This window comes from Chlorocebus sabaeus, chromosome X (assembly GCF_047675955.1).
Source record: "Chlorocebus sabaeus isolate Y175 chromosome X, mChlSab1.0.hap1, whole genome shotgun sequence".
NCBI classification, from domain to species: Eukaryota; Metazoa; Chordata; class Mammalia; order Primates; family Cercopithecidae; genus Chlorocebus; species Chlorocebus sabaeus.
Genome location: NC_132933.1, coordinates 28,235,755 through 28,307,843, shown reverse-complemented (window position 1 = coordinate 28,307,843; position 72,089 = coordinate 28,235,755). Strand labels below are relative to the sequence as shown.

General features: G+C 38.3%; 1 protein-coding gene and 1 pseudogene across 1 annotated transcript; one reads left to right on the top strand and one right to left on the bottom strand.

Moving 5' to 3' along the window:
- The first annotated feature begins 19,140 nt into the window (after positions 1-19,140).
- Positions 19,141-21,879, top strand: TEX13C (TEX13 family member C). Its single transcript, XM_073013150.1, has one exon. The coding sequence runs from the start codon at positions 19,141-19,143 to the stop codon at positions 21,877-21,879; it is 2,739 nt and encodes a 912-aa protein (XP_072869251.1).
- Positions 21,880-25,699: 3,820 nt separating this feature from the next.
- Positions 25,700-49,611, bottom strand: LOC119620857 (filamin-binding LIM protein 1-like; annotated as a pseudogene).
- Positions 49,612-72,089: the final 22,478 nt, after the last annotated feature.

Sequence of the window (72,089 nt, the reverse complement as noted above, 5' to 3'; positions counted from 1 at the left end):
TCCATTGCTGTAACTGAAAGTGGTATCAGTTGTTCTTGGCAAATACAATAATGCAAATAATTTTTGATAATTTTTAAGTTTTTAGAAGGATCTTTCTGCTGATACAACTGTTAAGAGTATTACATAGGCTATAATAATATTGAGATGATTTCTGATAAATTAGGTCTAAATATAAATTTTAGTACATGTAGAATTTATATTTCTTGCAGAACAATTTTTCTAAAAAGATTTAACTCTTCAAATCAGTTTCATTTAAGTCTAAATTTCATTGTAAATATAAATTTATATGATGGAATGTTAATGTTTCTTCTGACATTTTCTGTAATTTGAGAAGGTGGTAGGAGAAACTGAAAGTGGTTTCATGATTTATATCCAATTCAAAATGCCTGTTTACGCGTTCTATTGCTATATATTTAATTACAAAGAAAAACAATTTAAAATTTTTCTCCCTTATTAATATAATTAATGTAGAGCCTCTAATAAAAATCGTGTTGTTTAAATGTAATTGCTATTACTAAGTCCGTGGATATTCACTCCTTCATGTTGCAACAGTTTTCAAATTTAGAAATTCCATACACTTTAAAGAATTCTAATAATTTGTTGATATGTTTTATTGCAATGTCCATGTGTTTATTTTTGTTTTGTGATAATTCACTGGCAATGTTTACTGACTAAGCTCTGACAGTTCCTGCCCAGAGTTAGTATTTATACAGATGCTGCAGGGATGGGATGCGAGAACACGCAAGCTTATTTCCCATCTTGAGTCCCAGCATTTCCCTTATATGGAACCCCTCCTTTTTCCCAGTATGCAGTTATTCCTACCACCACTGGTATTTCTACTGCTGCTGCAACCACCAGAGCTCCCTATCTGGACTCAGGTCATGGCTTGAGATTACTCCCCTAGGTCCCTGCAGACCCCTAACCTGTCCCAGGCCAGTGTATGTGTCTCAGGCAGCCAAGCTAACTTCTCAACACTCACTATGCTCCTGGGTCTGAACTTGTGGTGCGTATGCTGCCACAAGGCATACCTTCTCTGCTCATGTGCATATTCCATTGTTCTATTGGACTTCACTTTCAAAACACAAGGTCAAAGGCCAAATTATTAAGAATTTCATGAGGTGAAAGTAGAGTATGAAGTTAAGTGTGGAGCCCCTTCCAAGATCAGGCCCCATTTTCTCTACAGGTCTCATGCCCATTTTAAAAAGGGAAACTGCATCACAATAAAATTTTAAAGAGTTTATTTGAGCAAACAATTCATGAATTAGACAGCTCCGAAACAGAAGTGTTCAGGAGCTCTACTGAGAGAACCCAATGGGGAAGCTGTCATAGGATGGGTATAGACGTAAAGCAAAGAAAACATTTGATTGGTTACAGTTATACAGTTGTTACCATATTTGGTTTATCATGTTGAGAAGTCCCAAGTTGTATAATTATAAATCTGTTGGTTGCTTCTGATTGATTGAGCTTAAGTTTTTCTTTAATATAGGCATTTTAAATGAAGAGCTCAAGTTGAGCTTTTCTTATGTTTTCAAATCCAGCAAGATTGAGGTCACTTATGAAGCCTAATTTGCTTTGTCTACTCAATGATTCTTCAGGCCTCATCTCCATTTAAATTTACTTTAACACCCATAAAGCCTGTCTTGCATGTGAGATGTGCTCACTTGAAAAACTGGTTCTTGTTTATTTTCTGAAGAACAAGTAGCTTCTCCAAAGTGCTTGAGAAATCCTTGATTTGATTTTGACTTATATAAGCATGTATCACACAGGTACACATACTCTCTCTCTCTCTCTCTCTCTCTCTCTCTCTCTATCTGCCTACCTGAAAAAAAAAAGTTGTGAAAGAATACTTAAACTTACTGCGTGACATGCATTTTTGTTTTTTAAAAATGCTGGTCCTTACCCACTAAAGGAATATATATATACACACACACACACATTTACATACATGTATATATGTATATATTTTTTTGAGACGGAGTCTCACTTTGTCGCCAAACTGGAGTACGGTGGTACGATCTTGGCTCACTGCAACCTCTGCCTCCCAGGTCAAGCGATTCTCCTGCCTCAGCCTCCTGAGTAGCTGGATCCCATGCCACCACGCCCAGCTAATTTTTGTCTTTTTAGTAGAGACAAATGCATCCTGGTTTCTCTAGGACTTTCTTGACTTTAGCACCATAAATCCTGTGCCCCAGGAACCCCTTTAGTTCCAGGAAAAACAGGAGGAGTGGTCACCCTACCTCCATGTCTTTATTCTAACCTTACAAATCCCTTTTTTTGTTTTAACTTCTTTTCAAACTCTAGCTTGAAGGTGTGACTTAAGAAGTCATTCTCCTCCAAGAAAATGTTTCTGACACTTCCAGGTAGAGGTAAGTGCCTTTTCCTCTCTGCTCCATTACAACATTCTGGGTATCATTTTACAGAATTTATCAAATTGTGTTTTAATTGTCTGCTTATTTTGTTATTTGTCTTATTAGATAAGAGCTCCTTGGGGCAGGAAGAGCATTTTCTTGTCTGTTTCCTTAGTGCCAAACATAGTGCTGGATATCTAATGAGTAATCAATAACATTTGTTCAAAAGATAACTGAAGCGCTGGATTTAAAACCACTCTTTGTCATGAAGATGGCAAAGGTGAACTAAGCATTAGTGGCCAATTATCCTTCACTTTCTTGGAAAATCAGATCGGAAAATGTCAGCTTCCTTCAGAAACAATAAACAAATTGACTTACTCTGTAAATGTTAGGAGTGAGTTCAACCTGTTCCTTATTTACTAGGTTCTTTATGTCACCCTAACTTTATTTTACTAAACAGGATGTATTTTCTTTAAAATGGAAACAGTAAAGTCATTACAGACAAAAAATAATGCTGCTTTCTTTCATTTTGATAACAGATTCGGTGTCCGTGGACATAGTTGTAGAATTGTAATGTTACTGAAAACTCAACACTATAATGTGCATATAACACACTTAAGACTTTTAAAAAACCATGTTGGTGTCACTGTGAGTTAAGTCTAAAAACGAAGATAGGCGATTAAAGTTTGGTTTTAGACTCAATAAAAGTAAAATAAAGTTTTGTTTCAAGATTACCTATCTAATGCTGACATAAGGCTGATGGATGGAATCAGTTTATCTAGTGTGATGAAAATATCCTGGTTGAAAGGCTTTGATTTTCATGAAGGAAAGGAAATTGTGAAGGTCTTGGTTTACACCAAGAAATTCAACTTTGTGCACTGAAATGTATAATTATATAGATTATGAGTTCGGTTTAATGACTGACCATAAAATTGGTATTGTAGACTTCAACATTGTTATAAGTTATACTGTTGAAAAATTTTAAAAAATATGTTGGGTGAGGAACTATTTGTACAATTCTGATTCATTATGCACATTTGCAGTGACCAACTTCTCTTAAATATTTTCGTTGTTATACCTTAAGTCACTTCCTACTGGACTATTGCAATGACTTCTGATGCTAACTATCTGGAGTTAAGCAAAACCTCACCAGTTAAGGGCATAATCATCAACAAGACTGCTCTTACATAACATATCAGTCACCAGCTCAGAGTTTCCCAGGCCACTCACACTTCTAACCAATGGGCTACAAATTCATGGTTTTCTACTATTCCCTCAGTTCAATAATTCACGAGAATGACTCAAAGAACTCAGAAAAGCATTATAATCATACAGTTTTATAAAAGCAAAAAGAATACAAATCAAGGCTAACTAAGACCATCTAAAAGAAGAGTAGCAAATATTGAGGTCTGAGAAGGTCCCAACTGTGAAGCTTCCAGTGTCTTCTCCGAGTAAGTCAGGACATATTGATGTATAACAATATGTACAAAGCATCGCTAACCAGGAAACTGCATCCGAGCTTCAGTGTCCAGACTTTTCTTGGAATTTCGTTATATAGGCATGATTGATTGAATTATTGACCACATGGTGACATAATACATTCTCCAATCCTAATCCCTCCCTAGAGGTCACATGGCTCAAAGTTCCAATTGTCTAACCACATTGACGGTCTTTCTGGCAAGGTCAACTCCCATCTGTACTATCTTCTTTGCTTAAAGTATCTGGGAGTCCACAGTGAGTTCACCTCACTAACATAAACTACTAAGGGTCATCATGAATAATGAAGACACTCTTATCCTTGGGAAATTGCAAGAATTTAGAAACTACCTTCCAGGAACTGAGCACCAAGGTCAGCCAAATTCTTCATTATACTACAACTGTCATTGACAAATTGGAAAGTATTAAGATTTCTTATGTGTGTACAAGGCTAATATTCTTTATCTATGGAGCACACACCTAATTTTATATATTTTAAATAGAGTACACCAAGAGGACAACATTTTATTCATACATGGTTGCAACAATATTTTGATCTATTTTCTTGATTTCAGGTCAAGGAATAAAGATTTAGGCCACTAAAGCTTAATTCTGTATTAGTGTCCTTGTTTTATTGGATAACTTTTAGAAAAGCAAAAGCAAAATAGCTCCCTGTGTGCTTCACATTGTTCCATCTTTGTAATACCAAACTCTTGCCATACCTATGGAATATGCAACTGCTGAAATTGGATAGTTTTAGTGTTCTACTTTTTCCCTTTCATTGTCCCACCTTTTCTTCTTGCAAGGGTATTTATTTCCTCTGTTTATTTCATACCTTAATGGTTGATCTCAGATCCTCTGTAGCCAGACTCTCTAGGTTCAACTTCTTGGTCTTCTACTCATTAGTTGCATGACTGGTCAAATTACTTGGCTTTTCTATGTCTCATTTTTTTCATCTTTAAAACAAGGATAATAGTACTATTTACCTCATAGGGTTTTAGTAAAAATCCAATAAATAATACATGTAAAATACACAAAAAAGTTTTTGCAATGTAGGTACTCAATAAATATTAGCAATTATACATTCAATTTGAGCATAATGGATATTTTGGTATTTTAAGGACAACCACCCCTCTATATAACTAAAAGTTTCATTTGAAACCAGCTAGTCTAAACTTTCTTTACTTTCTTCTTTTTATAAATTTCTGTCCTTTACTCTTTATATTAGTAATAATGTTTGTCCTTTTTTTCTTTCAATTGTGAATGTAGGCAACCAACCTCAGATAGTTTATAAATGAAGAAACTGAAGACCAAGGGAGGCAAAATGACTTGCTTAAGGTCACACAGTGTGTGGCATAATTGAGATTGGACTCCTTATTTCATGTTTCCAAGCCCATTGCTCTTTTCACCACATTGTACTGCATCAAGGTGACTGCAGTTTATATTTTCAAAGGTAATATCCCTCAGAATGCTGGGAAAGAAAGACTGAAGAGGCCTCATATGCCGAACAAAACTCAAGCTAGAAGTACTTTCACTGAGAATACCGAAAAGAGCATACCTCAGTTTCTCCAAATGTGAGTTTATGTGCAAAAGTTTGTGAAGAGTTTCTGTACATATTTCATGGTGAATATATTTTTATGTTTTTATTTATGTTTTGCTTTGTTCCTTAAATTGACTCCTCTTTTCTTAAGAATATTTTCATTTTTTCTTTTGCTCTGGCTGTTGACAGATGTATTTTCAATTCAGTACAGCTCACTGAATTGCAAAGGAAAATAGCTAGTGTGAAAGTGTTACAGTACACCCACATAGACCTTCCACCTGGTTGCCTTATCCTTCCAAACAGGCATCACCCCAAAGTAAGCCATGTTGCTCAAAAACAATGATGAAAGAAGAATGGTGACAGACTGCTGAACCATTCTAATTCAAATCTATCTTGAATGGTTTTCATGGCTGTTGTGATAGGGGCAAACCTGATCTTGTGATGAACAAGTCAGCACCTTTAAAGTAAATTCTGCGGAATGTAACTCCTTCTTAAATACTAATAAGTATTCCACCAAAAGAAGTGGAAATTTTGGGGGGGCAAATACTCTTGGAAAAGCCTGAGTTTAGAAGGCTGTTTTTTTCTTTGTTTTGTTTTTTGTTTTTGTTTTTGTTTTGTTTTGTTTCTTCACTTCTCTGAACCTTTAATAGGCTTTGAAACACATCTTCAGGAACGCTTTGGGAAACACTATATTAAGATTTTGTTAGTGCAGGGGTTCTTAACATGGAGTATAAATTTTTTTAACTGCAAAAATTTCAGTTAAAATTTTTTTTACCAAGGTAATTGTAGATTCACATGCAGTTGTAAGATACGTTGAAGTCCTGTGTACCCTTTACTCAGTTTATCCCAATGGTAATATCTTGCAAAACTATAGTACAATATCATAGCCCTGACATTAACATTTGCACAATCTATTATTCCTATTCATCTTTCTCCAGTTTTATACTTTCATGAATGTGTCTTTGTGTGTGTGTCTGTATAGGTAAGTTTTATACAATTTTATTATATACATACGTTCACGTATCTGGAGTCTATGACTTTTTATGGGGAAGTGGACACCTTTCTATGAAAATCAGTGGAGATTAGGAATAACAATGAGACCTTGGAATCTTAAAGGACGAGTAGCCAAGTGGTGGAGACAGCTTGGCATGGGTATTCCAAGCAAGGAGGGCCACTGGAGCAAAGGTATTTATATTAATGGTGGGAAAACACAAGTAAAATTGCTGGAGCATGGAGTGCAAGACAGGAAGTAGCAGGAATTTAGATGAAAAAATGTGGTAGACATTATGTTGTCAGGGCTTTGCATACTAATGAAATTCAATTTTATCCTAAAGTCATTGGGGAGGCAGGGATAGGGCTAAGGTAGTGGAATTAACATGCTTGTTTTCATTTGTCTCAAGTCACTGGTGGTGTGGTTTAGAGTGGGTAAAACCAAAGGCAGGGAGATAGAAATAAAAATACAGAAAATTCGTGAAGGTAAGTTAAATAAACTAGGCTTATTTCTTCTGGAGAATGAATGGCTAAGGGGTGACTTAGTCACAGTTTTCCAACATAAAGTTTATAATATGAAAGATTTTTTTCTAGTCTCTGATCACCAAAAAAAAAAAAAAAAAAAAAAAAAAAAAAAAAAAAAAAAGGAAAAGAGGAAAGAAAATGATAAAAATGGAGAAGTTTAAGCTGGTTACCAAGCAAACTCTCTTGATCACCAGGATGATGAGTGGTATATTTAAAATCTTTATCTCCAGAGATTTTCACGAGGAGAATGATAGTGGTTGCATTACCACAGATAGATAACAACTTAACAAATGTCAGAGACGTATAGATGTAAGGCTGCTGAGATTAATTAATTAATTAATTAATTTTCTTTTTAACGTGACAAGATTGTCATGAGAGATAATTTCTTTTAAAAATCTGATGGCTTAACTATTATCATATGAAGGCTAGATTCAGATTGAGGGCTGCCAGTTTCCTCAATCTGTGGTTTACTCATTCACTTGGTTTCAGGAAGGGGTCTGAACAAGTTAGGTGCTCCTATGAAACCCTGTTGTGCCTTGTCTTTCTCTGAGAAGGTGATCAACCAAGTAACATATATTTAATGACAATTTACTAAGTGCTGGGTAAAATACAAAGAGATTTAATGTGTAGTTTATGCTCTCTAGGAGTTGACCATTTACTTTAGGAATATAAAACATATGGATGGGAAACTAACAATATAAGAGATAATATAAATTCCAACATAACTTGTGATTAGTCCATAAACTTCTGTTGAGGTATATTAACTTATAAACTACATTTAAAAATCAGTGTGTTACTGGAAGTTTCCCTAATGATGTCATTTCTGAGAAACTCAGGTCAACAGAAATGAATGCATTTTAGAATGGACAGTTACACCTGACATACCTAGTTCTGCTATGTTAAAGGGTAAAAGGGTTAGAAATGAATAACAATGCCACAAATTTTATTTGAAAATTGAAGAATTAAATTAACATTTATTCCAAACATTATTCAGTTCGAGCACAAAAGGTTTATAGATTCAGCAGAACAAAAATGTTCTAGAATATGTAATATCTACAATGTGTTTACTCTTCTAAAATAAGCATTTATAATTGTTTACATGTATGCGAGCTAAGAGGCAGTGTAGAGTGGTGGAAAGCGTAATGGACTGAGAATTAATCTTTTCCTTTAATTTTACTTCTGTCCCTAATTAGTTCTATGATTTTCCTGATTAAAATGCTGTTGTGGTAATAGCCATCTATTTTTTCCCAAGGCATAACAAACTGGATAAAATCACCATTACTCTAAGCCTAAGAAAAATATTGAGATTTGCAAGCCAATTAAATGGAAAAAAATGATAAATGCAAAATAACACTGATGAACGGCCTAAAGACAAATGCCTAAATAAAATTCAGCTACCAGGAATGTTTGACATGATAGGTAATATGGCACTTGGAAGAGCGTAAGTTTTATTATTATATGACAAATTTGAGGGACAAGACCATAATAATAGGTAAAATTTTGATTCCCCTTTCGCTTAGGAAGCAGGGCTTTAGCAGTGAGATACATAAACCTCTTAGATATCACAATTTCATAAAAGGGTCAGAAAAAGGAGGAGGAAAGGGAAAGGGATAAAAAACATTTATTGAGTACTTATTATTTGTGAAAACCTTTACAATCCATTTTCACATGTACTATATTCTATGAATAAAATTATATAAACCAGTGTTTCCCAAACTTGTCAGGTCTTTATATTCATTTGGGACAATTGTTAAAAATGCAAATTCTCTGCCCTCAGCCTCTCTCCTGAATGATAGTTTCCAAAGGAGACAGACTGATAATCTATATTTTTTGCATGTGTCTTAGGGGATTCTCACGATTAGGCAATTTTAGGAAATACTACTGTAGACTCTTAATAGTCACAAAGTACATATCTAGAGACAGATATTCTCAATATTGCAAATACTACTACAATCACTATAGTTTCCCATGTACAAGTTCTACTTTGCTGGTTAAGAACCATCACTTTCTTGCATCTTCCCACTTTCTTTTCATTGCCATCACAAGCACTAGCAGTTGGATCTTTCGGGGTAATTTTTTTTTTCCATGAAAAAACCCCATAAGTTTTATGACTTCTGAGGGAGGTCCTAAGCACAGGAGGAAAAGGGAACTATGAAGACACACTGATGCTAGGCATGCATTTCTCTGAGTAGACAAGTAACAAAAATGGGCATCTCACAGGTATAAATGCTGAGACTAATCTTATTTTTCATAAATCTATAATATGTTTGCTAAATATATGCTGACTGAAACTAGATGGAAAAATGAGTCTGTAATACATCTGCCAAGTCTGGAGTTAACACCATAGTCTTTAAAGGAGTGAAATGTTAAGTTGAAAGTGGTAAACCAGAGGAAAAGTCATTCTCTGTGAGATTTCTAACTTTCTGTAATGCAAAGAGATGAATTCAATCAGGGACTCTGTGGGACCACTTTTAACATTTCCCTGACTCAAATGAATTGGAAGATGTGTCATACTGATAAAAGAATGTGGGTTTTTAAAGGTGAGTGGGCAGGAAAGTCGTGAGTAAGATTTAGAGTAGGATACAGCATGCATTTGAGGAAAATAATCTAAATTATGCTCATAGGCTAATGGGTTTCTAGTTTATCAGTTTATCTAGCTTACATCTATAAAGAGGAGCTGTGAGTCTGTCTAAATTTGCGTCTCTGGGGACCCAAGTACTATATTTCACAGCCACTTGTGATATTTTCTTTATAGCATTTGTCATGCATGCTGTATGCTTTTTGTTTATTATCTATGTCCACCTCTTTCATCTTTAAAACAAGATGCAAACTCCATGAGAGTAGGGACCATGTTTTTGGTTATCTTTGTTTGTTGTACTATATTATTTTTATTTATTAAATATTTAGTGAGTTTCTGATTGCCGTAAAGACATCAACCTAGCATGCTACTGTGGTCAAAAGGTCAAAAAGTAATGAGCATAATCGTGGTATATATTAACGTAAAAAATACAATATTCTACTTTGTATACAAAATTAGGGATTTACTCGCATATCTAGAAGATGTGTTTGAACTGGAGAAGATCTAAACTTAACAAGTAACAAGTAACAAGGATAATTAAGGAGAAAGATCTTCAAGAGTAGACTATAAAGAGTAGGATTGGCAGGGCGCGGTGGCTCACACCTATAATTCCAGCACTTTGGGAGGCCGAGGTGATTGGATCACATAGTCAGGAGATTGAGACCATCCTAGCTAACACGATGAAATCTCATCTGTACTAAAAAATACAAAAAATTAACTGGGTGTGGTGACACACACCTGTAGTCCTATTTACTCAGGAGGCTGACACAGGAGAATCACTTGAACCCGGGAGGCGGAAGTTGCCGTGAGCCGAGATTGCAGCACTGTTGCCTGGGCAACAGAGCAAGACTCCATCTGAAAATAAAATAAAAATAAAAATAAAAGTAGGATTATTTTATCTGAGAAGATGGAAAATGAAGGCTAGACATTATAAAAGAGAAAAAAGTTTAGAGTTGTTAATCAAATCTGCATGTAATAACCAGGAGTTACCTTTCATGTTCCTGCATTCAATACACATGCATTGTGTAACAGGTACTGTGCTAAATGCTAGAGATACAAAGAAGAACAAGATAGAATAGACTAGTTTATAGAATAGTAGGAAATGGCCTTATGTGCAGATATCAGGAATACTTCTTAGGTAAGATGACACCTAAACTGAATACTAAATTATTATTAGAAGTTAGCCAGGTAGGTAAAGAGTGTTTGAAACCAGCCAGAGAAGACAGCAGAAACAAAGCCAATTGCATGAGAAACAAGAAGACATGTGTGAGGGATTATAAGCAATGTGGCATTCGGTTTGAATGTAGCATTTGATAAGGGAGTAGATAAAAATTAGATTGGGAAGGCCAACAGGGAAAATTGTGAGGTGCTTAAATAAGACATTAAGGGTGTTATAATACTCTAGGCAAATGCTGATAGTTTCTTTGAGTAGTGATAGTACAGCTGTTAAAGTAATAAAAAAAAGGAATATGAAGGAGGACATTGCCACTAATTGGATATAGGGACAGTGAAAGAGAGAGAGGAGGCTATATGACTTTAAAATTTCTAGTTTTGTTAATTGGGTGGATGATGGCAACAGATAATGCATCCTTACAGGAACAGGATAGGATGTGATATGGGATGTAAAGATGAATTCAGTTTGTGCCATTAAGGTTCCTGTGAGTCACCTGAGGAATTCAGCATATAGTTTAGTACAAGTCTTAAGCCTGAATGAGAGACATAGGTTAGAGATATAGGTGTAGGAGTTATCAGCATATAGGTAACATTTGAGAACTTGAGCATAAATTTGATCACGTGGAAAAAGGTGTAAAGTGAGACCATCAGAGGAACAACACTGACTCTGGGGAACATCAATATTTATTGAGCTAATACGAGAACAGGAGCTCATAAAAAACAAACAAACAAACAAACAAAAAACAGAAAAAGAATGGTTGGAGATATGCTATGTTAACTAGAGGAGTTTGATTTCCTGGATTTCAAAAGTGAAGAAGTTTAAAAAAGAGAGAGTGATTATCAGTACCATATTCAATCAGAAGATCCAGATTGAAAATAATCTCCCTTGGATCTTACAATTAGGAAGCAGTTTGCAACCTTAATGAGATCAAACATGGTAGAGCAATGTGTATAGGATCCAGAATCCAGGAAATTGAGGATTGAGTGGGATACTAAGATAATAATATTTAGGATAAATAGAAGGATGTTCTCTCCCTTTCTTTTACAAACAGCAGACAGAGGAGCACGAGAATTTCTAACTTCTAAAACATGATACAAATGGAAAAAACTCAATTTTTAGATAATTTTGTGAGTTGCAGATCTATAATATTTGTTAATTTAAAAAGATTATTTGTGAGAACATTATTAACTTGTGAAATGGATAGACGGCAAAGGAATTTTTTATGTTTTTATCATAACATATGCCTGTAGGACCATTTGTAATGTAGTCTTTGTTGATACCAAATGGATTAATATCACTCATAATTTGTGCTACTGACATACAACTACAGGGGCAGGGATGGGAACATATGACTGTGTATGCATCTTAATTTTTTGTCAAATTAAAACACAATCTGGGAAGGGTAATCCAATATCTCTAGTTCTCTGACAATGAATAATGAGAGAAAAACAGCAGAACAACAGAAGGGGTGGAATAAAAAAAGCTCTTCTTGGAAATACAACACAGCAAGCTTGCCACTACAAATATTACCAATGATAACTGAAATAGGTGGCTCAAAAGCAATAGTATTGTATTACAGTGATTTAAAATTAAGTGTAATGCTCATTACAAATACAAGGTCAGTTCTAGTGGAAGAACATAATGGAGGTGTATTGCTTTAGTAGAACGTTGGCAGTACTACAGCATGTAACCAAACTTTTATTTTTTGTACAATTGCTACCACAGGCATACCTTGTTTTATTGTACTTTACTTTACTGTACTTCACAGATACTGTGGGTTTTCTCTTTTTTTTTTTTATGAATTCAGAATTTGTGGCAACTCTGCATCAAGCAAGTCTATCAGTGTTAGTTTTCAAACATCATGCGTTCACTTAATGTCTCTGTGTCACATTTTGGTCATTTTCACAGTAGTTCAAAATTTTTCATTATTATTTGATCTGTTATGGTGATCAGTGATCTTTCATGTTACTATTTAGATTGTTTTAAGACACCACAAACTGCACCCACATAAGAAGGCAAACATAATTGATAAAGGATGTTTGGATTCTGACTGCTCCACCTACTGGCCATTGCTCCTTCTCTTTCCCTCTCCTGAGGTCTCTCTGTTGCGTAATAGAGAGGCCAATTAATAAACGACAATGGTCTCTAGGTGTTTTAGTGAAAGGAATATTTGCACATCTCTCACTTTAAATCAAAAGCTAAAAATGATTAAGCTTAGTGAGGAAGGTATGTCGAAAACTGAGATAGGCTGAAAGCTGACCTTTTGCACCAAACAGATAGTCAAGTTGAGAATAGAAATGAAAAGTTCTTGAAGGAAATTAAAAGGGTTACTCCAGTGAGCACATGAATGATAAGAAAGCAAAACAGTCTCATTATTGATCTGGAGAAAGTTTCAGTGGCCTGGGTAGAAGATCAAACCAGCCATGACATTCCCCTCAGCCACAGCCTAATCCAGAGCAAGGCCCTAACTTTATTCAATTCCATGAAGGCTGAGAAAGGTGAAGACGCTGCAGAAGAAGTGTTTGAAGCTAGCAGAGGTTGGTTCATGAGTTTTATGGAAAGAAGTCAACTCCATAACATAAAAGTGCAAGGTGAAGCATCAAGTGTTGATGTAGAAGCTGTAGCAAGTTAGCCAGAAGATGTAGGTAAGATCATTGATGAAAGTGGCGAAACTAAACAGATTTTCAATGTAGACAAAATCTTATATTGGAAAAGGATGCCATCTAGGACTTCCATAGCTGGAGAGGAGCAGTTACTGCCTGGTTTCAAAGTTTCAAAGGATAGGCCAACTTTCTTGTTAGGGGCTCATGCAGCTGATGACTTCGAATTGAAGCCAATGCTCATTTACCATTCCGAAAATCCTAGGTCCCTTAATAATTATGCTAAATCTACTCTGCCTATGCTCTATAGATGGAACAACAAAGCTTGAATGGAAGCACGTCCGTTTACAACATGTTTTACCAAATATTTTAAGTCCACTGTTGAGATCTACTTCTCAGAAAAAAAGATTCCTTTCAAAATATTACTGCTCCTTGACAATGCACCAGATCACCCAAGGACCCTGATGGAGATGTACAAGGAAGTGAATGTTGTTTTCATGCCCACGGACACAACATCCATTCTGCAGCCCATGGATCAAGGAGTAATTTTTACTTTTACATCTTATTTAAGAAATACATATTGTAAGGCTATAGCTGCCATAGTGATTCCTCTGATGGGTCAGATCTAAGTCAATTGAAAACCTTCTGGAAAGTATTCACGATTCTAGAATTGCATTTGTTATTTATGGGAGGAGGTAAAAATACCAAGATTATCAGGAGTTTGGAAGAAGTGGATTTCAACACTTATGAATGAATTTATGCTGTTCAAGACCTCAGTAGAGGAAGTAACTGCAGATGTGGTGGAAACAGAGGAGAATTAGAATTACAGGTGGACCCTAAAGATGTGACTGAATTGCTGCAATTTCATGATAAGACTTTAATGGATGAAAAACTATTTCTTATGCACGAGCAAAGGAAGTGGTTTCTTGACATGGAAACTACTCCTTGTGAAGAAGCTGTGAACATTGTTGAAATGACAACACAGGATTTAGAATATTATACAAACTTAGTTGATAAAGCAGCAGCAAGGTTAAAGAGGATTGACTCCAATTTTGAAAGAAGTTCTGCTGTGGGTAAAATGCTATGAAAAATCACTGTATGCTACAGAGAAATCTTTCAGGAAAAGAAAAGTCAATTCATGTAGCAAACTTTATTATTGTCTATTTTAAGAAATTTCCCTAGGCACCCCACCCTTCAGCCACCACCACTCTGATCTGTTAGCCACCATCATCAGTGCTGAGGCAATACCATTCACTGGCAAAAAGGGTATTACTCACTGAAGGCTCAGATGATTGTTAGCATTTTATTTTTTAGCAATAAGCATTGTTTATTAGGGTATATACATTGCTTTATACAATGCTATTGCATGCTTGATAGACTACAGCATATTATAAACATAACTTTTATATGCACAGGGCAACAAAAAATTTGTGTAATTTGCTTTATTGTGATATTCACTTTATTTTAGTGGTCTGGAACCAGACCCACAGTATCTCTGAGGTATACTTCTATTTGTAATTTCAGCTATTTTGAAGGGCCTTCAAACAAATGAGAACTGTTACAAATAACATCATATATTTGATCCTCTCTGAAATTATAATGATTACCTTGATCAGTCTAGGTCAAGGAAGTAAACCTGTGACTTTGTGAATCATGACATAGAGTCATCTCCTAAGGTAGATGTACCTTAGTACGGATACCCCATTCCAGGGTATGCTCCTCAGTTCCATAAGTAAGATGCTCAATTTGGTCAGATACTTAAATGATACCAGTCTCTCAGAGAGTAGCTTATAGCAGTTTAATACAAAAGGGATCAATGTATAAATCTGAGTGTTGTCTTGTTTTTCTTTTTCAATAAACATAACTGTCAAAAAGACTGCAGCACGTAGGATAATGATCACTGAGTTTCCTCCATAATTATAAGTTATACTGGAACATATAATTATCAGGAGACACAGGTCAACATGTAATGAGAAAAACTGGGATTTTGCTCAAGTGATTTTCATAGATATTTGTCATGGAACTTTTGTGGCTTAATGCATCTATCACTACAGGGATAGATCTATAGATCTGGCTAGAGGACTGGAATATTCTTATCCATTGGCTAGAACATCTTTTATGTTGGAAAGGTTCGTAATACCAGTTTCAATTTGTACTCTCTGATTCCTGTTTTCTATGTTTCAAATTGATCACTCCTCTTCATTTGACTCATTTTTTAGATACATTTGGGCTACCTAATAGGTTACAGGCAGGTTTTGCTCTTTTTGGCTTTGGATTAAAAGACATATTTGTTCAGTATAAGTTTTGCACATGTATTATCATGTCTACAGTATGTTGATTCTGTTAGTTTGAGTCTCAGAGTTATGAGGAAATGTGCCATTCTGGTTGTAGAGTTTAATCTTAAGATCATGGATTTTAATCAGGTATTAATTCTGGCTTCCTAGAATTAAAACGCTAGCTGTGGGTCCTTGTAAATGTTATTTCACTCTCTTAAGCCCCAATTTACTTATTTCAAAAATGGAAGTAATACTGTTACTTAACTCACACGGTTGTGGTGATGATTGCATAAGATAATGCATACAAAATATCCACAGGGCCTAGCACATTGTAAGCGCTAAGAAGGTGTTCATTATTTATTACTGTATAAAAAACTCGGAAGAAAAACTTTTTATTAGCACCATTATTATTGCTTATAAGATGAATATGCAAAAGACTATAGAAAAGAATTGGTGGGCAACTTTAGTGTTAGTTTATAGGAAATCATTTCTACCTTCACTTAATATGCAACAATGATTAGTGACAATTTGAAAATTAGAGCTGGCAATATTGATAACTGCTTCTCTTACACCTGAGTGCCTTTTTATATGTCTAGAAAAACAGTTCTGCTCCTTATATTTACTCAACACTTGGCAAGTTGAACCATCCAAGTATGAAAATATTATTTTCAGGGAAAGCTGTTATCTGTTTATCTATATAGAGTGATAAATACATTAAGTTTTTAAACAAATTTCTGAGTTACATTAAATTTTTCCATTGCTAAACTAAGATGATATTATTATTATATACAAAATCATTTATCCTCATAATTATATCCTCCTAATATGTGTTTTCATATTTCTGTATATTCCAAATATAGAAATTATGTTTCATTTCTAATCAGAGGCAGATGATGCCTTCAGTACCGAGAAGCCAACATAGATCCTGGAAATAATAACAAATGCCAGCACACACATGGTGTCTCCTTGGTGGTGTCAGATGTGCAGCTCTAGCAAAGAGCATCCATGGAAATAGCTGAAAAATAGAAGACAGGTAGGTGGGGGACCAGATACCAGCTTCTAAAATCATAATGGAATGAAACCACAAGGGGCAGTTGTCCAATGAATTGAGAAATACAATTCAACTGGATATGGCAGAACAGGGTGACCTGGTACAAATCTTGGCCAACCAGCCAATTGGTAAATAATAGAAAAACATCTTTTATCAATTTCAGGTTAATTTTCCTCCTCACTGTCCTCATCTAAATCCTACCCATTGTTCAAATTCCAGTTTAAGTCCCATTTTATTTAATACTAATATGGGTGATAACGAAAATAGTATTAACATATATGTTCTTATTTCATCTTTGCAACAACTCTTTAAGGAAGTGGATCCTCAGAAATGTTAAGAAACTTGACAAGCTATTTGTCCAAAGTAGTATTGATGAGTTTAGGACTTGTGGAGAAAACGGCTCTTATGCAAGATCCATGTGAAAGTTTGTAGGAGGTTTTTGGCTAGGTCTAGAGTCTCATGTTGGAGGGGCAAAGCACGACTATACATAAAAGTTTGGAAATCTTTAGCAATTAATATGATAGCTTATAACAAGAGAATAGATGAGATCACACAGAGAAAGTCTCTGGAATAAGGGAGGGTGTCTGAGGTCTGAGGGATCTTAGGACAAAACTCAGGAAGACATCGGTATTTAAAAGGTGAATGAAAGCACAGCAAGCAGCATAAAGAAACTAAGAAGGAGCAGCTAGAGGGGAAAAAATCAGTAGAGTTTGGTGTCACAGAAGAAAAGAGAGGACTGAATTTCAAAAAGGGATTGGTTAGAAGATTCAAAGTCTACAGAAAGGTCAAGTTAAAAGAAACTTGTACTACCGAGTGGGGAAAGAAATTTGAACATACTCATACTGTGATGGGAAGGAGCCAGTGAAGAGGAAGAGACTGAAACAGAGAAGAAAATGGAGCGCTATGAATGGATCAAACTCCCTGAGGAGATGGGAGAGGCTGGTATCCAAACCACAGGTAAAGAATTTAGTTTTAAAGTTGAGAAGAGAAAAATCCTTCCTGTTAGAGTAAGTGAGGCAGGAACTATGCGGGAGGCTTCAGGACAGTATGGCTACAGAGAGGTATAAGAGAAGGAACTGAGCAAACAGCAGCCTTCCTTCCCCCACACCATAATAGAAAATTTCTTCATATGGCTTTTGGTATCCTCTTGAAAGCCCTCAGAAACATCTGAGATCCAACATCTTTACTAGTATTCACTTTTCTCACACATGTTCACACACATTTTCTCATCATTCATCAGAGCATCCCATTTCAGGATGCTGAGGAAACAAAAATATCTTACAGCAGTCTGAGCTAGGTGAAGTATATAGTCCCAGAGAGACATGAGTATGGGACTTTAATCATATCCTCTGTATCCATGTCTGTGGGCAATTATTTAAAGTCATTTTGTTTTTGACAAGTTGTCTTACCCATTATCTTTATGTTTTTAAAATTTGTAACACAAATAATAATGTATAGTCAATTAACAATTTATGCTATTTTAAGGTAAATTTTGAATAAATAACTCAGGAACTGTCTCTTAAAAAATACTTGTGACTGTCAATTGGAGTATATATATCAGGACAACTTAAATTTATACTCTGACATTACAGTCCTCAAATTTGGCCCAAATAAACTCACTACTTATATTGACTTTGCTTCAGTTTCTTCCTTTTAGGTTGACCAGGCTAAGTTCTGAAATGTCTTCTCCTTTTCACCGAATCAGGTCATGCATCCCAGTAGTGGCCTCCTGTTTTTTGATAGCTCCCTGTCTTCCCAGAACATCTTGGTCTGTCTTCCCTTCCTGCCTTATCCACTCAGCCATGGTAGTGGTGCTTTTTCTAGTGTCCCTGGTTAGCCTTCACCAGTGGTTTGAATCTTGTAATCCCTCTAACAGCTGCCAGCCTCTCACTTCACTCATGTACAGGGTATACAACTGAGCCTGGTTCCCACTGTTGGCCCAACAAGGGCATCTACTCCACCAGCTTGTACCCTATTCATTTCCCTGAACTGGGAGTCTTGCAATTTTATTCTCTTCCATCTACACCTACATCCCCCTACTCTTCCAGTCCCCCAACACCACCCAGAAGGTCTTTGAGCTCCTTTAACCCACCTTCCCTTTCAGAGCAGAAGTGTGTGTGTGTGTGTGTGTGTGTGTGTGTGTGTTTGGGGGTCCATTCCACTCAGAGTGTGCAAATAGCCACTCTATCATCTCCAAAAAAACCTGCCCTACCCTCTCCTTCTCTGGGCGCACTGCAGTTCCCAGCTCAGCCACATGGCGATTCTCCATTCAGGACGTGCCTTCACAAAGGAAGCTGGTCCCAGCCGGCCTTGCGGCACGACTCGGCTTTTCTCTGTGATGTGTCGCAGAGTCGCCGGTAGGGTTCGGTGTGGCGAGGTGGACCTGCTTCTCTCTTTGTGAGAACAAGGGAGTGAGGGAGGAAGGAGGCCGAGGAGGAGGCAAGGACTGAGCAAAGACTAAAGTAAGACCGAAAGGGGAGGTGAGGGGCGGACTGGTTGGTGGCAGCAGCCTGTACCGGAAGCGCCGGCGGCAGCCGAGGCGACACACCGTGAGGCAGCTGCTTTACTAGGCCGCAGCCGCCATGGCGATGAATTTTGGGGACCATGCCAGCGGATTCCGCCACAGTGATGTGATCAGGTTCATCAACAATGAAGTCCTCAGGAACGGCGGCGGCCCAGCCTTTTACGTGGCCTTCCGCTCGCGGCCATGGAACGAGGTAGAGGACCGGCTTCGGGCCATTGTGGCCGACCCGCGGGTGCCGCGCGCCATCAAGAGGGCCTGCACCTGGAGCGCATTGGCTTTGAGCGTGCGAGTGGCCGCGAGGCAGCGGGAGCAGCTGCTGTACCAGGTTCGGCGGCTGCAAGGGCATGTGGAGGAGGGCCAGGCGACCTCCTGGGCTCTAACCTCCCAGCTGCAGCAGCTGCGCCTGGAGCATGAGGAGGCGGCAACACAGCTGCACCTCACGCAGGCTGCCCTGCAGCAGGTGCTGAATGAGCGTGATGGGTTATGCGGGAGGCTGCGCGAAGTTGAGAGATCTATGCAGGTCTATCCGATGCCGCAGGATTTTGTACCTGGTCCAGAAGCCGGCCAGTATGGGCCTGTGGCCGGGACTTTAAATGCAGAACAGAGTGAGGCGGTGGCCACAGAGGCACTGGGAATGCCACATTCGGAAGCCCAGATAGCAGCCCCAACAGCTATGTTTTACATGCCTGAACCCCAGAGTGGCTGGGTCCAGGGCATGCAACCCCTTCTGCCAATGCAGGTGCCTCATCCAGTCCCATTCCATGTGCCTTCACCAATGGGACTGCCATACTCAACACCTCTACCACCTCCGGTAGTAATGGAATCAGCAGCAGCAGTTGCACCACAGATGCCTCCTGTGGGGATCTATCCACCTGGTCTTTGGGCCACAGTGGGGTCCCAGGAGGAGACTGCCCCTCTGTGGGACCAGAGGTGCCATGACCAGGATGGATATCCTGAGAATTTCCAGGGGGTATATCACCCAGGGGATAACAGAAGCTGCAGCCAAAAGGAAGGTTCTGAGTGTCCCCAAGGAATGACCTCCCAAGGGGACAGCAGCAGCCACAGCCTGAAGAAAGATCCAGTGATGCAGCAGGGCACAGCTCCTCCAGAGTTCAGCAACAGCCACAGCCTGAAGAAAGATCCAGTTGTGCCCAAGGAGATGATCTCCCTGGGGGACAGCAACAGCCACAGCATGAAGAAAGATCAAGTGATGCCCAAGGAGATTGTCCCCCTAGGGGACAGCAACAGCCACAGCCTGAAGAAAAATCCAGTTGTGCCCAAGGAGATGGTCCCCCTGGGGGATAACAACAGTCACAGCATGAAGAAAGATCCAGTGATGCCCCAGAACATAGTCCCCCTGGAGGACAGCAACAGCCACAGTCTGAAGAAAGATCCAATGATGTGCCAGGAGATGGTCCCCCTGGGGGACAACAGTCATAGCCTGAAGAAAGATCCAGTGGTGCCCCAGGGCACAGCTCCCCTGATGTTTAGCAGGAGACACAGCCTGAAGAAAGAGCCAGTGATGCCCAAGGAGATGGTCCCCCTGGGGGACAGCAACAGTCATAGCATGAAGAAAGATCCAGTGATGCCCCAGAAGATGGTCCCCCTGGGGGACAGCAATAGCCATAGCCTGAAGAAAGATCCAGTGGTGCCCCAGGGCACAGCTCCCCTGATCTTAAGCAGGAGACACAGCCTGAAGAAAGAGCCAGTGATGCTCAAGGAGATGGTCTCCCTGGGGGGCAGCAACAACCAAAGCCTGAAGAAAGATCCAGTGGTGCCCCAGGGGACAGCCTCCCTGGGATTTAGCAGGAGCCACAGCCTGAAGAAAGACTTAGTGATGTCCAAGGAGATGGTCCCCCTGGGGGACAGCAACAACCATAGCCTGAAGAAAGATCCAATGATGCCCAAGGAGATAGTCCCCCTACGGGACAGCAACAGTCACAGCCTGAAGAAAGATCCAGTGGTGTACCAGGAGATGGTCCCCTTGGGGGACAGCAAGAGTCACAGCCTGAATAACGATATAGTGACACCCAAGGAGATGGTCCCCCTAGGGCACAGCGACAGCCATAGCCTGAAGAAAGATCTAGTGGTGCACGAGGAGATGTTCCCCCTGGGGGACAGCAACAGCCACAGCCTGAAGAAAGATCCAGTGGTGCACCAGGAGATGGTCCCCTTGGGGGACAGCAAGAGCCACAGGCTGAAGAAAGATATAGTGACACCCAAGGAGATGGTCCCCCTAGGGCACAGTGACAGCCACAGCCTGAAGAAAGATCCAGTGGTGCACCAGGAGATGTTCCCCCTGGGGGACAGCAACAGCCACAGCCTGAAGAAAGATCCAGTGATGCCCAAGGAGATGGTCCCCCTAGGGGACAGCAACAGTCACAGCCTGAAGAAAGATGCAGTGGTACACCAGGAGATGGTCCCCCTGGGGGACAGCAACAGCCACAGCCTGAAGAAACATCCAGTGATTCCCCAGGGCACAGCCTTGCTGAGGTTTAGCAAGAGCCACAGCCAGATGGAAGATCAGGAGAGGCCCCAGGCAACGCCTCTGGAGGATAGCAAGAGCCATGGTGTGAAAAGTAGCCCATGGAAACACCAGCCTCAGGGGCAGAAGGTCAAGCAACGAAAAAGGAAAAAGGCCTCAGAATCCCAGCAACAGAAGCCTGCCTCATGCTCCAGCCCAGTGAATTGGGCCTGCCCATGGTGTAATGCCTTGAATTTTCCACGGCACAAGGCCTGCTATAAATGCAAGAGAGTCCGTATGCCGGTTGAGAATGGCAGCACTGACCCAGCATAAACTCATTGACTTCAGGAAGGTAAGTAAGATAGAAGCACTCCAAAGAGAAATCAATTTCCCAGGACCCCATTCTGATAAAAAAAAGTAACTGATTTACTTAGCAGAAAATTTGAAACCAAAATTGTAGAGAAAATTAGATAAAATAATCCATTATTCTATTACCCAAATTAAGTACTTTTTATCATTGTGAGTATACATACATATAAATATGTATGTATTTATTTTCTTATTTTATTCATTTATTTGAATAAAGAGAGACTACTTCTGAGTATAACATTCAGTCTTTAATTAGGGGATTTCTCCTAATTGCAGTCAACTTTTTTAGGTGGTAGATTCTGGTTGGCTGATACTAATTGATTGACACCCTGGAGAAGCTGAAGTTATAAAGCCTGTTTTAAATCAACCATTTTCTTTTTGTTTGTTTGTTTGTTTGTTTTTTCCTTAACCTCCTTTTCCTGAAAATGCTATGTATTTGGCTGGGAGCAGCCATGTGATTTTAGAGTTACAGGCTATGTTGTATTTTAGAAACACCGCTTTTCTTTGCAAGTGCTATCATTCCTTTTGAAACTCCTGCAGTGTTGATTTTTGCTTCTTTTTGTTGTATTAGTTTTACAGTGAGGTCCTGTTTTTGTGTCTTAGCCCCACCAAAGTTGCTTGTTTCTGAAGAAGCTGAACCTGTGACATTAGAAGATCTGCCAAAGCCAAAAGAAGTAACACCTCAATTCTGATGGACCCACACCTCACTGAGACCCCAACTGGCTGCAGCCAAGAAGGGTGAGAGGAAGTCAGGGAAGAAGAGATAATTTGACACTCGTTAGGGGAAAAAGGAAGAAGAAAATCTTTTTTGTAGAGTTGAATTATTTCATTGGTATGAGAATTAACTTAGAAAAGTTTGGGGAGTTGTAGTGTTAAATTCTATAGATGATAGCATCTTTGATGAATTCCACTTAATTCATTAAATGAAAGTTTAGGGAAAGAGTTTAGGGGGTTGTAGTGTTAAATTCTGTAGGTGATAGCAACTTTAATTAATTTCATTTAATTCATTAAAGAAATAATTATTGTCTAATACATTTTGGGAGCTAGACTTATATGTTCTTATCTGGTACACACAGCATAATCTTTTATTGTGAGTTTGGTTAGAAGATAGGAAAGAGCATAATTTGGCATACAAATTAGATCAGGGATGTCTTCTTTGCCTTGCATATAGCGTGACCTTGGATAAAACCAATTGAAGTAACATCCAGATCCATTTCTGTGGTTCTGGGGCCAATGCAAAAGAGACTCATGAAAAGTTTTTTGTTTTGTTTTTGTTTTTTATTTTTTTGAGAGATGAGGTCTCATTTTGTCGCCCAGGCTGGAGGGCAGTGGCATGATCATCATAGCTCACTGCAGCCTTAAACTCCTGGGCTCAAGTGATCCTCTGCTTCAGCCTCCCGAGTGGCTGTGAGCCACCATGCCCAGCCCTTACGAAAGGTCTTGAGTAACCAAACTGCTTGTCTCATTGGTCTCAGGTGAGATAAATGAGCAGTGACAAAGTTTGGGAAAGTGTCCTCACAGGAATGCAGGGAGAGCTTTTCTGATTTCCTCTGCTGACTTCTTCCTTTGAGAGGGATAGTTATTTTCCTGGTTGCCTACCAGCCCGCCTGAAAGACCTGGGGTGTCTTGAAGAAGAACAGTGCTTTGGGGAGTGTTCACTGCACACGCTAGCTTTCAGCCTCAGGCTGCCCCCATCCAAAGTCCCTTTTCAGTCAACAGTGGATGAAGAACAAAATGGATTCCAAGGACAAACATTGGGGGTACCAGGTTATGGATGGTGTTTCTCTTGGGAGGATAAATTGAGTTAAAAATAGAGTTAGAATGGGGCAAGCACTCTTGGGAACACCCCAGGACCCCCTCCTCTCCCTCTTTGGTGTGTTCTCTGCAGGCTTGCCCAAGGCAACTGCTGCAAGGCAAGGAAGGAACCAGGATGGAACCCAGGGATGGTTGGTTAGATCTGCCTTCAGTCCAAGCTAAAGATGTCCTTGAGTTTCCCAATGAAATCCCACCCAGCTCACCAAAATCAATGTTTGTCGGGGACTTTCTGGTCCTAACTAGTAATAAAGAATGTTCATTTGACTGTTGTGCCTTCTGTGTAGTGTGTATCTCAGGGCAGGTTTGCTCAGAGGTGGCAGCTTAAATCCGCATCTGCCCTTCATCCCACTAGAGTGAAGAAAAGTTCAATCTCATTCACTATTGGAGGGCCCCTCCTCTTCTAAGGAGTTACCCAAGAATGGGGGCAAGGTACTGTGTGGACTTAGACAATGAGTTCCCCCTACACTCATTGTCTAAGTCCACATAGTACCTTGAAGGTGGGCATTTCTGCTGCTCTGGGGCCAGTGGGAGATGGAAATGTCTGCTGATGGTGGAAGCCTTGATGCCTAGGGTCCAGCCTCCTTACATGCACCATGTAGCCATTCTCCTGTGGGTCCCTGCCTTCTTCTGGGGTCTTTGCATAGAGTAAGGAGTGCTTAGGTATCATGAGCAGAAATCTCCTTTTCTTTCTGTTTTCTAAGTCACTCTTCTGTCAGCATAATTCTGTCAAGATGTCCAGGATTAAAGAAAACCAAATACAGGCTGGAAGCATAAACCTCCCCTAAGATAAGGCAGGGGAAAGATCTGGACATCTTCTTGGAATGAGTATAGTGAGATAAGGGGTGAACAACAAAAATAATCTTACCATATCAGAAATTTTTCTCAGAGATGTGACAAACAGTAAGGACTTGGTTTACCTGGGACAAGAGTACAAGAAAAGAAGGGGGTTGTTGGGGAGCAAACACCTTAACTTTTGTTGGGGAGAGGGACAGATACTATAATATTTTGTATATCCTAATGGCCCCTGTATGTTTGGAAATATGGGTATGTGCAGGTCTTTTTTTTTTCCTACTGGGTTTAAATTTAGAGCTGGTATGATAGAGGAGGAAGAGTAGAAATTATAGTGGTGGAGGAAGAGGGGAAGGATTCCAGGTGCTGCCAGTAGTGATGGTCAGAGTGGGCCTGGTGTCGTGGCCTTACAAGCACTTATGGAGGTGGTGGTGATAGATGAAGAACATGGGTATTGCTCTGAGCAAAGGAATGCAGGGGAAGTGGGAAGAGGCCTATTAGAATCTTTGAAGGCCTCAGAACAAGAGAAGCAATATTTCCTCTTACTGCTCACCCATTCCTTCACTTCTTCATACCCCGCTAGTGGAGCCTAGGCAGGAGCAGCATTGCCTTCACACTCCCATTTCCATTTCTACCCTTTAATATAAAAGCGGAATCAAAAGAAGCAGCTCGACTAAGGGCATGTCCTGTGGGACATCGGTTGGCAGGGTTGAATGTGGAAAATGCTTCTCCGCCTGCCTCGGACTCCCAAAGTGCTGGGATTACAGGTATGAGCCACCGTGGACAGCCTAAAAAGCACTTTTTAAGGGATCTTGGAGTTTTTCCTCAAATGGCTCAACCCTGCAAGCCGGACTGTTCCTGGCACCCCTACCAGACAGCTACAGTCAATACTAGGGGTCTAAGTTCCCCTGGCCAGACTCCCCCCACCTTCCCCCTGGAAGAGGGGTGGGGCCAGCAGGGAATTCTGGGGGTGACACTCATGGTCCAGGAGCCTTCTGGTGCCCAGAGGGTAGAGTGGAGGTTCTGGGGGCGCTCAGCCCCGCTGTGTCCTGGACAGGCTGGTCCCCATGGAAGCTCAGAAGGAAAGAGTGCAAGAGCAGGTCAGGAAGGGAAACCAAGTCAGGAATGGGCCCCAGCCAAGGTTAGTGGTCCCCTCACCGCCCAACACCCAGCGGCGCTCTCAGCAGCACCCAGCAGCACTCTGTTTCATGTGGCACTGCTTGCAGAAGAGACGGTTGTCCAGGGGGTAACAGCCTTTGTCCCTGGACTCCACAGACAGGAGGATCCTACAGTCCTCACACCTGTAGCAATTTTCATGGAAGTTTCTTCCCACGCACTTGATTTTGAAGGCATCTTTCCCATCCCAAGGAATAATGGGATTCTCACAGATGCTGCATATGGGGGAGAATTTCTTGTTGACGTCGTCCAGGCAGTACACCTCGTTTTGGGGGTGCAGGTCACACACATGAAGCAGGAGGGGTGGAAGGCCTGGCCCAGGGCCCTGATGATGTGCTCCCAGACCATCTCACCACACTTGCCGCACTTCTCCAGCGTGTGCTGGTAGCAGAGTTCGCAGAGGGGTCGCCCATCCTGGTAGAAGCTCTGCCCAGCCAGCTGCCGGAGGCAGGTGTGCCATGTGAAGCACTGGGCATGGTACGGCCTCTTCATGGCCTCCACAGTCAGCTCCTAGGGGACACGTTTTGTGGCAGAAGGCAAAGATGTCTGTGGACAACTATCTCTCAACAGGCTCTGCTGGGGGAGGTGAAAGCTCTTCCTCCCCAGGCCTGAGGGGACGGGGTCCAGGCTGGACTGAAGGTCCTTCTGCCGGGTCCTGTGGTCGGAGTGGGGGCAGGGGCAGGTGCAGCTGCTCTAAGTCTGCAATGAGTGAGGCCCCCATTGGAACAGGAGTCTCTTCTTCAGAACGCAGGAGCACCGGAGGGGACAGTGGTGGGGGTGGGACGAGGTCCAGGTCAGGAGGAGGGAGCGAGCATCCTTCATTGGAGAGCTGCAGGGGTGCAGCTAGCACTGTCGCTGCAGCCCTGCCAGGGGGTGCCCAGGGGCTGGGCTTCCCCTGTAAGCCAGCTCTGGGTGCCTTCATGGGAACAGGAGCCTCCCAGGGGAGGCCACACCAGGCCTCACAAACCATCTGCCTCCCTTCCTCAACCACAGCTACATCACGGCACGGGGGTGCCATGGTGATAAAGACAGACGATGCCACACTCTTCTCAGGCTTTGAGGCTATGACTTCAGCTCCTGGTGAGGCTGGAATCCAATTCTCCTGGAAGGCCCAAAGGTCCGGAAGTTCAGGCCAGCTCCTCTTGTCAGCCCGCACCCCGGTGGCTGTGATCCCGTACTCCCATCCATAGGATTCGACCACCTTGACTTGGTAACTGGAGGTTGCTTACTTGAACCACTGCCTCATGTGCTTCGAAAAAGTAATGCATGAAACCACCAACTGAAATAAAACTTAAAAATTCACTAGAAAACAGTGTAGGCTCAGCATTTGACAGTCAGATAGAGTCTTCTCAGAGAAATTTCCTTATTTCTATTACCATCTAGAAGAAAGTGATACTCGTCATATTAGTTTGCTAGGGCTACCTTAACAAAGTACCACAGACTGGATGGCTTAAACAACAGAAATTTAGCTTCACAGTTCTGAAGGCTAGAAGCCTGAAAGAAAGATATTGGCAGGGTTGGTTCTTTCTGAGGGCTATGAGGCAATAATCTGTTCTAGGCCTTTCTCCTGGGCATGTGGATAGCTGTCTTGTCCCTGTGTCTCTTCACATTGTATCCCCTCTGTGTGTGTCTGCCTTAGTCCAAATTTCTGCTCTTTATAAGAAGAGCAATCATATTGGATCAGGGGCCTCCCTAGTGAGCTCATTTTAACTAATTAAATAAGGTCACATTCAGAAGTACTGGAGTTTAGATATTCAACATATGAATTTTGGGTGGGGGGGACACAATTCATAACACTAATAAATATAGTTTTTCTACTTAGACATCTGAATTTTAGAACAATTAAGACTATTAAAACTCTTGGAACTCTTGTGTGGTATAGGGGATAAACAGAATTTGAATCCTAGCACCGGCAATTGCTAGCTATGTGATATTAAGCAAGTTGCTTAGTCTTTCTCTGCCTCAATTTCCCCATCTATAAAATGGGAATAATTATACCTACTGAATAGGGATGTTAATTAATATATGAAAACATGCTTAGCACGTACTAGTTTCAATTTATAAAACCATTTATATGATTATTCTTCATTACCCGGAAGTAACAGTGAAACCCAACTGACTGGCATTAAACAGGCAGTCTCTCTGAATAGTTAACACAAAATACATACATATGGACATATACAAATTTATAGCTTCTCACTAGTGAATGGCAAAGCTTGTTAATATCCATGATTTATTTAAAAAAAAAACAGTATTCATTTGGCAGAGAGGAACATAGTGCTAAAGAGTCTTGAGTTTCTGTTCTATCTAGGGCAATTAACTTCACTCATTATTTCTATGGTTTAACCAATTAAGTGAGTCAGTTACAGATCAGTTGGTATACATATCACCCATTGAATATACCAAAAAACACTACAAGATAAATCAGCTTTTTAGTTTTTATGGTAATTTCATCTCTTGGTGCTCCCTGTTTTATAAAAAAGAGAAAACATCCTTGATTTTGGAGGAAGTGAAAATGTAACTAGCAACACATTAATTTGATTCCAGCAGCTAAAATTTCAGTTGAATGCACTACAATTTCTTTATAATTATAAGCATTGTGGTGTGGCTAGGTTACCATGCCTTTTTTTCTGGCTGATCATCTTCCTATACTGTAATCATATTCTAAGAATCAGTCTGTAGCTAAAATAAGAGTGATTTTTATTGTTGATTTCATATAATTACTATGTGAGGGTAGTACATTGGAGCTTTTCATTATAAACACTATGGTAATTGATCATTCCAACTATTGGTTTGAATAACTTAAATGTAACCTGTAATTTCCACAACCTGAAATCAATAAGGTACATTTATTTTTAATTAAATGGATGCAAAAATAAAACCTAGGTAAAATGTGCAAATAAAAACAATAATTTAGTTTTAAGTACTGTATTGGTTATCTATTGCTGTGTAACAAATTACCAGAATTTAGCAGTTAAAGTAATGCACATTTATTATCTCATAGTTTCTGTGGGTCAGGAATCTGGGTACAGCTCAGCTGGGACCTCTGCTTTAGGGTCTCTCACAAAGCTGCACTAAAGTCGTAAGCCAGGGCTGGGAGCTCATCTGAAGTCACCACTGTGAAAGGATCCATTTCCAAGCTCACCCATGTAGTTATTGGCAGGTGTGGTAGACAGAATAATGGTCACTGAAGATGTACGTGTCCTAATCCCTAGAAAACATGAATATATTATTTCACATGGCAAAGAATTAAGATTGCTAATCAACTAACTTTAAAATAGGGAGATTATCCTGGATAATCTGTGTTGGTGCAATGTCATCATAAGGCGTATAAAAGGTGGAAGTGAGAGGCAGAAGAGCAGTCAGTGTGAGAGTGATGCGATATGAGAAAGATATTCACACACGTATGAATGTTCTGTACTCATTTTGATAGGGGCATTGAGTTCTTAACTTACTTTGTGTCGACTGCAGGTCATATCCTGTGTTCAGTGAACCACATACCCTAACATTTTTCATTGCAGAATTAAATTGATCACAGATTCCATAGGAAAAGTAACTAAAGGACTTAAAACAAATTATAAAGATTATTACAAAATACAGAAATCTCTCCTAACCTCTTATCAGAGACACAGAAACAGAACTTTAAATTAAATAAGCTGATTCTTGAAAACCATGTACACAAAGGTCTTACATGTGTCTAAGGCCTTCAGCTCTTTTTCGTGGAGTTTATCATGACCCTGAATAGCTCAATATTTAGACATGTAGAAACAAGTCTCAACTGAGAAAAGCCACTTACTTCTCCCCTAATTTGTTATAAGTAAAAGATTGATTTTGAGCACTGAAAGTGAAGATTATGTAATGCAATTTCTCCTCAAAAATGACAACTTGACAATGATTCAAACTGGACATCCTTTTATCTTTATAAGAAAAACAGCATGAATATGTTGATTTAATTTCCTCATCATAATAACGAATTACATGACCAGCTAAAACACTGTTAAAGAATTCACATATTATCATATTCCACCCCTAGGAATACTTGAATGCTTTATAGAGCTACTTTGAGCTAAGATAATATTTAAAGAACCCACAAGCGTATTTTTATTTGGAAAAAAACTCACTCTATGGCCCTTTGTTATATTCCTCACTTTTCAAAGAAAGATATGACATTCTTTCCTAGATTGAAATGAGTAACTCACCTTTTGTTTTTCCTACAGTTTGCTTTTACAGGTTAAATGCTTTATGTTTGATTAAAATAATTTATGAATGTGTTTATGTGTGCCTGTGTGTGCATAGGGTCTCTCATATGTGTAAAACGGAAGACAGACCAACTTCTCTGTGAAGCTTAAGGCCCTAGCTTCTCCTGGCCAGAGAAGAGGTGACCAAGTAAACAAATGAATAGTTGCTGTGGCATTTTACAAATGCACATAACATTCATTTTCTCTTCATCCTTGTTTGCACTTGTGATATTCTGTGATACATTATATGATCAAAATAGAACTAATACTGTCCACTAATAATGATGAGAAAGTGACTGAAGGAATATTTGAAAATATGATTGTCTTCTATAGCGTAACAGACAACATATGATGTTGCAGGATTTTTTTTTTTTTTTTTTTTTTTTTTGAGGCAGAGTCTCGCTCCCTCACCCAGGCTGGAGTGCAGTGAGGCGATCTCGACTCACTTCAAGCTCCGCCTCCCAGGTTCACACCATTCTCCTGCCTCAGCCTCCCGAGTAGCTGGGACTACAGGCACCCGCCACCATGCTCGGCTAATTTTTTTGTATTTTTTAGTAGAGACGAGGTTTCACCGTATTAGCCAGGATGGTCTCGATCTCCTGACCTCGTGATCCACCCGTCTCGGCCTCCTAAAGTGCTGGGATTATAGGAGTGAGCCACCGCACCTGGCCAGATTATCTCTTTTTACCTTAAAAAAATTATTTAAACGCAAATGTGCATGAAATTACCAAAATAAAAGCAATATATTGGGGCATTTGTGTTCACTTATTGCTACCATTTTCTGTTGCCTTTTGATATTTATAGCTGTGACTTTTAAACTGCACCAAACACATAGCTTCTGGAAATCATTAATTCATGTATTTGTATGTACACCGTTGTGGATAAATGTTTTATTTTGACGACCTAATATTTTAAGGATTAATGTTTCATGATGATTGGATGTTACGCTAGGGTTTGATGTGCCAAACTGTGCTATGATACATTAAAGGATCCCTTACTGCCTAGATACTATATAGTCGCTTTCCCAGAAGCAGTGATAAAGGTGGTTAGAAATGTAAGAATGAACAATACTGTTGAGGACGTGATTAGTTGTACCAGTCATTTTATTTGGGATGCTTTTTTAGACTCTCTGTTTTGATAAGTGGCCTGCCAAAGCAAACAAATGACAAGAAAGAGCCTGTTCACAGGGGAATTTGTAAATAAATGACAAAAATTCAGCAGTACTTTGGTAATTCAACTTTTTGGTGATTTATGTATTGTTTTTGTTGTTTTAATGATGAATAATCTAAAGACTATCATCTTATTAGGGGTGGTCCTAATGGGATTTTTCTTTGTAATCAACAAACCAGTCTGCCAAAGTGGGCAGTATTTGAAGTAAAAGGGCTGTTTGCCAGCCACCAAACAAATAGAACATCTGGATATCTGCAGCCATCTCAAATTTGCTCCCAGTAGATCAGTCTGAAGTTGAGGATTCAGGTTGCATTTAGCCAAAACCAAATAAAAAGTGAAAAAATAATCTGCCATACCTTTAGTTTTTTATATGTGTGAAAAAAACTATACAGATATTTTGAAAATACTCATACTAAATTTTGTCCCTTTAAATCTCTTAGGGATCAGAGACATATTAGTATTCATGTGAATACTTGACGTTTATCTTGGGGTTTGTTATACTTATTCCTTTAAAATACACATTTATACTACTATGAGTTTTAAGTTTGCTTGATGCCAAAACAGTGTTAGCTAATATATATAATTTAAAATGTTTAATGTAAGGATTTGTAATCCTGTGGAGTTTTTACATTCTCCCTTAAAAAAAAAATTTAAGGACAATCCTAAAGTCACAAAATGATGTATAGTATATACAGTAATTATTTTTAAAATTATTTACTTTGAAGGTTGAAAAGGACCTTGAAGGTCATTGTATAGTAAAACATTCCGACACTTTAATCCAATTTTCGACATTCCTGCAAAGTGATTGTTTGGATTCCAAGTGAATACTTCACTCTTTCTTTTTACCCAGGAACTTACAACTTCCAGAGACAGCAAAACTTTTCCCTATATTTGGTAACCTTCACCAGGGTGAAAGCTGACATGTGGTAACTTTCACCCAACAGCTCCAATTTCTTCTTTGGGAGTTTAACATAAGGAATTTAAGTATTCATCCATTAGCTCCTCTTTTTCAGATTGAACATTTCTAGTTCCTTTACCTGTTCTTCATATAAAATGGTTTCAAATTCTTTCATCAGTTGACTGCTTTCATATAAACAAACTTTTAATGGCTCACAGAACTGAGTACTATACTCAGTTATGGTCTGTGAAAGATTGTCAGCTCCTTTATTTAAAATACTATAGTTGTAATTAACATAAACTATAATCCAGTATTAATTATAACTTAATTATAATTCAAATTTTAAGTGTGGACTCATTTTGAATTCATTTTAAGCTAAAATATTCAAGTCTTTTTCTTTTTTTTTCACTTTTTCTTTTCTCCTTTTTAAAATATATGCATTGTTGCTAAGTCATGTCTTTCACTTGCTGTATTTGTATAGTTGGCTTTTTGGATCCAAATACCAGACCTTATACTTATTCCTATTATAATTTATCTTGTTAGATTTCACTTGTCATTTACCAGTCTGTGATAACTCATAGGGATTCTGATTTTATCATTTAAAACATTTTCTCCCAGTATTAGCCTGTTTTCACACTGCTATAAAGATATTACCTGAGACTGGGTAATTTATAAAGAAAGGAAGTTTAATTGACCCACAGTTCCATATGGCTGGGGGGGCATCAGGAAACTTACAACCATGGAGGAAGGTGAAAGGGAAGCAAATCACGTCTTACATGGCAGCAGAAAAGAGAGAGGATACAGGGGAAACTGCTACTTTTAAAACACATCAGTTCTCATGAGAACTCCCTTACTGTCACAAGAAGAGCATGGGGGAACTGCCCCCTTTATCCAATGACCTCCCACCAGGACCCTTCCTTGACATGTGGGGATTATAATTCGAGATGACATTTGGGTGGGGACACAAAGCCAAACCATCACTCCCCAACCCAGATTTGTGGTATCTACCAACTTGCTATTTATATCATTCATACTGGCATGTCACTGGAGATCTCCTTTTAGGTTAACATTACTCCATTTCAAGTTGACATTATCTCATTAAATAGCATTTTTTTTGTTGTTTTAGTCATTCACATTCTAGTCATTCGAATTTAGTCATTACATCCTTTGTTTTAGTTATGTATACTATCATCTGGGTCACATTTCTCTATCCTGTAAAAATCTGATATCTAGGCTGCGCATGATGGCTTATGCCTGTAATCCCAACACTTTGGGAGGACGAGGCTGGTGGATCGCATGAGCTCAAGTGTTTGAGACCAGTGTGGGCAACATGATGAAACCCAGTCTCTACAAAAAAATAGAAAAAAATTAGCCAGGTGTGGTGGTGCATGCCTGCGGTCCCAACTATGTGGGAGGCTGAGGTGGGAGGATCACCTGAGCCCAGGGAGGTCAAGGCTGCAGTAAGCCATGATCATGCCACTGTACTCCAGCCTCGGAGACAGAGTGAGAACTTGTTTCAAAAAAATATCTGATATCTACAGGCACTATTTTGGGTTATATCCCTGGTCTACCAATTATTAACCCTTCTAGAAGAGAAAATGAAAATTAAAATGAGGATTGTTTTTTTCAAAATCTGTTAAGCCAGCACATAAGTTTTTCTGCAGGTGGTAGGACATGGTTCTGAAGGCATCAGAGTGGTGTTTCACCTGTTATTATACTACTTCCTGAAATAAAATAAACAGTTATTTATTTATTGACGGTCTACTTTATTTAGAATATTGTCATAGGAAAGTAGAGCATCAAAAATAAATATATGATCCTTTTCACTGAAACACTTACATTGTGTTTTATGCTCACAGACTGCCCTACTCCAATGTTGCCTAGTCACCCTAGAATTTGATGGCAGTGATCACAAAGGGGACTGACTAGGTAAGACATTATGAGTAGCGTATTGTGAATACATCCTGTTAGAAATAAAAACCAAATCCTAAAATCCAAATATAATGTAGTGTTTTTCAAAAATTTTCTACCACAAAAGAAGTGAATTTTACATTATGTCTTTACAAACACACACACACACACAATGTATACATATGTAGATACATGTATATGTGTGTATGTATGCATATGTATATACAAGTTGAGTATCCCTTATTTAAAATGCTTGGAACGGAAGTGTTCAAATTTAAGACTGTCCCAGAGTTTGGAATATTTGCATTATATTTAAAGGTTCGGTATACCTAATCCAGAAATCTGAAATCTAAAATGCTCCAAAGAGCATTTCCTTTAAGTGTTACGTGAGCACGCAAAAAGTTTTGGATTTGGGATTTTCAGATTCAGAGTGCTCAACCTGTAATTGTATCTGTATATGTGTGTACATAATACAGAAAACAAAATCAGATATTTCACAATAATATGTTTTCCCCATTGCCAAATTTTCTAAACCTGTTTATTCTATTTAAAATTTTTGTTTGTAATCACTACATTGCTTTTCTGATCTTCATTCTGTGACTGTTCTAAGGTGGAATCTCTAATGATTGTCAGTTTACCACATCATCCTTATACTTAATATAGGGAGACATATACTCAAAGGTAGCAGAGATATTTTCCCAGTCTAAGTACAATGAGGATTTGCAGCCCTCTGTATTATCTAGGTCACCATTTCCCCTGTGTGATCTATTATGATTCTTTTTGTAGAGTATGGCACTCTAGAAAACAATATTTATTTGTCTAGTCTCCCTTGGAACAGGATAGATGTGGGTAGATGGTTGGAGACAAGAACAGAAGTGAACATTTATCAAGTGCCTATCATGTACCAGACATTGATTAAGGTGTTTTTAAAATTTGGTTAGTTTGACCTTCAAAAAATATGAGGATCAGAGACTAATCTGCCCAAGGTCACCACACTCCTTTATCCAAGAAATCTGGACTGAGGTCCAAAGTCTTTCTGACTTCAAAACCCATGTATATTTATGACAATCAAAAATATCTCCAGATGTGATGCTTAATATTGAGTGTCAACTAGGTTGAATTGAAGAAGGCAAAGTGTTGTTCCTGGGTGTGTATGTGAGGGTGTTGACAAAGGAGATAAACATTTGAGTCAGTGGACTGGGAATGGCAGACTCACCCTCAATCTACGTGGGCACCATCTAATCAGCTGCCAGCATGGCTACAGTAAAGCAGGCAGGAGAAGATGGAAGAGCAGACTTGCTGAGTGTTCCAGCCTTCACCTTTCTCCCATGCTGGATGCTTCCGCCCTCAAATATCGGAATCCAAGTTCTTCAGCTTTTGGACTCTTAGACCTACACCAGTGGTTTGCCAGAGGCTCTCGGGCCTTAGGTCACAGACTGAAGTGTGCACTGTTGGCTTCCCTACTTTTGAGGTTTTGGGACTCAGACGGACTTCCTTGCTCCTCAGCTTGCAGGTGGCCTATTGTGGGACTTCACCTTGTGAGTGTGTGAGTCAATACTCCTTCATAAACTCGCTTTCATACATACATCTATCCTATTAGTTCTGTCCCTCTAGAGAACCCTGACGAATACACATGATAATGCCAAATACACTCGTAGCCCCACTGAGGAGTCAGGCAAGGTACAAAATTACCCCATTAAAAACCACTGCTTTAGGTCATAAGCTTGTAAGTGGGGAGCTAGTATTCAAATTTGAAGGAAATTAAAAAATTTTACCCCCAGATATATTTTTTGCCATATTTTGAAATGGCTGCCAATTGGCCAGCGAACAGAAGTGGCCTTGGAAAGCTGTTTTCTGGTGGGAAAAATTTGTATTTGTAGAGCGTTTCCATTAATGAAGCCATACCTCTGCTTTCCACATCTTTCCTAGATCCAGGAAGGACTGAGAGTCTCACACCTTAAGAAACCTGAAAAGAAACATTTACTATCTATTCCCTTTGAGAGAGACTTCATCTTCATCTAGCCAAGCCTCTTCCTTTCTTCCTCCTATAACCTGCTTTGCCACTAAAATCTGTTTTTTGACATACTTTTAGTTTACACTCTTTCTGTAATTTCAAGATGGTATACAAGTTTCTGTTACTTATTGGAAAGTTGGATCTTCATTCTGAAGTCTCTCATGTCTACACATTAAATACATTTACATTTCATTTCTCCTATTAACATGCCTCGTGCAAGTGTGAACCCTGAAAATCTGAGACAGGTCTCAGTTAATTTAGAAAGTTTATTTTACCAAGGTTAAGGACACATGCCTGTGACACAGCCACAGGAGGTCTTGAGGACCTGTGCCCAAGGAGGTCAGAACACAGTTTGTTTTTATGCATTTTAGGGAGACATGAGACATCGATCAACATATGTAAGATGAACATTGGTTCGGTCTGGAAAGGCAGGACAACTCAAAGCAAGGAGGAGGCTTCCAGGTCATAGGCAGATAACAGGCAAATGGTTGCATTCTTGTGAGTTTCTGACTAGCCTCTCCAAAGGAGGCAATCAGATACGCATTTATGGCAGTGAGCAGAAGGGTAACTTTGAATAGAATGGGAGGCAGGGTTGCCCTAAGCAGTTTCCAGCCTGACTTTTCTCTTTAGCTTAGTGATTTTGGAGCCCCAAGATATTTTTCTTTCACACAAGTGACTTTTAGTAAACTTTTGGGGATCCAAGAGCCTATGGCCTCAAATACTAACTGAAGTATTTGATTCTAAATGCCATGATTTTCAACATTATGTGACACTGTAGAATGTGCCATAGATAAGGCACAAAAAAATAAGGTAAGCAGAAAAAAGGGTACCTGCTATGAGAACTTAGGTCTGGATGCCAAACTTGACCTAATTCACATGTTTTTAAATGGAAAACTCACCATAATTGGCTCCTTGTATTAGAGTTCCATAATACTAAGGGGAATGAAAAAGTGTGAGGGCTCCAGGCCCTTTTCTGAAGTTTGTTAAAAGAACTTCCTGGTCAGGGACACACATGTGCAGGTGGTAGTAAGAACTGCAGGACATCAGGCCCTTTAGCATTTTCTCAAAATACTCAAAGCAATAGAAGTAATTCTGCAAAGCTCTGACATGAACCAAGATATGTGGATATACTCAAACTACTTTTTGTTGACCCACTAAAGTGAAGGTACTAGAGGAGCAGAGTAGACATCTTCAAATTCATTTAAAAATGGTAGGAATCTGAGATTCTCGTTACTGTGCTTAGTTCTCAGAGACAGTTACATTCTGAACCTCCTTTCAGTTCAAGAGAAATAATAAGGAACAAAATGAAAACCAAAAGAAGGCAAATTTTGGACCCTGGAACTCTGCATCTAGGCACCTTCCACATGATTTACTGCTCGTGGTGCAGAATACAAATAATGGCCATGCCAGCATGTGAAAGCTTAAAATACATTCTAATGAAGATCACATTGTGAACATTGCCAAGGCAGAATAAAATGCAATCAGGATTTAAATGTGTCTAAAACAATAGCTCCTTGGATTCAAGCACACTGATTAATGTCAGAGACACTTATGAAATGCTGTTGCCTGGTCATCAGTGTTATTTTTCTTGTGGAACATTTAGTACAAGAAGCAATAAATGAAGAGTAATAAACTAAGAAAAGAATACCTTATTCTGTAAAATTAACATGACTCAGGTGAAGTGCTTTAGTTACAGGTGATCTATGTTCCAAGATTGACACGTTATCAGCATAACTTACTTTGAAATATGCATACTACAAATATTTCTGAAATATTCACCTTTCACAGCAGATTCTCTTGCTTTCCTCATATCTGCATATAAATGTAAATTTTGTGTTTACCATATAGTCAGCTTTTTTTTTTTTTAATTTGAGGAGCTGAAATTAGCTTTAAAGATAACTATCTTAAAGTATCTTAGCTTCAAAATGAATTTTAAAACTTCTTTTTCTTTTTGAAACTCTTTGTTTCCCTCCCTTCCCACTGGACACTCCTTTCACTGTGCTGCTTTATCTAATGTTCTAGCTTAGAAATTCCAGGGGCTAATCTTCAAATGAACCGGGCATAGAGACTCAACTATGGAATCCTCCCCATCTACGGATTACCTCAAAGCAGTAAATCTGTGACTCAGTCATTGTTGAAATGGCACCAGTTCGCACTCCAGCTGGACAATAACTCAAGACAGCCATTGGAATGAGACATGTAGTCCCTGTATCCCTCACTCCTCAAGTATGTTTCTCATACCAAGTTTCTTTTCTTAAACTCCTTACCAAAGCTAAGATTTGAAATGGTCTTTTGGAGGCATGCACCTAGGCATTTCTCAACAGCTAGGGTTTAATTAATAAAGCTGCTTTCCTTTCACCACACCTCACCTCTTGTGTGATTGGCTTCTCAGGAAGTGAGCAGCTGGACTTGCATTTGGTTATAATATCATTTGAGGAAGAAAATGTGCTTAAATCCTAAAAAGAACATCAGAGTAACCTGAAAGCATTTCCCACTTCAATTTTATAACTGAGATAGTAGTTAAACACATGTTTACAAAGGCTGACATGTTTAAAAGACTGGGTCATAAGAGTTAGTGATAAAAGTACATGGTAAATGCTCTCTATTATTCTTCTTTGTCTGAAAAACAAAACAACAATGAACATAAAGAAACAGGCTCACAGTGTGCATCTCTCATACCTCATACATGCTCTCTCTTTCTTGTGAGGATAAAGTTGTTACAGAGCACAATACTCATAAAAAAAACCTAATGAAATTATCACCCATTGCTAAGAATGAATTAAAACTGATAGAATTGTTCACTGTTACTTTTTTCAAATAACACTTTGATTTAGTAAGGAAAAATGCTGGTCATTATAAAATTTCAGCATTGCAACGTAGCATTAACTATTTATCTATCAACTATAGCTCTATCCCCACTATAACCATTACGTAGCACAGAGAGGAAGGGTTTGGGAATGGACACCTATATGCTAGTCCTGGTTTTATTTCTGTTTACATTTTTAGTCTCTTTCCATCATCTGTAACACAAGGTTTTGATAAAGACAAAATGAGGAATGTATGAAAAGCAAATGCATCATTGTTGGAGGAAGACAATTGGTAGATTCTATTTATAAAATTATTAGCACAAATGCTAGATTTGGCCTGTTACGGTAGAGTAGGAAACCTGTTTGACAACCAAGAAACCTGGATCCTAGTTGAGTACTGTCACTAGTTAACTATGTTACTGTAAACAAATTGTTTAGGTTGTCTGTGACTCAATTTCTTCATTTTTAAAATGAAACATTAAATCAGATGATGTAGCACTGTAATTCTTTCCCCTCCAACAATTTACATTTCAGCGATGTTGCCTCATATGGAAAAAACAGATCTTGGCCGTAGCTACCTGGGAACTGCCTTATTATCATTCATTGGGAAATTATTACTAGAGTTTAAAAGAGTTGCTTAAGAATTAGTGCAACAGACTTAAAGTATAAACGATTCAGTATGATGCTCATTGGTAAAGAGCTAAGCATAGCAGTTCATGCAACATGGCATATTGAACTAATGCATATGCCTTTTTAAAACTTGCTACATAAATGAGCCGAAGATGTCCTCTGTATATTGGCCCCTACGTTGTTTATTTCTTCACAGCAGGCTGAGATTTGTTAGCTCAAATGCTCTCTGGCACCACACTCAAATTTTTACACATCCCATTGTTTTAAACATACCCCAAATAAGCAGATTTTTAGCCATTTAGAGTCTGCCTGCTTTGCATATCCTGTGAAACTGCACATCTGTTAGCCCTAGATAAGATAAATCCTGTGGCTATACAGGCCCCAAGCCACTGCTGCCCTTCAAAATTCTCTGACCCAGTGATTCCCCAAAGTGCTGCTGAGTGACATCACCCCATCACATGAACCCCATCTTTAATTCTCCTCTCCCCTGGGAGTCCTTGTGTCCTATTCCTCTTCTGGATGGATGTCCTGTACCATAGCCTTGGGCAATATCATGCTGTGAGGGACTTCCCTTGCATGCAAACCTGTCAACCAATGTGTCACCCAAATAAAGCCTATGTGTGCAATTGCTGTATGTGAGAATTAAAAATACCTATAGGAACAGATTTTTTTAAAAATAATGATCTAAATTAGAAACCATAATGGAGATTATTAAATACTTATAACTGAAGAACAGTAAAACCACTATAAACCAAAACCTGTAGAATGAAGAAAAAGTAGTATTTAGAAGGACCTTTATAGCCTAAGATGAATGTATTTGGAAAAAAGAAAGATTGAAAATTACTGAGGCAAGTATTCACTTTGAAAAGTTAGACAAATAACATTAGTATAAACTAAAAAAATAAAAAAATTAAAAAAAACATAAATAGAAGAGCAGACACTAATTCAAAGAAAAGACAAAGAAACAATAGAGAGGATTTCAAAACCTGAAATACTAAGATATAGAAATTTCTGGCAATGTTGTTGAATAAATAGAAGGCACAATCAAATATTATTAGTATTAGTGTAAAAAGGGGGTCATAGTATTGCTTTGGTAGGAACTTTTAAATTTGTAACAACATATTATGAACAACTTGATGCCACTAAATGGGAAAACCAAAATGAAATGGAAATTTTTTAAGTTAAATATGGATTAATAAAACTGGATTAGGGCTTACTCAATTGTTCAAAATAGTCTTACAAACATTAAATATATTGGATTAATATAAAACTATTTCTTTCTAAAAGTACGAGGTCGATAAGGTGTCATTAGGCGTGCTTTGCAAAGCCTCCAGGAATAGATAATTCCTGTCTTTATTCAAACATTTTCAGAGAGCAGAAAATGAAGGTGTTTCTTCTGCTTATTTTATAAGACAACAATAGGCCAGCCTCAGAAACATAGGTCTAAAGCACTCAATATTTTATTATCTAACATAATCCAGCAATGTATTTTAAAAATGTAACACAAGGATGATTTATCCTAAAAATTAAGGATGGTTTAGTATTAGAAAATTTACTAAAAAATTAAAAGAGGTAAAGAAAATAAGATAATATTCTCTGCATCTATTAGATGCAGAAAAAATCTTTTAATAAAATTAGTATATATAATTCTAACAACTGTAAACTTCTTTAACTCTATCAATGGTATCTATCAAAATCTTACATGAACACAACACTTAATAGTAAAATACTAGGTGCATTATTTAAAGCCAGCAAGCAGATACAGATGGTCATTCTCATACCTTTTCTACATTGCAATAAAAGTTTCTACCTAGTACAAAAGAAGAAAAAGAATAGGGATCAGAAAGGAACAGAAAATGTCTTTAATCAAAGATGATTTAAGTTTCTAAATATATAACCTAAGCAAATATTCAGACCAAAGTGTGTGTGTAATTAGAAAACAATTAAAATTTAAAATACTATTTTCTCAGAAAACCCATAAGGTAACTAGTAGTAAGTCTAATTACTGTGTAAGACCTATTTGAAGAAAATTCTATTTATATCTTTATTATCTGCCAAAAGATAGTGTAAAATAAACATGTACATAATGGTGGCATGCAAGGATTCAATATGGTTCAGATGTCAATTCTTACCAATTTTCTTTTAAATTAAGTGGAATTTCACTTCAAATAACAACTGGATTTTTAGCGGATCCATGGAAATATGATGAAGAACAATCAAAACAATTTTTCAAAGGGTCCATTTTAGCCATTAGTTTTCAAAACACATTATAAAGATATAAACAAAAACTATGTAATATTGGAGGGGAGGGCATGTCTGTGTGTGTGTGTGTGAGAGAGAGAGAAAGAGAGAGAGAGAGGAGAGAGAGAAGAAAATAGTGTAACAGAAGAAAACTACACTTAAATGAGAAATTAGTATGTGACAGAAGTGGCATGTATATTGGAAGAAAGGAGGGATTAAACAATAAATTCTTCAAGGAAACAAAGGATTAGAAAATGTTAGTATTTCAACATACCAGAATCTCTGGGACACATTTTAAGCAGTGTGTAGAGGGAAATTTATAGCACTAAATGCCCACAAGAGAAAGCAGGAAAGATCTAAAATTGACACCCTAACATCACAATTAAAAGAACTAGAGAAGCAAGAGCAAACACATCCAAAAGCTAGCAGAAGGCAAGAAATAACTAAGATCAGAGCAGAGCTGAAGGAGATAGAGACACAAAAATCCCTTCAAAAAAATCAATAAATCCAGAAGCTGGTTTTTTGAAAAGATCAACAAAATTGATAGACCGCTAGCAAGACTAATAAAGAAGAAAAGAGAGAAGAATCAAATAGACACAATAAAAATGATAAAGGGGATATCACCACCGATCTCACAGAAATACAAACTACCATCAGAGAATACTATAAACACCTCAACACAAATAAACTAGAAAATCTAGAAGAAATGGATAAATTCCAGGACACATACACCCTCACAAGACTAATCCAGGAAGAAGTTGAATCCCTGAATAGACCAATGACAGGTTCTGAAATTGAGGCAATAATTAATAGCCTACCAACCAAAAAAAAAAGTCCAGGACCAGACAGATTCACAGCCAAATTCTACCAGGGGTACAAAGAGGAACTGGTACCATTCCTTCTGAAACTACTCCAATCAATAGAAAAAGAGGGAATCCTCCCTAACTCATTTTATGAGGCCAACATCATCCTGATACCAAAGACTGGCAGAGACACAACAACAACAACAACAAAAGAGAATTTGAGACCAATATCCCTGATGAACATTGATGCAAAAATCCTTAATAAAATACTGGAAAACCGAATCCAGCAGCACATCAAAAAGCTTATCCACCATGATCAAGTGGGTTTCATCCATGGGATGCAAGGCTGGTTCAACATGCGCAAATCAATGAATGTAATACATCATATAAACAGAATCAAAGACAAGAACCACATGATTATCTCAATAGATGCAGAAAAGGCCTTTGACAAAATTCAACAGCCCTTCATGCTAAAAACTCTCAATAAATTCGGTATTGATGGGACATATCTCAAAATAATAAGAACTATTTATGACAAACCCACAGCCAATATCATACTGAATAGGCAAAAACTGGAAGCATTCCTTTTGAAAACTGGCACAAGACAGGGATGTGGCTGGGCGCAGTGACTCACGCCTGTAATCGCAGCACTTTGGGAGGCCGAGGTGGGTGGATCTCCTGAGTTCGGGAGTTCAAGACCAGCCTGACCAACATGGAGAGACCCTGTCTTTACTAAAAACACAAAATTGGCTGGGCGTGGTGGCACATACCTATAATCCCAGCTACGAGGGAGGCTGAGGCAGGAGAATCTCACTTGAACCTGGGAGGCAGAGGTTGCGGTGAGCCGAGATAGTGCTATTGCACTCCACACTCCAGCCTGCGCAACAGGAGTGAAACTCCGTCTCAAAAAAAAAAAAAAAAAAGAAAAACACAAGGATGCCCTCTCTCACCACTCCTATTCAACATAGTGTTGGAAGTTCTGGCCAGGGCAATCAGGCAGGAGAAAGAGTTTTAAATTTTCTCTTAAATTAATAAGATATGACCCCATATCTTGCATCCAGGGCACACCCAAAGCCTCAGGCAGCCCTGTCCCCATCATTTTGCTGGTCATAACCCATATGGCTGCTCTCACAGTTGGAATCTAATGACTGTGGGTTTTCCAGGCTGAGGGCGCACATGTAATTGATCACCTGATGAGTTCATCTTGCCTGCTTCCTAGGAAAGCCAATGCACTGAGAACAGCAGTTTTTTGCAGAAAAGTTTAATAATCATAGTGCTGGTGAAGTGGACGGACAGGAGTAATTACTCAAATAAGCTACCCCAGGAACTCAGGGGCTAGGGTTTTTATGGATACTTTAACAGGTTGAGTGCTAGGAAATGGGTTCTGCTGATTGGTTGGGAATGAAACTATAAGAATGTGAAAACAATTCTTGTGCACTACATCAGCCTCTGTTTTGGGGCCACAGAATGAGTTAAATTATGTGTTAAGGGTCCAGGTGGAGTCAATAAGTTGCCAGAATGCAGAAGTATGAAAATCATCTCAAAAGACCAATGTCATGTGATGTCACCTATTATCTATAGGAGTAACTGAAGAAGTTTCAAATCTTGTGACCTCTGGCTTTATGACTTTTAAGCAGTAACAGATTATAGAAAGGCAAGCTAGGAAACAATGACTGGTTATCATTTAACTATGCCTACATTTTAGCAGAATTCAAGGCCCTCCTATAATCCTGTGACCTTTCATTAGTCTTATGCAGGCAGTTTAAGCCCCTGAACAAGGAAGGAGTCAGTTTTAGAGAGAGACTATCATCATCCTTGCTTCAAAGCTAAACTATAAATTCTTCCCATGGCTATCTTCATCTATGCCCAGGAATGAGCGAGGGCAATCAGCCTGTGAGGCTAGAAACAAGGAGTCAGCCATACTAGGTTTATCTCACTATTATAATGTTTGCAAAAGCAGTTTCACATGCTGCTGGTGGCTCTACCATTCTGGGGTCTGACGGGCTGTGGCCCCATTCCCAGTTCCCACAACTCCACTAGACAGTATCCCAGTGGAGACTTTCCATGGGGACTCCAATCCCACATTTCCACTTGGCATTGCCTTAGTAGAATTTTTCTGCAAGGGCTCACCCCTGCAACAGGTTTCTTCCTGAGCACCCAGATTTTCCCATACATCTTCTGAAATCTAGGTAGAAGCTACCAAACCTCCATCACTCTTGCATTCTGCCTATCTGTACCCTTATCACCACATGGAAGCCGCCACTCGTACCCTCTGGACTGGAGCTGGAGCAGCCGGGATGCATTGAAGAGCATCCTGGGCCTGGACCCTGAAACCATTCTGTCTTCTTAGGCCTCTGGGCCTATGAAAAGAGTGGTGGCCTTGAAGAAGTTTTCTGAAATGTCTGGGGCCTTTTTGCCATTGTCTTGAGTATTACCAACCATCTCCCTTTTAGTCATGCTTATCTCCCTAGTAATTGATTGATCCATAGCACCCTCAGATTACTGTCTTGGGAATGCTTTTTTTCCTCTCTATCTCATGGCCTGGCTACAAATTTTCCAAAATTTTGCACTCTGTTCCCCTTTTAATTATAGAGTCCAACTTTAGGTGATTCCTTTGCTCCCATATTTAATTATAGGCCATTAGAAGCACCCGCACCAATTATTGAGCTTTGTGCTGCTTAGAAATTTGTTCTGCCTGATACTCTAGGCCATCACTCTTAAGTTTGGCTTTCCACAAAGCACAGCCACAATGCAGCCAAAGTCTTTGCTAAGTCATTACAAGGGTGATCTTTGCTCAAGTTCCCAATAACTTCCTTATTTTCATTTGAGACCTCATCAGCCTGGCCTTCACTTTTGTCTTTTTTTAAAAAAATTTTTATTTGAGACAGGCTCTCACTTTGTCACACAGGCTGGAGTACAGTGGTACAACCATGGCTTATTGCAGCCTCAACCTCCCAAGTACAAATGAATCTCCTGCCTCAGCCTTCTCAGTAGCTGGGGCTACAGGTGTTTACCATTGCATCCAGCTAATCTTTTTTTTTTTTTTTTTCCTGGGGGACAAGGTCTTACTATGTTGTCCAGGCTGGCCTTGACTTCCTGGGCTCAGGTGATCCTTCCAACTTAGCCTCCCAAAGAGTTAGGATTACAGGTGTGAGCCACCACACCCAGCCTACTGTTCACATTTGTATAAGCATTTTAGACACAACCACTTAACCAGACTTCAGTAAGTTCTGAACTTTCCCTCATTTTTCTGTCTTCTTTTGAGCCCTCCAAACTCTTCTAACCTATTCTCATTACTCAGTTCCAAAGCTGTTTCCACATTTTCCCATATCTTTATAGCAATGCTCCACTTCTCAGTATCAATTTTCTGTCTTAATTCATTTACATGCTATAAAGGAATACCTGAGGCTGGGTAATTTATGGTGAAAAAGTTTATTTGGTTCACACTTCTGCAGGCTATAAAAGAAGCATGACATCAACATCTGCTTCTGGGTACTTCCACTCATGATGGAAGGTGAAGGGGACCTGGCATCACATGGTGAGAGAGGAAAGAAGAGAGAGAGAGAAGGAGGGTCCAGGGTCCTTGTAACAATCAGTTCTCACAGGAACTAATGGAGTGAGAACTCACTCATTACCCCAAGGATGGCACTAAACCATTCATGAGGGATTCACACCCATGACCCAAACACCTGCCTTTAGGCCCCACTTCTACCATTGGGGATCAAATTTCAACATGAGATTTGGAGGAGACAAATACTCAGTCTATATCAAATGGCTATAATCTTTTTTAAAAAAAGGAAAATAAGAAGTCTTTGTAAAGATGTCATGAAATTTGAGCCATCATACATTGTGGATGAAGATGTAAAATGGTGCAGGTGCTGTGGAAAAAGTCTGACAGTTACTCATATGGTTGAACATATACTAACACGCTATGATCTATAAATTCCACTACCAGGTATATAGCCAAGAGAAATGGAAGCATATGTTCACACAAAAAGTTGTACATAAATATTTTAGCAATATTTTTCATAATAGTTAAATGTGGAGCCAATCCAAATGTTCATCAATTGAAGAATGAATAAACACAACTGGGTATAGTCATGTAATGGAATATCAGTTAGCCATAAATAAATGGAGTATTAATACATGTTACAACATGGATAAAGCTTGAAAGCATAATGCAAAGTGAAAGAAGACATATGCAAAAGATATATAGTGTGCTATTCCATTTATATAATATTTCAAGAATAGGCAATACATAAATACAAAAAATATGTTTGTTGCCATGATATTGAAGAAGAGGAGAATTGGAAGTCACTTCTAACAGGTATAAGGTTTAGGATGATGAAAGTGTCTGGAATTTGTGGTCATGGTCACACAACATTGTGAATAAACTAAAAAATCACTGAAGTGTATACTTTAAAATGGTGAATTTCATGTTATTTGAATTATGTCTCAATAAAAATTCAATTAACAAATAGTCAATGCAATTTCAATGAAATATCAATAGACTGTGTTGTTGGAACTTGATAAGCTAATTCTAAAACTTACGTTGAAATGCAAAAAGCCAAGAATAGTATAAAACAATGTTGAAGATATAGTTCAGAGGACTTGGTTTACTGGATATAAATGTCCATTGTAAAGCTACAACAATAAAGGGAATGTACTATTGACACTGGATCAGATGAATAAACAAAAGGGACAGAATAGAGTGAAAAAAATAGACTTGCACATATGTGGACAAAGGAGACACTGCAGAGCAGTGAGGAAAAGACAATCTCTTCCATAACTGTTGCTGGGTCAGTGGACATTATATGGGAAATAAAGTAAACTTAGATCCGCTCACCATATGCAAACTCAAATTCCACATCTAAAAATCAAAGGCAAATCAATAACGTGTCTACAGGATAACATAGAAAACTATCTGCATGAACTAAGGAAATTCAAATAGAAAAATATTTATTAAAAAGGAATAAAAGGCATGAATTTAAAATAAATGCTTGAAAAATAGACACCATTAAAACCCACTTACACCTAATGTTCCGTTATTGGAACTCTAAGCATGTGGGAGTTATTTACACCCTACTGCTCAAGGTCATCACCAAGGTCTGACTGCAAAAATTCAAAAAAATTCAACCCCAGGCATAAATAGGTTAATATAGTGAACACCCAAGGCATGGCATGGCAAAAATTATTTGTAACACAAATAACTGACAAAGGGCTTATATACAGAAAATGTAAAAACTTGCACAAATAAACAATAAAGTTAGACAACCTAATAAAAACTGCTGGAGATTTAAATGGACACTTCACTATAAGAGGGCATTCAAATGACCAGTAAGCATATGTAAATTTGCTCTTCTGCCTTAGGAAGTAGGAAAGCCCAAATTAAAACGATAATAAAATTTTACCGCAGAATGACTATGATGAAAAAGATGAAAAATACCAAATATTGGCAAGAATATGGAGCAACTAACACTCTGCTGATTAGACTGTAAATTGATACACACTCTTTAAAATATAGTTGACACTGAATTTGTACGTAACCATGTGACTTAAGATTTTTACTTTTATATACATACCTTATAGAAATATATACATACCTTATAGAAATTTGCACTGAGACGTGTATAAGAGTGTTCATAGAAGCATCATTTGAAATATCTCTAAACTCAAAACAATTCAAATATCCATCAAGAATAGAATTGATTTGAAACTGTGCACTATATTTATACAATAGATAGTATATTGTAATTAAAGCGAATGAATTACAGCTACATGTAATCAATCATAGGGGTGAATTTTACAAATACATGTGTGGATGAAATATGCCAGGCACAAAAAAACTACATTTTGATTGAGTCAATTTATAAAATGTCCCGAAATATGCAAACTTAACTATAATGTTTAGAAATGTAAATAGTGGTTGAATACGGAGAAGAGGGAAGGGGTGGTAGTTGGGAAGGAGTAGGAGTTGGAAAGCCTTCTGGATAATAACTTGTTACATGAATGTTCAATTTGTAAAATTCATTTGAGTTATTCATTTCTATTTTTGCACTCTTCTCAAGGTATGCTACACTTCACACACATACACAAATGAAAATACAGCAATGCTACTTCTGGGTATATAACCAAGATAACTGGAAACAGAATCTAGAAGAGATACTTGTTGTACACTTATGTTCATAGCAGCATTTTTCACAATAGCCAAAAGGCAGAAGCAACCCAAATGTCCATCAACAGAAAAATGAATAAACGAAATATAATATATACATACAATAGAATGTCATTCAGCCTTAAAAAGGACAGGGAGGGTGAAGCAAGATAGTAGAATAGAAGGTTCCACTGATAGCACCACCCACAAGGATGACAAGTTAACAACTATCTACACAGAAAAAACACCTTTATAAGAACCAAAAATCAGGTGAGCACTCACAGTACCTGGTTTAAACTTCATTTCACTGAAACAGGTACTGAAGAGATAAAAAACAGTCTGAATCACTGATGCCATCCCTCCCATACACCCATCAGCAGCACCGTGGTGCAGAGAGCATCGAGCAGAAAAGAAAACCAGACCAAACTCGGCTAATGCTTGCACAAGGTGGGAGCATTTAATCCAGCCCTAGCTAGAGGAGAAGTGCCAATCCCAGTCATCCAAAGTTGAGTTCCCACAAACCTTGCCACCATGGGCTAAAGTGCTCTGGGTCTCTAAGAAAGTTGAAAGGCAGTCTAGGCCATAAGAACTGCAATTCTTAGGTGAGTCCTTGTGCTGAATTAGGCCCAGAGACAGTGGATTGGGGGCCATGTGACATATTGAGACAGCAGCTGGGGCAGCCAAGGGATTCACCCCTCCCCTAACCTCAGGCTGCACAGCTCACGACTCTAAAGGAGACCCCTTATCTCCACTTGAGGAGAGGAGAGGAGAGGGAAGAGTGGGGAGGGCTTTGTTTTGCCTATAGGATACCAGCCCAGCTGCAGCAAGATGGGGCACCGATCAGAGTTGTGAGACCCCTGTTCCAGGCCCTGGCTCCCAGATGACACTTCTAGACACACCGTGGGCCAGAAGGGAATGTGCTGCCCTGAAGGGAAAAACCCAGTCCTGGCAGCATATAGTACCTGCTAACTGAAGAGCCCCTGCTACCCAGGTACTACATCGAGGGCCTTTAGCGAACCGCTGAGACTTGCTGGCTTCAGGTACCAGCATGGCCACAGTAGAGTGGAGCACAATGTAGGCTCTTGGGGGTCCCTGATTCCAGGACTTTACTCTTGCATGGTATTTCTGGACCTGCCCTGGGCCAGAGGGGAGCCCACTGCCCTGAAGGGTGAGTCCCAGACCAGTCAGCATTCACCACAAGCTGACCTAAGAGATCTTGTGCCCTCAGGCAGCATTAGTGGTAGTCTGGCAGTTCTCATGGCCTGGGGTGGTGGTGGCTACTGGATGAGGTTCCCCTCCATTTAGAAAGGAGAGGAAAGCATGGAAAGCATTGCATCGTGTGGTTCGAGTACCAGCTCAGTCACAATACGGTAGAAAACCAGGTATACTTCTAAGGTTTTTTATTTTAATCTCTGACTACCAGACAGCACTTCTGGACCCACCTGGGTTTTGAGGGACCTCGCTTTCCTGAAGGGAAGGATACAGGCCAGGCTGTCTTTGCCACCTGCTAATTGTAGAGCCCCAGAGCCTTGAGTGAACATAGGCAGTAGCCAGGGATCTGTTACAGCATGCCTTGAGTGAGACGCAGCACTGGGCTGGCTTCAAGTCTAACCCAGCAGACTCATAGTGGTGGTGGCCACAAGGGTGCTTCTGCCACTCTACTCATTGCTTTAGAGTACTTAAAACAGAGAGAGAGAGAGAGAGAAGGAGAGAGACACACACACAGAGAGAGAGAGAGAGAGAGAGAGAGAGAGAGAGACTCTGTATGTTTGGGAGAAAGCGAGGGAAGAGAACAACTGTTTCTGCTTGGTAACCCAGAGAATTCTCCCAGACCACCAAAGCAATACTTATATGAGTCTGCAAGAAGCACAGTGTTACTTGGCTTGTGGTGTCCTTAAAGTAAATACAGGTTAGGTCACAACATCTAAGTTCTTTCAAATATCTTAAAAGTCTTTCCTAGAAGGACAGCTATAAATAAACCAAGATAGTGAAGACTACAATAGATACCTAAGCCTTTAACGCCCAGACATTGTACAACATCTACTAGCATCAGCACCATACAGGAAACACCAAATGAACTAAATAAGGCGCCAGGGACCAATTCTGCAGAAAAAGAAATATGTGACCTTTCAGACAGATAATTCTGGAGGAATTTTGGAAACTATACAAATAAATGGAAATTAAATAATATACTCCTGAATGACCAGTAGGTCAATGAATAAATTCAGAGAGATTGAAAAATCTCTTGAAACAAATGACAATAGAAACACAATATACCAAAATCTATGGGATACAGCAAAAGAAATACTCAGAGGGAAGTTTATAAGTGCCTACATGAAAAAAGAGGAAAAACTTGAAAAAGAAAAAAGTCTAATAATGTATCTTAAAGAACAAGAAAAGCAAAAGGAAAGCAAGAGGAAACCAAACCTGAAATGAGTAGAAGAAAAGAAATAATAAAAATCAGAGTGAAATAAATAAAATTGAAATGGAAAAAACAGTATGGAATTAATGCAATCAAAGGTTGTGGTTTTTTTTTTTGTTTGTTTGTTTTTTTTTTTTTTTTTTTTTTTTTGAAATTAAAAAGAATTGGTGAAAAGAACTGACCTTTAGCCAGGCTAAGAAAAAAAGAGAGAAGATCCATATAAATGAAATCAGAGATAAAAAGGAAGACATTACTACTGATTCTGCAGAAATTCAAAGGATTATTAGTGGCTAATATGAGCAACTATATGCCAACAAATTGGAAAATATAGAAGAAATGGATAAATTCCTAGTTACATACAACCTACTAAGGTTGAATCAAGAAGAAATCCAAAATCTGAACAGACTAATAACAAGTAATGAGATTGGACCTGTAATAAAATGTCTCGCAGTGAAGAAAAGCCCACAGTTCCTTTGGCCATTTCAATATTTTTGTTTAAAAGTCAACACAAGGCTTCATATTCTATTGTATTCCCATAATAGATTTAGTACAGAAATTTGTGTCATTTTTAAGGAAATATTTCTAATGCTGTAATGTGGTGTGCTGGGATAATTCCTCCTGTCAATGTTTCAAGCCTTCCTTCAATGCAAAAAAACACTGTGTTTTCCTTGACATTGATAACACTTTGTTACCAAGTTGAAAAGCTAAAAAGCTTTTGTTAAAAAAAAAGGCATAATAAGAGGCAGAGATATTCATGTCTTCAACTACCTAAAATTATTAATTGGTTCTTAATCTCTTGTCAAATAATAGAATAGCTTTCTGTTTATTAACTTTAAAGGAACTTATATAATATCTACTACAATTATATTAGGCATTTTTCAGCAAGATCAAAAAGCATATGTGTTTATTTTGATATTATGTAATATATATGTGTGTATATATATTTATATTCACATACACACAAACACACATGTATATAGTGTTTAATTCCCTCTCTTTCCTCCTAAAATGAGAAGAAGTTGCAGTGGATATATAATACTTTTAATAAATAATCTTGTTTATTTATAATATTGTCTTTGTATTTTATTTGTACTTTACAAATTATATATATTTAGTTAGTTATGATAATTATTTATATTTCTAATAATAAAATATCAAATTATTCATAATAATTTCATTAAATGTAATTTAATAGTTATAGATGCTTCTCTTTAAAGTCTCTATAGAATTGACTTTGTACAATGATGTGATATTTATCCCTTACATCAATTTTGATTCAGTTTATTTTAGATTAAAATTAGTTATACTTAACATGGGTAGGCATTTTTACTGCTAGAATTTTAGCTGTTTAGTTATTCAAACATGATAATAGATGAATCTTAAATATGTCTGCAGCACATTATCTTTGCATAAATCTCAGCTTTGATTTCTCCTAGTTTTCACCAACCAGAATGCATATTAAAAGGTAAATACTTAATAACTGATCATTGAATTATGACCCTGAAATAATGCAAAATAAAAGGGTTCTTTTGAATTGTGAAAGAAAAAGTAGCTATATTGTCTTATATTTAGCATTAAGCATACTTGACTGAAGCCAAAGTCTTTGAAGATTGGGCACCTCGTATGGCATATATGGTAACATTATATTGGTTGAAATAATTAATTTTAATATTCAATTCTCAGTCATTCCAAAAAATAACAGCTAAAATTTATCATAATTGCATACTTCTGTATCTGTTTCCCAGAAAAATCTCAGAATAATGCTATCTATCTTTGGATCCTTGGCACTTAAGAACAGTTTGTGTTATATGGCAATAGTGGTAGTAGTTAGTAATGGCAGCGGCAGTAACAACAGTAACTAACATTTATATTATAGGACAAAATGGTAAAATCTAAAGTCTGTAGTTTAGCTAATAGAATCATACCGAAGTCAATTTCTTAGTTTTGATAATTACACTATGGCTTTGTCAGATGTTAAAAACTAGGTGAAGGCATTAAAACAAAACTCCGTATTGATTTTGCAACATTTCTATAAGGCTAAAATTATTCCAAAATAAAAACTAAAAAAAAAAAAAGTTGAAAATATGTAGTTAGGGAACTCCACGCCAAATTGGGGGAAATGTCTGAACTTAGAGAGCTAGATAGAATATCTGAGCACCAAAATCTCTTTTCCATTATGGGTTTTCTCTGTCTATTTTCCTTACACAATGACCAAGTGTTTCAAGATCCCAAAATACCCCAATGTAACAGGCAATCTAAATATCCTATTCCCATGTATGGGAGTGCTTACTATACGCCAGACCCTGTTATAGTGTTATTCATTTAATCCTCAAAACCCACATATATATGCACTATTAATATTGCCATTAACTGAGGCACAGAGAAGTTACATAATTGTAATTTGAGGTAACCCAGCTTGTAAGTCACAGAGTCAAGATTCAAAGCCAGGTGATCTGGGTCCAAAGCTTATGCTCCCTCTATTTTACAGTTTCTTTTAAAGAAAATTACATGCAGTAATTCTGTAAACTCCATTAATGCATTCCAGTATTACTCGAATGTATCAACTTACTTCAATTTTATTATTTGTCTTTTGAACTCATTTATTATTAACTCAACAATTACTAAAATGTCTACTATGTAACCATTGTGCCAGATATAAGACATACATAGTCACAGCTCTCATGAAACCTAAGTGCTATTGAAGGAAACAGACATTAAATGTCTGTTTCTGTAATCATTTAGTTATAATTATACTCAAATATGGTTCATCCTTAAAGCTACCTATTTCATAAAATGTGTCTGAATCCCTCAGTCAGATGCCCTGTCTTCCTTCTCTGAATCCCTCTAGCACCCTGTACCACTCAAATGATAGGTAGTATGGTTTACCTTATATTGCAGCTCTTTGGAAATTTACTTTCTTTCATTTTCTAAAGGTTAAACTCACTGATATCAGGGATTGCTTTTTACTTATCTATGACCAATGCAATATTTTTACATAGTAGACAGAGTAGTTTCTCAATATTTATTAATTGGTCAAATTAAATTATGGCAAATTAAGTCTGGTTTGATTGTTAGAAGAATGAAGAAGATGAGAGAACCACTTTAAAAATAAGTCAACTTGTGCCTTACACTTATATCAATTACTTAAGCAGCTTCAACAGGCTCAAGTTGGGACTAACTCTTACACTTTCTATCTGAATTAATGAAACAATGAAAACAGAGTAGGCACTAAATTAATGGATTGCTACTGACAGCCTTTGTTCTCACCATGAGAATCATTGCTAAAGCACACAGAATCTTTAACACAGAAACACTTCTTTTTAAAATAAGATTCCAACAGTCAATTGAATCTACTCTGTTAGTTTGCTTGATAAACTTAAGAAAGTAAAGATTGGAAGAATCCAGTCTTATTTAAGCAAAAGGTATCAAATATATGTGATCATGTTATGGCACATAATCTGGAGTTTTAAAACTTTAAAAAGAGAACCTCTTTGTAGTAGCACACATCTAGAGGTGGATTGGTGTGTCAGTAATACATCATCAAAGAAGCTTTTACTCTTAAAACATAAAGTATATGTTTCAAAATTTGCAACATAAAATATGTTGTAAAGTATATGTTTTATACTTCAAGGAAAATATAAAGTATATTTTATAAATTTATCATTAAAAACCACATGTTCTATGTTCTGGAAATGAGACATCCAGACAAGTATATGTCAAAAGCTGAGACTGATCATCATGACTATTACTTTTAGATGATGGAATACTTATCTTTGATTTGGAACACTAATTATATTTTTTTCAATGATGGAGGTGAAGTCATTCTATGAGCTAATTGCTCAAAAATCAAAATGAGAAGCTGATTAGCTTTGTTACCAGAAAGTTGAACTTTTTTTTTTTGTAAACCTGTAATGATGTGTAATTTCTCAGAAATACTGAATTCAGGTCCCCCTGACCTGTTTCTAACTACAGAACCAGAAAATATATACAGAAACATGTCAAACGATTTCTAACAAAGTAGTTGCTGAACAGCATCTTGTTTGAGTATTGAAATTCTCTCTCCTATTTAAAATATACACATGACTAAATAAAATGTGTTTTATTACTCATAAAGAGCTCTTTATTCAAAATGATGGCATTTTTGAAAATTATAAAAACATAATACAGCTACAGGAAGATTTCCGAAGATTCTGAAGGAAAATAACAAAATAATATAACTATTGGAAACAGAGTTCAGGTGTTGCAGTTATTCATAAAAAACAATGTATAAACTACACTATATTCTGCATAAACATATTTTAAGTAGAAGCAAAACCGGCACTTACTATAGAACAACCTGTTATATAAAAAATATAAGCTTAAAAAAACAGAGCAAGAAATTAGGAAATAATCATAATTAGGATTTACATGAACACCAAGTATTCCACCATCTAAAAGTGAATGAAAAAATAAATAAAAATGAATATGCAAACTACTCATCAAACTAATACTGCGAATATATAAGTAACTCGTACAACTCAACAGCAAAACCATCCAAATAATCCCATTAAAAAGTGGGGAAAGTATCTGAAGACATAAAAATGACTAAAAGGTATATGAAAAATGCTCGAAACCACAATGAGATATCATCTCAGCCCAGTCTATTATTAAAAAGAAAGGTGAGGATGCAGAGAAAAAGGTACTCTTATATACTGTTGATGGTGAGGCAGCCATGTGGCAAAGGCTCCATGGCAGATCCTCTGACCGACCTGCACAGTGGGAGGAATGCATGCTGGGGTGGAGTCTTGGGAAGTTCATGCCATTTGCAGTGGGGAAGAGCCTGGCCCCTCCTCTTCCTGGGTGGTAACTGGGATTCAATCTGCAAGGTGGGATGTGCACTCACAGGACTCTGTTTTTGTGGAGAGTCTCTGTTCCCCATTTTTTCCCTTTTTGCCAAATAAATTCCATTTTTTCTCACCCTTCAAAGTGTCTGTGAGCCAAATCTCTCATGGCCATATGACAAGAACCTAGCTCTGAAATGAACTAACGAAAAAGTCCTGCAACAATGGGAATGTAAATTAGTACAGCCATTATGAAAAACAGTATGAAGGTTTCTCTAAAAACTAAAATAGGGCTACCATATGGTCCAGCAATTTCACTACTGAGTATATAACCAAAGGAAAGGAAATCAATATATTGATTAGATATTTGCACCCCCATGTTTACTGTAGCACTATTCACAACAGCCAAGATATGAAATCAACCTAAATGTCCATCAACAGATGAATGGATAAGGAAAATGTGGTATATATACACACTGGAATACTATTCTACTGTAATTAGCCCCACGACTTTGCTGAGCATTACCCTAGTAGGAACTTTCTACAGTGGCCTCACCCCTGTAGCAGTGTTCTACCTGGGCCCCACAGCTCCCTGGGACATCCTTTGAAATCTAGGTGTAGGCAGTCACACTCTCAAAGCTTTGCTGAGTGTAGTGTTTTCTGTAGACACACCTGCTGAGGCTGAGAAGCATGGTGAAAGAGTGTAGGGAGCAGAGCCTGCCTGTGACAGTGCTGGGCAGCAGTGGCCTCTCTTTGAACTTGTGTCTTGTACTCTGGTCCTATGGTTGGAGGGTAGACATGATAATTTCTGAAATTCTTTAGGGTCGTTCTTCCATTGTCTTGGACAATAGGTCCTAGCTTCTGTTTAGAAGATTGACTAATCTTCCCATTGTCTTGATGAATAGCTCCTAGTTTCTGTTGAGATGGCAGATTCATATTAATTTATCAGATGGTCATTTGGCCATATAGTTGGAATTCTGTCTGAATCATGCTTTCTCATTCTTTATCACATGGATGGAATGAGAATTTTTCAAATCTTTAAGTTCTGCTTCCCTTTTGATGAGCCATTTTGTCTTTAAATCATTTCTCTCTTTTCTCATTTTCCTATAAGCAGTCAAAGGGAATCAAGCATACAGTTTACACTTTGCTTAAAAATAGCTTCAGCTAAATATGTAATGATATTGTTTGGTTGTGTCCCCACCCAAATCTCATCTTGAATTATAACTCCCACAATTCCCATGCATTGTGTGAGGAACCTGGTGGGAGGTGATTCAACTATGGGAGCGGGTCCTTCCTGGACTGTTCTTATGGCAGTGAATGAGTTTCATGAGATCTGATGGTTGTAAAAATGGCAATTTCCCTGCACAAGCTCTCTCTCTCTGCCTGATGCCATCCATGTAAGACATGACTTGCTCCTCCTTGCCTTCCATCATGATTGTGAAGCTTCCACAGCTATGTGGAACTGTAAGTCCATTAAATCTCTTTCCTTTGTAAATTGCCCAGTCTCAGGTATGTTTTTATCAGTAGAATGAAAATGGACTAATACAGTAAATTGGTACCAAGAGTGGGGTGCTGCTGAAAAGACAGCCAAAAATGTGAAAGCGTCCTTGGAACTGGGTAACAGGCAGAGGTTGGAACAGTTTGGAGGGCTCAGAAGAAGACAGGAAAATGTGGGAAAGTTTGGAATTCTCTAGAGACTTGTTGAATGGCTTTGACGAAAATGCTGATAATAATATGGACAATGAAGTCCAGGCTGAGGTGGTCTCAGATGGATATGAGGAACTTGGTGGGAACTGGAGCAAAGGTGATTCTTGTTATGTTTTAGCAAAGATAGGGAATTTTTCCCCTGCCCTAGACATTTGTGGAACTTCAAACTTGAGAGAGATGATTCAGGGTATCAGGAGGAAGAAATTTCTAAGCAGCAAAGAATTCAAGAGGTGACTTGTGTGCTGTTAAAAGCATTCCGTTTTATAAAGGAAAGAGCATAAAAGTTTGGAAAATTTGCAACCTGACTATGCAATAGAAAAGAAAAATCCCATTTTCTAAGGAGAAATTCAAACTGGCTGTAGAAATTTGCATAAGTGAAAAGGAGCCAAATGTTAATCCCCAAGACAATGGGGAAAAATATCTCCAGGGCATGTCAGAGGTCTTCATGGCAGCCCCTCCCATCACAGGCCCAGAAGCCTAAGAGGAAAAAGTGGTTTCATGGGCTGGGTCCAGGGTCCCCATGCTGTGTGCAGCCTAGGGACTTGTTGCCCTGTGTCCCAGCTGCTCCAGCCATGGCTGAAGTGGGCCAACATAGAGCTTGGGCCATGGCTTCAGAGGACGTAAGCCTCAAGCTTCGGTAGCTTCCATATGGTGTTGAGCCTGCCAGTGCACAGAAGTCAAGAATTGGTGTTTGGGAACCTCTGCCTAGATTTCAGAAGATATATGGAAATGCTTGGATGTCCAGGCAGTAGTTTGCTGTAGGGGCAGGGGCCTCCTGGAGAACCTCTCCTAGGGCAGTGTTGAAGGGAAATGTGAGTTTGGAGCCCCCATATAGAAGCCCTACTGAGGCACTGCCTAGTAAAGCTGTGAGAAGAGGGCCATTGTCCTCCAGATCCCAGAATGGTAGATTCACTGACAGCATGCACCATGCACCTGGAAAAGCTTCAGACACTCAATCCCAGCCTGTGAAAGCAGCTAGGAGGGGAGCTGTATCCACAAAGCCACAGGAGCAGAGCCACCCAAGATCATAGGAACCCACCTCTTGCATCCATCACTAGCATGACCTGGACGTGAGACATAGAGTCAAAGGAGATTGGGTTGGAGCTTCATGATTTGACTGCCTTGCTGAATTTTGGACTTGCATGGGGTCAGTAGCCCCTTTCTTTTGGCCAATTTTTCCCATTTGGAATGTATTTATTAAATGCCTATACCCCCATTGTATCTAGGAAGTAATTAACTTGCATTTGATTTTACAGGCTCATAGGTGGCAGGGACATGTCTTGTCTCAGATAAGACTTTGGACTGTGGGCTTTTGAGTTAATGCTAAAATGAGGTAAGGCACACTGGAAAGGCATGATTGGTTTTGAAGTGTGAGAGCATGAGATTTGGGAGAGGCCAGGGTTGGAATGATATAGTTTGGCTATGTCCCCACCCAAATCTCATCTTGAATTGTAACTCTCACAATTCTTGTGTGTCATGGAAGGAACCCAGTAGTAGGTGTTTGAATAATGGGGGTGGGTCCTTCTTGCTCTGTTATCAAGATAGTCTCAGGAGATCTGGTGGTTTTAAAAGTGGGAGTTTCCTGGTACAAGTTATCTCTCTTTGCCTGCTGCCATCCATGTTAAAACGTGACTTGCTCCTCCTTGCCTTCCGCCATGACTGTGAGACTACCCCAGCTGCATGCAACTGTAAGTCCATGAAACCTCTTTCTTTTGTAAATTGCCCAGTCTCAGGTATGTCTTTATCAGCAGTGTGAAAATGGACTAATACACTAATATGTGTAATATATATGAAAAAGTGGAATGGTCATACTTATATCAGACAAAATAGACTTTAAATCCAAACTGTCACAAGAGACAAAGAAGGACATTATATTAAATATAACAATAAATGGGTTATGCTATGGTTTGAATGTATCCCCCAAAGTTCATGTTTTGGAAACTTGATCCCTAATATGATTATATTAAGAAGTGGGGCCTTTAAGAATTGAACAGGCCATGAGGCCTCTGCCCTGATGAATAGATTAAAGCCATTATCTTGGGAGTGAGTTTATTACTGTGAGAGTGACTTCCTATAAAATAACAATTTCAGCCCCCTTTCTTTTACCCTCTCTTGCCCTTCTGCCTACTGCCATGGAGTGATGCAGCAAAAAGGTTCTCACCAGGGGTCAGTCCCTTGATCTTGGACTTCCAGCCTCCAGCACTGTGAGCCAATAAATTTCTGTTTGGTATAAATTACTTAGCCTGTGGTATTGTTATAGCAACACAAAACAGACTAACAAGTCAACTCATCAGAAAACTATAGTAATTATAAATATACATATACCCAACATCAGAACACAAGTGGTGTTGGGGAAACTGGATATCCATATACAGAAAAACAAAATTTGACCCTTACATACAAAAATAAACTCAAAATGGATTAAAAATTTTAATGAAATATCTGAAATTGTAAAATTCATAGAAGAAAACAAACGCATAGAAAGCTTCATGACATTGGTTTTAGCAATGATTTCTTGGATATAACACTAAATACTTCTGGTATTTATTCAAAATAATTGAAATCAGGACTGTGAAGATATATTTGCACTTCCATATTTATTGCAGTTTTATTTACAATAGCTAAGAGTTGGAAAAAACCTAAATGTTCATCAGTGGATGAACAGATAAAGAAAATGTGGCATACACATGCAATGAAATATTATATGACCAAAAAATGAAGGAAATTGTTATATGCTACAACATGTATGAACATTGAGGAAATTACACTAAGTGAAACAAGCCATTCACAGAAGGACAAATACTGCATGCATTTGTATGCGGTATCTACAGTAGTCACATTCATGGGAACACAAAGTAGAATAGTGGTTTCTAGGGCTTAGGAGGAAGAGGCAAAAGTTCAATTAGTATAAAGTTGTGGTTATGCAAGATAAAAATGTTCTAGAGATCTGCTGTACAACAACGTGCATACAGTTGGCAATGCTGTACTGTACACTTAAAACTTTTGTTAAGAGGGTAGATCTCATGTCATATGGGTTTTTTTTTTTTGCCACAGTAGAAAAACATTAGGTTTGCATGGATTAATTCCTGAGATGGAGCACTACTTCTTGCTGACTCTTCAAATAGGAGAATAATGTTTTGTCATTTGAATGTTCCTGGAATACCAACAAGCAAGATTTGAAAAGGAACACATTTCCTTAAAACAAAGAAGGCTGAACATTCTACTCTTCACTCTCTTTCTCCCTCTCCTCTCTCTTCTCTCTCTGACTAACTGAACCATTAATATCCACAGCTGCAGAGAATAGCACATTCATCAGAATTGTCTCTTTGGGAAAGAAATAGAAATATTTGTAGTGTATACTATTTTAAATATGCTATTTTAAATTTTCATAAATATTTTTTGAATTTTGAAAATCAAACTTGATTATGGTAACGTCACACTTCACCATTCAGTATTGCACATATGACAAGTTTGGCATTTTAAAATCAAATTGTTTTGAATCATTTAGCAGTGAGAAAAGCATATAAATAATTTCTGAGTGACTAGAATATGCATTTTAGATCGAATTCACTACAAAAGAGTGACACATTTTTCCCAGAACTTTCTAAAATAAAATGGGCAGTTAGGCTAAGAACCACGAAAACTTTTACCTTCAGAAACCTTTCTGTGAGAAATAAAATAGTTAAAATTATGTGCTTGTAGTCTAATTGCCTTTTTAGCCTTAATTATAGCATTCACGGTGACACTTTATTTTCTGACATGACACATATTTAAATGTGTTTTTACAGTAATTCTCTTATAATCAGACTCTTGAGTTATTTAAGAAGCAACTATGATAAGAAATGTTCTGAAATTAAGGACTGACAGCAAAACGTAAAGGAAGTGAGAATGACAAACAACTGTTTTCACCATTAGATACTGATCTTTACTTATGCAACTTTTTAGCTGTAAGAGTGTATGCTATGACCATTATCTGTATTGTTTGAAAATGCTCTTAATGAAAATGTGTGCATGTTATATGTCCCTAAGAGAGATAGTCTCCTCTCAATGTTTGTTCACTCATTCAATAACATGTTACTGTGAACCTGTGAGCCAGGCCCCCCTGTATTAGACACACAGAGGTGAAATATGAAGTTACAACCCTCAAGGCATTCACAGTCTAGAGGCATTATACTTCATGTATAAGCTAGGGAATAACATCCAAATATGAACAGGTAAAATATGAAGAACAATTGTATAGTAGTTACTAACTACTGATAGACATTCATGGAACAAACATGAATGATATTTAAAGTACTAGAAAGAATGAGTGAATATATGATATAGTCGCTGCCTTCAGGGAGTCTAATGTAGTGGAGGTCAGGAAGGAGACACATGCATAAAAAACTAAGTATAATGAAAGATGGAATAAAATAAGTTGAAATAAGTTTTTTAATAGTGGTACAAAAAGCTGATGTAGAGTAAAGAGGAAGGAATGATTAATACAAAATGAATGAGAAAAGTTTTTTGGGGGAGGTGAAATTTCATTGAGTCATGAAGATTGCCTTTATTTACATATCTCTCTCTCTCTATATATATATATGTGTGTGTGTGTGTGTGTGTATATATGTGTTTGTGTGTATATATATATATTCTCTATTCTGTTATATTAATCTATGTGTCTGTTCGTGTACCACTACCATAATGTTTTGATTACTGCAGCCTTATAGTGTACTTTGAAGTCAGGTAACCTGATGCCTCCAGCTTTGCTCTTTTTGCTTAGGATTGTCTTGGTTATACAGCCTCTTTTTTGGTTCCACATGAAATTTACAGTAGATTTTTCTAATTATGTGAAGAATGTCAATTGTAGTTTAATGGGAATAGCATTGAATCTGTAAATTACTTTGGGCAGTGTGGCCATTTTCCCAATATTGATTCTTCCTGTCTATGGACATGGAATGTTTTTCATTTTGTTTTTGTCCTCTCTCATGTCTTTGAGGAATGGTTTGTGGTTCTCCTTGAAGAGGTCCTTTATTTACCTAGTTAGCTATATTCCCATATATTTTATTCTGTTTGTAGAATTGTGAATGAGAGTTCATTCATGATTTGGCTCTCTGCTTGCCTATTGGTGTATAGAAATGTTAGCGATTTTTACCCATTGATTTTGTATCCTGAGCCATTGTTGAAGTTGCTTATCAGTTTAAGAAGTTATTGAGCTGAGACTATGGGGTTTTCTAGATATAGGATCATGTCTGCAAACAAAGATAATTTGACTTCCTCTCTTCCTATCTGAATATGTGTTATTTCTTTCTCTTGTCCGATTGCCCTGGCCAGAACTTCCAATATTATGCTGAATAGGAATGGTGAGAGAGGGCATCCTTGTCTTGTGCCAGTTTTCAAAGGGAATGATTCCATCTTCTGCACATTTGGTATGATATTGGCTGTAGGTTTGTCATAAATGATTTATATTATCTTGAGGTATGTTCCTTCAATACCTAGTTAATTGAGAGTGTTTTAATATGAAGGGATGTTGAATTTTATTGAAGGCCCTTTTTTTTTTTTTTTGCATCTATTGAGATAATCATGTGGTTTTTGTCTTTAGTTCTGTTCACATGATGAGTCATCTGTATTGATTTGCATATGTTGAGCCAAGTTTGCATCCAAGGGATGAAGCCAACTTGATTGTGGTGGATATGCTTTTTGATGTGCTGCTGGATTCAGTTTGCCAGTATTTTAGTGAGAATTTTTGCATTAATGTTCATCAGGCATATTGGCCCCAAATTCTCTTTTTGTTGTTGTGTCTCTGACAGATTTGGGTATCAGGATGATGCTGGCCTCATAGAATGACTTAGGGAGGAGTTCCTCCTTTTCAATGTTTCGGAATAGTTTCAGTAGGAATAATACCAGCTCTTCTTTTTACCTCTGGTAGAATTCAGCTGTGAATCCGTCTGGATCTGGGTTTTTTTCTGGTTGGTAGGCTATTTATTAGTGCCTCAATTTCAGAACTTGCCTAAATACTATTGATAGAAAGTTTGGATTTTATCTTGTAGGGAAAGTGATGATGCATAGGTGACATAGGAGGACAACAGTGAAGGCTTTTGAGTAGTTTCCAAAAATGTTTTTTCCACATTTTTATTGGTCATTTAATAGTTATAGTCTTCTACGGACTAAGTTTTCTGAAAGTTCTACAACACTTTTATATACCAAATGCTTCTTTTATCTCTTTTATCCCTTCTTTGCACTATACATCAACTTTCCTTACTTCTATTATCATATTTATTGAATCTTGTCTTTTATTATACTTAATTTTTTCTTACGCATGTCTTCCTGATGCTAGATTTTAAGTTCCCCGAAAGTAGAGATCATGTTATTTTTAATTTATCAATTTTGTGTAATATGCAGTTAATAACAGTACCAATTTCCATGGGTTACTCTGATGATTAAACAAAATAACACACTTGAGACACTGATATTGTGATTAAAAGTTCTAACTAGGGGACTGAAATGCCTCAATTTTAATCCCAGTTCTGTCACTAGCTGTGAAAGCTTGAACAAATTATCTTTTTTAAAAAATGACTTCATTGAAGTATAATTGACACCATACAAGTCACTCATTTAAAGTGTGCAATTCAATTATTTGTAGTATATTCATATATATATGCAAACCTTACCACAGAACATTTTCATTGGCACCAAAAGTAAGCTCTATACCCTTCAGCTATCTAGCTATTTAGTTATCTACCCTCCCCTACTTACCCAGCCCTAAGCAACCACTGATTTACTTTCTATCACTGTAAATTTCCCTGTTTGGGACATTTTAGACCAATTGAATTATACAATAAGTATTTTTTTTGCAACTGGTTTCTTTCATTTAGCATAATATTTTCAAGACTCATCCATATTTTAGCATGAATAAAACTTTATTTATATGGCCAAATAATATTCAATTACATGGATATACTACATTTTATTTATCTTTTTGTTAGCTGATAAGCATTTGGGTATCCATCTTTTGACTATTATGAATAATGCTGCTATAAACATTTGTGTACAAGTTTTTGTGTGGCCGTAGGTTTTCATTTCTCTTGGATATATAACCATAAGTGGAATTGCTGGGCTATAGGGTAACTGTATGTTTAATCACTTGAGAAACTAATAGACTGTTTTTCAAAGCAGCTGCAACATTTCACATTCCCATCTGAAGAGCAAGAAAGTTGCAACTTGCCACATACTTGTCCAATATTTGTTATTATCTGACGTTTTATTAATTCTAGCCACCCTAATGTGTATGGAGTGATACTTTTTGTGGTTTTGATTTGTATTTATGTGCTCACTAATGATGTCAAGCATTTCTTCATGTGCTTATTGGCCATTTGTGTATCTTCTTGAGAGAAATGTCTATTCAAGATCTTTTCCCATTTTTAGTTATCTTTTTATTAATGAATTATAAGTGTTTTCATATATTTCAGATAAAAGGTCCTTGTCAGATATATGATTTACAAATAATATCTCCCATTTTCTGGGTTATCCTTTCAATTTTTTATGGTGTCCTTTGAAGACCAATTCTGATGAAGTTGAATTAACTGATTTTCTTGTTGCTCATGGTTTTGGTGTCATGTGTGACTTAATCTTGATGTGTCTCAATTTCCTTATCTGTAAAATTATGATGATTTAGAGTGGATTAGGGATATCTCATAGGACTGTCAGAATTAAATTAATACATGTAAAGTAAGTTGTATTTGACATATAGTAAGCACTCAATAAATGTTTTCTGTCACCATTAATGTTATTGTTATTATGTAAAACACTTAAAACAATATCTGGCACATTACAGGGACTCAGTAACGTTAGTTTCTTATGTAGCAGTAATTTCCTGTATCTGGTAAATAACAAAATATGGATTAAGCAAAAATAAATATAAATATTTAGGGAGAAAAGATTTTTAGGGATATGAGGTCTTCAGGTAGGCATTGTAGGCTCATTTTATTTAAAAGAAGATTAAAAGAAGACCACAATCCTAAATACTTCATTTAAAGTTAGTTATATTAAAAAATCAAACTGGGACAATGATGAATGGTTTTAAATTTTCCTTTCATATGGTGTCTTTTATTTTGTCTTTACTTCTGACTTGGATAATCATCAGTGATAATTTGGATTTTATGGTAATGGAGGAAATTGGCAAGTCACTTGTGAAATATTATGGCAATAATGGTTTTGTACTAAAGATAAACCCTTTATCTTCTCCAAAGTAATATGATGTGTCAATAAATGTAAATAAGAATCACATATATATTTGTTTAGCCAGTAATCTTTAAAGAAGCTTGCCATGCATGATAATTAAGGAGTTCAAATAATTTTCATTTTAGTCAAAGAAGTTGAAAAAGATATCAAAATTAAGTTCTGTTTTTCTTCAGTATTCTAAGCATGCGTGCTATATGCATAAACACTCATTCAAATGAAAATATAATTGTGTCAATATGAAAAAATATTCACAATGAGCAGAAATGTGCAGGTAAATTATATACACCAGAGAGAAAGATGAAAATAGAAGATATATAGCTAAAGAAGAACTTGGGGTTCTCATTAAAGATGGAGCAGTTAACTCATTGGTTGACCATGTTTGTGTTTATTTTCCTTTTGTCCACCACAATTCTTGCTTGCCCACCACAGATATCCTTATTTATTAGAACCATTAATTGCTGCCAGTGACAGACAGTGTTTCTGAAGTTTACAATTATGTGAAAATTACACATTTGGTTGGTACATCTGCAAGCCACATCTGGGCCTTTCTCAAATTAAAGTAATCAGAATGATCTTGAGTCTTCCTGAGCTAAGGAGTGACTGTTTTCTCTCTCTTTAATAATAATGTAAAACAAGGGCTTTGGTATCAAGCATAGCTGAATCAATGGATTCAGTATCTTTGTGAAGAGAGGGATCTGCTTGTTACAGGTTTGATATTGCTGACTAGACTGGGAAATATCTATGATTATCTTTAACCAGGTGGAAATGTAATATGAAAACATTTGATCAAGGTTCTGATGGAAAGGAGTCTCTGCTCTTGGTTATGTCAAAATGATCTTGTCTGTTCTTCAAGCAAGGAGAACTGAGGTGAAAATGAGATTTTTTCACCTTAGTTGATAGGACACTTGTTAGTGTTTTATTTGCTTTAATTTTTAAAATAAAATCAAAAGGCCTTGCTGATTTCTTCACATCTTTCCTTACCATAGCAGAATTAATGTTATCATATTGGAATTAATGATACCATTAATTACTGTATTATTTGCTACATATATTTTCATTTATAGAAGTTTTCCAGCTTTTTAACTCATGGTTTGTTTTTGAATGCGGAGAGGAAGTGTTAACACAAGGGCAAAGCTCTAAAAGAGGCCTCTTTTCCTATGGTTCTCTCTACACCTGTTCCAAATGGGAGAAATTGACCAAAACAAAGGTGTTACGGGACCCATGCAAGTCCAAAATTCTATAGGACAGTGATTAATTTTTAAAGTTCCAAAATCATATCTTTTGACCCTATGTTTCATATCCAAGTCACATTGATGCAAGAGGAGGTGGACTCCCAAGGTCTTGGGCAGCTCTACCCCTTTGGCTTTGCAGGGTACAGCCCCTTGCCTGCCTGCTTTCACAGGGTGGTGCTGAGTGTCTTGTTTGTCCAGGCACAAAGTGCAAGCTGTCGGTGGATCTACCATTCTGGGATTTGGAGGATGGTGACACTCTGCTCACAGCTCCACTAGGCAGTGCCCTAGTGGGGACTATGTGTGGGGGCTCCAACCCCACATTTCCCTTCCATCCTGTCCTAGCAGAGGTTCTCCATGAGGGTCCCGCACCTGTGGCAAACTTCTGCCTGAATATCCAGGCATTTCCATACATTCTCTGAAAGCTAGGCAGACGTTTCCAAACCTCGATTCTTGACTTCTGTGTACCCGCAGGCTCAACACCACGTGGAAGCTGCCAAGGCCTTGGGGTTTGCACCCTCTGAAGCCACAGTCCCAGTTGTACCTTGGCCTCTTTTAGCCATGGCTAGACCCCAAGTCCATAGGCTGCACACAGCAGGGGGGCCCTGGACCCAGCGCAGGAAACTAATTTTCCCTCCAAGGCCTCCCTGCTTGTGACGGGAGAGGCTGCCACAAAGGTCTCTGACATGCCCTGGAGACATTTTCCCTTTTGTCTTGGTGATTGGCCTTTGACTCTTCATTACTTATGGAAATTTCTGCAGCCAGCTTGAATTTCTCCCCAGAAAATGGGTTTTTCTTTTCTACTATATCATCAGGCAGCACATTCTCCAAACTTTTATGCTTGGTCGGCTCTTGAATGCTTTGCTGCTTAGAAATTTTTCCTGCCAGACACCCTAAGTCATCTCTCTCAAGTTCAAAGCTCCACAGATCTCTAGGGTGGGGGCAAAATGCCACCAGTTTCTTTACTCCAGTTCTCAACCAGTTCCCAACCAGTTCCTGATCTCCTTCTGAGACCACCTCATCCTGGATATCATCCATATCACTATCAGCATTTTGGTCAAAGCCATTCACCAAGTCTCTAGGAAGTTCCAGGCTTTCCTACATCGTTCTGTCTTCTTCTGAGCCTTCTAAACTATTTCAACCTCTGCCTGTTACCCAGTTCCAAAGTCACTTTCACATTTTAGGGTATCTTTACAGCAGCACCCCACTACCTAGTACCAATTTACTGTATTAATATCCATTCTCGTGCTGCTAATCAAGACATACTCTAGAATGGGTAATTTATAAAAGAAAGAGGTTTAATTGACTCACAGTTCAGCGTGACTGGGGAGGCTTCAGGAAATACAATCACGGCAGAAGGGAAAGCAAACCCATTTTTCTTCACACGGCAGCAACAAGGAGAAGTGCAAACAAAATGGGGAGAAAGGCCCTTATAAAATCATCAGCTGTCATGAGAACTCACTCGCTATCACAAGAAGAGCAGCATGGGGATAACCGCCCCCATGATCCAATTACTTCCCTCTGGGTCTCTCCCATGGCACGTGGGGATTATGGGAACTGCAAATCAAGATGATATTTGTCAAGGGACACAGCCAAACCATATCAAGCCCTTTGCCTAAAATCACATGCCTTGACAACTTTGTGAAGCTGGAGGCTAAAATATTCAAATAAGTGGAACTACCAAATTTAACTCAGAACTGCTAAAATACTATACTATTATTTTCATAAGAATTTATTAAGATCATTTATTCATTCATCAAACATATAGACCAAATAAGTAATTTTATCTACTATTAAAGGTTTTTTTCTCTAATGAGGAGATACAATGGATGATCTAAGTGCTATGTTAGGAATATGTGCAGATATAGTGGGGCACAGAGAAGGAAGTGGGGACTATCATCTAGGTAATGGATGAGGCAGCAGGCAAAGATTTCCACGTAGCATGCTTTCCCCCTCATTATGAAATGCCATCTTGTTATTTATCTATATGGCAAATTTCCATTACTGCTTTTACAGTCAACTGATATTTTTATTTATTTTGTTAGTCTGGCTAGTGGTTTATCTATTTTGTTAATCTTTTCAAAAACCAGCTCCTGGATTCATTGATTTTTTGAAGGGTTTTTCGTATCTCTATATGTTTCAGTTCTGGTCTGATGTTAATTATTCCTTGTCTTCTGGTAGCTTTTGAATTTGTTTGCTCTTGCTTCTCTAGTTCTTTTAATTGTGAGGGTAGAGTGTCAGTTTCAGATCTTTCCCACTTTCTGATGTGGACATTTAGGGCTATAAATTCCCCTCTAAACACTACTTTAGCTTTGTCCCAGAGATTCTGGTGCATTCTATCTTTGTTCTCATTGGTTTCAAAGGATTTCTTTCTTTCTGCCTTAGTTTTGTTATTTACCCAGTAGTCATTCAGGAGCAGGTTGTTCAGTTTCCATGTAGTTGTGCGGTTTTGAGTGAGTTTCTTAATTCTGAATTCTAATTTGATTGCACTGTGGTCTGAGAGACTGTTATGATTTTCGTTCTTTTGCATTCGCTGAGAAGTGTTTTACTTCCAATTATGTAGTCGATTTTAGAATAAGTCCTATGTGGTGGTGAGAACGTATGTTCTGTTGATTTGGGGTGGAAACTTCTGTAGATGTCTATTAGGTCTGCTTGGCCCGGAGCTGAGTTCAATTTCTGAATATCCCTGTGAATTTTCTGTCTCATTCATCTGTCTAATATTGACAGTGGGGTGTTAAAGTCTCCCACTATTATTGTGTGGGAGTCTAAGTCTCTTTGTAAGTGTCTAAGAACTTGCTTTATGAATCTGGGTGCTCCTGTATTGGGTGCATATATATTTAGGATAGTTAGTTCTTCTTGTTGCATTGATCCCTTTACCATTATGTAATGCTCTTCTTTATCTTTTTTGATCTTTGTTGGTTTAAAGTCTGTTTTGTCAGAAACAAGAATTGCAACTCATGCTCTTTTTTGCTTTCCATTTGCTTGGTAAATATTCCTCCATCCCTTTATTTTGAGCCTATGTATGTCTTTGCATGTGAGATGGGTCTCCTGAAAAGAGCACACCAATGGGTCTTGACTCTATCCAATTTGCCAGTCTGTGTCTTTTAATTGGGACACTTAGCCTATTTACATTTCAGGTTAATATTGTTATGTGTGAATTTGAGCCTGTCATCATGATACTAGCTGTTTATTTTGCACATTAGTTGATGCAGTTTCTTCATAGTATCATTGGTCTTTATATTTTGGTATGTTTTTGCAGTGGCTGGACTGGCTTTTCCTTTCCTTATTTAGTGCTTCCTTCAGCAGCTCCTGTAAGGCAGGCCTGGTGGTGACAAAATCCCTCAGCATTCACTTGACTGTAGAAGATTTTATTTCTTCTTCACTTGTGAAGCTTAATTTGGTTGATATGAAATTCTGGGTTAAAAATTCTTTTCTTCAAGAATGTTGAATATTGACCTCCACTCTCTTCTGGCTTGTAGGGTTTCTGCAGAGAGATCTGCTGTTAGTCTGATGGGCTCCCTTTGTGGATAACCCAACATTTCTCTCTGGCTGCCCTTAACATTTTTTCCTTAATTTCAACCTTGATCAATCTGATGATTATGTGTCTTGGGGCTTCTCTTCTTGAGGAGTATCTTTGTGGTATTCTCTCTATTTCCTGAATTTGAATGTTGGCCTGTCTTGCTAGGTTGTGGAAGTTCTCCTGGATAATATCTTCAAGTGTGTTTCCCAACTTGATTCCATTCTCCCCATCACTTTCAGGTACACCAATCAAACATAGGTTTGCTCTTTTCACATAGTCCCATATTTCTTGGAGGCTTTGTTCATTCCTTTTCATTCTTTTTTCTCTACTCTTGTCTTCACACTTTATTTCATTAAGTTGATCTTCAGTCTCTGATATCCTCTCTTCTGCTTCATTGATTCAGCTATTGATACTTGTGTATGCTTCATGAAGTTCTCGTGCTGTGTTTTTCAGCTCCATCAGGTCATTTATCTTCTTTTCTAAACTGGTTATTCTAGGTAGCAATTCCTCTAACCTTTTATCAATGTACTTAGCTTGCTTGCATTGGGTTAGAATATGCTCCTTTAGCTTGGCATTTGTTATTACCCACCTTCTGAAGCCTACTTCTGTCAATTTGTCAAACTCATTCTCCATCCAATTTTGTTCCCTTGCTGGCAAGGAGTTATGATCTTTTGGAGGAGAAAAGGCATTCTGGTATTTTGAATTTTCAGCCTTTTTATGCTTTTTTCCCCTTATCTTTGTGGATTTATCTACCTTTGGTCTTTGCTGTGGGTGACCTTCAATGAAGTTTTTGTGTGGTCATGCCTTTTGTTGATGTTGATGCTATTACTTTCTGTTAGTTTTCCTTCAAACAGGCCTGTCTTCTGCAGGTCTTCTGGAGTTTGCTGGGGGCCCACTCCAGACCCTGTTTGCCTAGGTATCATGAGCAGGGTCTGCAGAACAGCAAAGATTGCTGACTGCTCCTTCCTCTTGAAGTTTTGTCCCAGAGGGGCACCCACCAGATGCCAGCTGGAGCTCTCCTGTATGAGGCATCTGTCAACCCCTGCTGGGAGGTGCCTTCCCATCAGGAAGCGGGGGAGTTGTGAGCGACCCACTTGAGAAAGCAGTCTTTCCCTTAGCAGAGCTTGAGTGTTGTGCTGGGAGATCCACTGCTCTCTTCAGAGCCAGCAGGCAGGAACGTTGAAGTCTGCTGAAGCTGCACCCACAGCCGCCCCTTCTCCCAGGTCCTTTGTCCCAGAGAGATGGGAGTTTTATCTATAAGGCCCTGACTGGGGTGGCTGCCTTTCTTTCAGAGCCGCCCTGCCCAGAGAGGAGGAATCTAGAGAGGCAGTCTGGCCACAGCAGCTTTGTGGCACTATGGTTGGCTCTGCCCAGTTCGAATTTCTGGTGGCTTTGTTTACACTGTGAGGGGAAAAACTGCCTACGCAAGCCTCAGTAATGACAGACGCCCCTCCCCTCACCAAGCTCAAGCATCCCAGGTCAACTTCAGACTGCTGTGCTGGCAGCAAGGATTTTAAGCCGGTGGATCTTAGCTTGCTGGGCTCCAAGGGAGTGGGATCTGCTGATCTAGACCACTTGGCTCTCTGGCTTCAGGCCTCTTTCCAGGGCAG

Bases quoted from the DNA above. Each gene is read 5' to 3' on its own strand.
- TEX13C (XM_073013150.1), top strand. From the start codon at position 19,141: ATGGCGATGAATTTTGGGGACCATGCCAGCGGATTCCGCCACAGTGAT.